Source organism: Pipistrellus hanaki, assembly GCF_964339955.1.
Source record: "Pipistrellus hanaki genome assembly, chromosome: 5".
Lineage (NCBI taxonomy): Eukaryota > Metazoa > Chordata > Mammalia > Chiroptera > Vespertilionidae > Pipistrellus > Pipistrellus hanaki.
In genome coordinates, this window is record NC_140507.1 from 4967279 (window position 1) to 5037404 (window position 70126).

Consider the following 70126-nt stretch of genomic DNA (forward strand, 5'->3'; position numbering starts at 1 on the left):
CAAGGGACCAAAGAGCCGCATGTGGCTCGCGAGCCGCCGTTTGCCGACCGCTGCCATAGATCAATGAATGAAGCAATGGATATAACAAGGGGGGCTATTTTTCTTGCGTTCTTTGATCAACCCCAGTGCCTCGAATAGAGCCTTGGCACACAGGAGATGCTGAGGAAATGGTGTGAGAGTCTATGCGTGCGACCGTACGGCTGAGTCAATCATCGAACCAAGGGCTCCTTAGAAGGTAATCTCCCTGGAGGCCAGGATGACCACCTGCTATGTTTAAGGCTGCATCCTCCGTGCCGGGAACACAGCAGGTATTGGATGAATCAATGAGTGAGAGAGGGAGTGAATGAATTGAATGAATGAATGAATGAGCAAGGCCCCAGCTCTCAGTGCAAAGACCACAGACCAAGAGGAATGAAACACCATAGGGCTGCCCTGACCCTCCCCCCACCCCACCCACCCGGCCACCACTCAATGCCTCGAGGATTTTTTAAATAATTTGTCGATTGTTTTTAATGGTTGAGGCAGTTAATACTTGGTTCATGAAACTGCAATATACAGAGAGGTGAAATAAATAGCTTATATATATATATATAATATATATAATATAGCTGGTTTTAAAATATTCCCTTATCATTGGTGTGCTAGGTCACGTGAGTCACGGAAGGTCGATAGCAGCATCCTGCAGGCTGCGGGCGAGGCAGGGTCACCGTGATTGGACGGGGCCGTCTGTCGTCGGAGGTCGAGGCGCCGAGAATTCCGAGGGGGCACGCCTTCCCTGCGCGGTGTCTCGGGACAGCTTGCAGCGGACAATAAATAAATGACTGCAAACCAGAGAGCGATTTTTGTTGGAGTTTGGGGCGAGGACAGGAGAGTGGAAAAGAAGGGGGTGTTCCTTGGGGGGGGGGGAGAGGAGGTGGGAACGGTTTACTACTTGTGTGTTTTTTTTTTCTTTTTTCTTTTCTTTTTGTTTTTTTTGTTTGTTTGTTTGTTTGTTTGTTTTTGCTTCTTTTTCTTTTGCTTTCAGAACCTTTGGGAAAAAGGACTTTGGTTTCTCCGAGTGTCGTTTTCCTCGTTCAAGTCCTCCTCCTCCGGGGACGCGTTGAGAGTTGTCTGTTCCGAGAGAGAGAGAGAGAGAGAGACAAGCACCTGTGCGTTGACAAAATCAGTCCCTTTTGAGTGACGTGAGTCTCTGTCATCGGGGGTTTCAAGTCAACCGTGAAGTCCGTATCGTCCCCCTTTCCTTCCCCCTCCCCCCGCAACCCCAAGAGTTTGGGTTCAGTTTTTGTCTTCTTGGAAACACAATGTACAAAAATAGAGCTTCTTCCTTCTGTGTCGTGTAAAAATATTCCTCTGACGCAGTCCTCGCGGCCGTGGGCGCGGCCGGGGAGCGGCCGCCTAGCCGGGGTGCGTGGGGCGGATCCGCCGGGACCGCTTGGTCACTGTGGTGTACTTGAAGGGCTTCTGTAGCTCTGCCTGCCCCTTGGGGTAGCGCTTCATGAAGTGCACGTCCTGCTGGTTCTCCCGGGTCTTGGGGCCCTTCCGCGGCCGCCCCTTCTTGGTGAAGCCCACGTACCAGCCCGAGTACTTGGCCGACATCAGGGCCGTGTAGTTGTTCTCCAGGACCTTCTCGATGAACACGCACTCCTTGCTGGTGCCGTCGGGCTGCAGGGGGAGAGAGGAGGGGCAGGTGAGAATGGCAGGGCGGGTGCGTGGGGCAGCGCAGGAGAGGGGGCCTCAGCCACTTCACTCCCCGGGTCTCTGAAGTGCCCGTGTGGCATTGGCCCTTGTTACAATTACACAACAGACTCCCGTGGTCACCCAGAAACCCAGCCATTCCTCCCTCCCCTGCTCTCTGCCCCGCAGCCAGGGGCCCCCGCCCCCACTCTGTGAGAACGAGAAACCCAGACGTAGCCCACCAAACCATGGTTTCCCGGGACGGGGGCAGGGCCGGCCGCGTGGCACAGCCAGCCGTGCAGGCAGTGTTCCTCCAGACCCCTGTGTGAGCAATGGCCAAACACATAGGCTGGCGTCAACTCGGGGGACATAGGAGGCTGAAGCGAAGGCAGCCATTTGGCCGCCACGAGGGGAAATGCCGTCGGACAGCAAAGCCAGCACGGAGGCAGCCACGTCCGGAGGAAGGGAACGAGGAAAGCCACGCCCCGGCTGCCTCCGGGAGCTCCGGAACCAGGCTGCACCCGACACTCGGTGACCCGGCTGCGTGGGCCGGGGGTACCCCTCCGAACCGGCTGAGACCGCATCCTGGCGCCTGCCGGAGGGGGGAGTCCCGGCAGGAAACCTGACATGAAGTCAGTGCCTCGACGGCCCCTCCACGCCACTGTCCCCGTGGAAGATCAGCCACATCTAACGTGGGCTGTGCTGCGGGTCCACCGCGGGTGGAAAGAGCCGCCAGAACCAGAGCTTTGGCGTGGCCAGACTCCGGAGCCCGGGCCCTTGCTTCCGAGACTCGTGGCTCCCGAGCGGGAGGCCGTGCGGGGCGGGCAGCACGAGAGTCGGACTCAGGAGCCGAGGCAGCTCGCAGGCTCCCTGGTGCGGCCTGAGGCCGGTTCACTCCACACTGCCCCTCGGCTTCCTGGCCTCAGCACACAGGGCCCCCGTGTCACAGGCAGGCAGGGCGCGGTGCTCCTGGGGGCCTGGCGCACCGTAGGGCCCTGCTAGCTTATGGCTTGAGGCCGCGACGGTTCGACGGCCTGGCTGCCCTCCTCGGGCCCGGTCTGGACAGAAGGGGTGGGCGGCAGGCTCCGAGGCTCCACCCAAGGCGGCCGAGGCGCTGCCGGGGGAGAGTGGGAAACGCACGGAGCTGGAAGGCCCGAATTAGCAGCCGGAGTTTCCAGCGAACATCTCCAAGCTCAGGCCGGGCCCACTCCTCGTTACGGACGGACGCCGGGCCAAGTTGGAAGCCCAGCGGTCTGGCCGAGCGCGGAGACGGAGGTGCGAGTTCCAGCCTTTTGTTTGAAGTGGAAAACAGGCCGGGCTTCCAGGAACGTTCACCTTTGAGCGGAGGGCACGCCTGGGCGCCACAAAGTGCTGAACTTTGCAGAAAGGGACAGGCAGGGCAAGAAAACATTCTCCGGAGGGCGAGATCTTTCGAGGAGGAGGAGGAGGCGGCGAGCAGGCAGGCAGGCAGGGGCGGGGAGACACACGCAGGACCCCCGAGACCGGAGGGTGGGCTGAGCAGGGCGGGGAGCCCGAGCATGTGTGCGAGGGGGTGGAAGGGGGGGAGATGGGAGTGGTCTCTGGGCTCGGAGTCCCCCGTGAATAATTCTGGAAGCCGCCTATCCGACCTGAGCCCAGGTCCCTTGGCCGGTCTCGATGGAACAGTCGGAGCACATGAACAAAAGCCACACCACGCTGCTTCCCCACCCTAGAAAGCCTGCCTGGAAAAGGGCTTGCGTTCCTCACGGCTCAGTTCAGCGGCCGCCTCCTCCGGGGAGCCTTCCCTGACTGCCACCTTCCTCCCTGGGTGTTTCTGCCTCTTCCTTCGAGATCCCGTTCAAGCACCAGGCTGCATGGGATTCACATGCTCCCATCGTCTAGACCCGCCTTGGCACCCATTTCTCCTCCCACCCCCCACCCACAACAGAGCAATTCCCTGTCTGCCTGCCCATCAGCCCCAGAGCGTCAGGAGGGCGGGGCTGCTGCTCTGCCATCCTCACGGCTCAGCACAGGCCTTAACCCCGGACAGGGCCGCCCAGAGCTCCCGTGGCTGGATGGATGGAGTTCTGCTGGGGTAGAGATGGTGGGAGCGATGCCTCCTGGACCCCTCACTAACGTCCCCCAGATCGCCATGAGCTCGGAGAGGCCCCTCCTGGGCATGTGCCGGGAAGGGGATGGAGCCGGCAGAGGAGCGGGGCGCTGTGCCTGGCCCACCCATCTCCCTCCTCCTCCGCTCAGCCTCAGGCCAGACAGCTCCCCACCCATTATTCCATTGAATCCCCTTAACCCACCGAGTCAGACTGTATGTGGTAGGAGGAAACAGGTCAAAGAGGCAAAGGGGCTTCTCCCAGGTCGTGGCACTTATAAATGGCAGCCTGGGCACTGCCATCAAAACACCTCCCCACACAGTCCCAGCAGCACAAAGCCAGCTCTAGGGTGTGCAGGGCCCGGCCCCGCGCCTGGCACAGGCCCTCACGCACGCCCGGGTTTGCTGAGAGGGTCGGGGAGCTGGGCTTTGGGCTAAAATTCTCAACATCCCCGAATGTGGGGGCCCCTGGGAGCCTGTGGCGGTCACCTGTTCCCCACGGGGAACTCAGACACAGGCGGTAAGACGCCCACGCGGCCGCCCCTGGGCTGGCCTGGCCCCTGCTCCCGGTGACCTCTGTGACCCCGCTGCTGCCTGCCGAGGGTCAGAGACCCCGGTGTGATGACATCATCTGGCCCCCAGATCCGGGCTTCTGTGGAACCAGAACAACCCTCTGGATATTCTCAGTTACACCGGCAGAACTTTCCTCTTTTCGCTGAAGGTGGTGGGAATTGGGTTTCAGTCACAACCAAAGCAATCTTCACGGGGATGTGCTGGTGGGCAGGGACCCTCCTCCCACCCCCTCCTCCCCCAGGCTGGGGCCCTAAGCTACCCCCAAAGAGGGAGCACACGGGAGGGGACAGACGAGGAAAAAACACACCTTTTTCCCCCTCTGTCTCCAGAGACGGGGGAAAGCCTAGCACATAACGCACCACACTCAACAACTATTTGTGGAATGAAAGGAAGCAGACTCCTGGGCCAGATGGATGTGGGGTGCAGAGGAGGGGGGGAGGGGCCGCCTGGGCAGGCAGGGGCCCGGGCAGGGCTCGGGCACATGTCTGGTGCGAGGCAGCAGAGAGAGCAGCTACAGCCAAGGCCTGTGTGAGGGGCTCAGTGATGTGCCGGGCCGCGGCCAGGCCGGCCCCCAGGGTCAAGACCGCCCGTGAACGCTGTCCTACGGAGCCACCGCCAAGGAGCCGAGCCCAGGCCGCGGCCAACGGCGCCCACGGGGGAAGGGGTGACTGGGCGGAAGGGAACTGACGTGTAATAAGTCAGCGCCTCTCCGTGCCGGCATCGTCCTTCCCACTCCCCAGGCGCGGGCACTGAGGCTCAGCGAGGCCGGGCGAGTGGACTCCCTGGCCAGACGTGGGTAAGTCTGGCTTCAGGGCAAGAGTGAATCCTCAGAAAGCAATGATCGAATTTCCATGTCGCTGGTGCCCTTGCAGACTCTGGGGCAGGTGAATGGATCCCAGAGGGGAGGATCCAGAACGGGCCCTCGGCAGAGGGTAGGCCTGAGGTCACTCCCAGGCGGGCAGATAAGCAACAGAGGGCTGTGGGGGGGGGGGGGGGGCAGGGGCCTGTGGGCTCCCATTCGGGTGACTGAGGGGTCAGCGAAGCTAGAGGCTGCTTGGGATGAGCGAGGACCCAGGGCAGAGGGCAGAGAGAAAAGCAGCCCCAGGAGCGGGGACCGCGTGCACCGAGCCCGCAGGGGTGCAGGCTGGCAGAGCCCTGTCCCCAGCGTGTGCCTGAGGCCTGGAGCCTCCCAGGGAGCGTGGCCGCTCTCCAGCCGGCGGTGAGGACAGGGGACAGGATCTGAACTGGGCTGGGCTGGGGGGCAGGGGACATTGAGCCCTGGAGCTTCAGAAAGCTGAGGGGGCCGTGGGGACAGGCCTGGCGCCGCAGTCTGAGCGGGGACCCGGGGAGAGCTGGGCGATGACCCCTGTGAGGACTGAGGCCGGGCCAGGGGCGGGCTAGGAAAGGAGGGGTGCAGGTCTGAGGCCTGGCTGGACGGGGGGCCTGACAGCAGCACAGCCCGGGCCCAGGGCTCCTCTGCGGGAGCCAGAGGGAGTGAGGGGCGCCTGTCTGAGCCGAGGCCATCAGGGGACCTGCCCCTGGCAAGTGGGGACAGGTGGGTTTGGGGGCGCCCTTGGAGCCCCCCAGGCCAGCCCAGAAGACAGAGCCTGGAAGGAGATGATGGGGGGCCCCAGCGAGGGGCAGGCCTCCTGGACCGGCTGGGCTCGCTCGCCTCCAGCTGAGCCGTCCCCGATATTAATGGCGGGGAGAGGGAGAGGGGGCAGGAAACCGGAGCAGCTCCCGTGGAAGCGGTGACTCAGCGGCCAGCGGCCGAGGGCGGCGGGACGGCCCGAGGGGACGGGGCTGCTCTTTTGACCCCACAAGGGCCCTCCTGGGGTCAAGATGCCAGGAACCGCGCAGCCGGGAGGGAGGGAGGGAGGGGGTGCGGGCACTGGGCACAGCAGGCCGCCCGCACCCCTCCTTCCAGGAGGGAAAAAGGAAGGAGAGCCTCCGCCTGCCTGCGAGCAGGTCGGGCCTGGAGGCAGCCGTGGGGCGGGCGGAGGACAAGGCACCTGGCGTGGGCAGCCGCCGCCTCCCCGGCCCCGGACCCCTCGCTCCCCGGCCTCCGGCCCCCGGACACGTGGACAGTGAGTCACTGACTGAAGCCACTGGGGGTCCGGAGCCAATTCCTGCCCCTCTGTCTGCCCTGGAGGAGCGGTCGCTGGTGTGGGCCGCACGGCTGGAACCTTTGCCTCCCGACAGGGCCCGCATCCCGCCCAGCTCTAGCGAGGGGCCCCTGTGGACACTGTGTGAGGGGTGCAGAGAGGAGGGGGCAGGAGGGGTGGCCCTTCGGGGGCATTTGCTTGGTGCCCGGCAGAAAGCAGGTGCTCAGTTAACGGCGCTGGTGGCACCGCCGCTGTTAACAACAAGCACCAGGCCTGGCCCCGGCCGCTTGGGTACGGTGACAGCAAGAGGGAGGAGTTGGGAGACTCGGGAAATGAAGTAAAAACACATGGCTTAGGGCAGGGGTGGGCTAGAAGGAGTCCATGGAGGGGAGGAGAAGAAGACACGTGTGATACTTTCAACAATAAAGGTTTTTAAAATAAGTAAATAAACGCATGGCTTAGACAAGACGTGGGTGACCCCCAGCTGGGTGCAATGAATGTAAGTCATCAGCCGGGGCCCTGCCCACGAGCGGGGAACCCCATCCTCCCTGGCATCTGGGTCCACTCTCCACCGCACCGCGACTCCACCTGCAGGAGACGACCCTTCCCCCCACCCCCTCCCCGTTATCCGAGCTGGGCACCGGGGTAAGGAGGGTCCAGAAAGCAGGGGACGCAGGCGTGACCCCACAGAGGTCTTGCCAGCCCCAGCCCCCGCGGCACCCACAGGCAGCGGGAGCGGGAGTGGCACCGGCCAGCGTGGCCGGAGAGAGGGGGGCGCCGAGACCTGCCTCCTCGGCGGAGGCTCAGCGGCCTGGCACGCGGGCCCGCCCGCCGCACCCCCGCCCCGGCCCTAATTTGTTACATGCAGCTCCCTCGCCCGTTCCAACGTAATAAAATCTGCCTGAAACGCTAGAACCGTGAGCCCGGCGCTGACGCGGCGGCTGGGTTCCGGAGCCTGGCGATTGTTAACCATGGCTCAGCCCCGCCCGCGGCCGCGGCCCTGCCCCAGACGGCAGGTACCGAGGGCAGCCCCAGAGCCCCCTCCAGAGGGAACGCACCCCCTCTGAGCCAGCCAGAGCTCCCCATCCCCCGGAGCCATCAGGGCCCTGGTTCTCTCCGAAGCCACAGCCGTGGACCCTGTGTGCGGGGTGCAGAGAGGAGGGGGCAGGAGGGGTGGCCGTGGAGTCTCCCCCATACTCCCCGGGCCTGCTGCCCTCGGGACACCACCCCCAGGGCTGCCGGGGAGGACCCGCCCCCTGCCCGGAGTTCCCGGCCGGCCGCCACTCACCTTGCCCACCAGCTTGCCCTTCCGGTTCATGCACAGGTAGAACTCCGTCTCCTTGCCCTTGATCCGGACTTGACTGCCGAAGGTGTCTGTCTCCACTAGGAGCTGGGCTTCGGGAGGCAGAAGCAGAAGAGAGACACGCTTTTTTACCCGGGCACAGGCGTGGCCTGAAGACTCGGCGGCAGGACCCCTGACCCGTCCTGGTCCCCCACACACACCCCTGAACCCAGGCCTGGGAGAGGCCTCTGCCAGGACACCCTAGAGCAGTGTTTCTCAGAGTATGGTACGCATACCCTCAGGGGCACGGGAAGAGTTTGGGGGGGTACGCGTTGCACCGGAGTTTGGTGGGGATGTGCACTGCACCGTGCTTCGCTGAGCCTAATTCTACATTCTCATGAGTGCGAGAGGTACTCAGCGTTACGAAAATTATAGAAGGGGTACACATATGGCAAAAGTTTGGGAAACACTGCCCTAGAGCAACGTTTTTCAACCGCTGTTCCGCGGCACACTAGTGTGCCGCGAGATGTTGCCTGGTGTGCCGTAGGTGCAGACAAGACAAGAATTTTATAATTTTTCACTATTTTGTTTACTTAATATTTCATAATAAAGTAATCATAAAATACTGTCTTTGTGTTTATTTGATTCCTATTCAAGAGAATTACTTTATATATAGTCAATATAGGCACAGAGTTAAACTTTTTAACATTTTCGAATGGTGGTGTGCCTCGTGATTTTTTCCATGAAACAAGTGTGCCTTTGCCCAAAAAAGGTTGAAAAACACTGACCTAGGGGATCCTCCAGGCAGAGAGAGGGAGCTGGTCCCCACCTGCTCCCCAACCCCCCACCACTCCCCCACCTCTCTGACTCCACTTGGGGCCCAGATGGCCCCGGCCAGTGGGGCGTTCTGCTCCGGTGGCCGAATACCAGGGTGTCTTCTCCCCTCAGCACCCAGCTCCCCAGCCCCTCAGCCCCATTCCCCAGAGCAGGGCAGAGAGCTGTACAATGACCCCGCACGTCAGAGGTAGCAGGCTCTGGGAAAAGGGCACAGACAAATGCATGTGAGTTCTCACGGCACACACACGCTCCTGCACGCATTGTACACGCATGCACATGCCCTGAACATGCCCTGCACACGCATGCACACATCCTCCCCTGGGGGATGTCAGAGGCTCCTTCCTCCAGGGAAAACACCCGGAAGACATGTCGGGGTCCCCTCCTGCCCCCTGCCTTTGCCACTTGAGGCGGGGGGAGGCCCGGGGAGGGAAGGCCTCTGCAGAACTCCCCTTCCCTCGGTCAAGGCCAGCACCTGACTCCCAGGAGCCCGGACGTCCCAATCAGGACCAATGGCCCCTAAACTACCCATGCTCCTCAGGGTGGGGGTCTCCAGAACTGACCCTCAAAAGCCCTGAAGGCTCCCTGCCCCCATGAGGCCTGCTGTGTCCAGATCCCCCCTGGCCCTCGTTGGGTCTCGTGTGACGTGGGTAGGCCACGCACTCTCTCTGAGCGCTCTCTCCTCTCCAGTCCGAATCCCCGGCCGGCCTCCCCCTCCTCGCCCACCTTCTCTGCCTGTGACCCTCCCGTTCTCACCCTCCCATCTCTGACCCTGTGCTTCCTGGCACCTGCCCCTCCCTCAGCCACAAAATTTTAATTTCGGTGACAGGGGACTTGCTTCTCCATAACAAAAATCATAGCCCTCCATACGGCATCCTTGGAGCCACAAAGAGCGGACCTCGGTGGCCCTAAAATACACGAGGTATGATTTTAATTAAAAAAAATTAAAAATATATACCCTGGTGCCCTGCTGAGAAAATGAAAACCATCTGGAAAGCAGGATTTCCAATAATTAATCTAGCCCTCCTTTGACACCACTACTAATTAAAATATGATACCCCACCTTTCCACGGGAAAAAAAAAAAAGAAAAGAAGAATTTACATAAAATTTAAAGATCTAACAAGAATTTAGTAATCCTAGAAACAAGGGGGGGGGGCCACATTCTTCTCTCCACCCTCCCCCATCCCTAGTAAACACCGAGCCAACAGCACTCACCGACACAGAGATAGGGGTCACCAGCCCTCACTGCCCCCCAATTCCAACGCCCCGTACCTCTCCCGGGGAGCTCGGTCCCTGGGACCCAGCCCCAAACATGCCAGCAGCCCTGGGCGTGCTCTCTGCCTCCCTCCCGGCTCAGCCCCCTGCGGACGGGCTGTGGGGCCAGGAGGGTCTGCGACCCCAGCAGCTTCGGAAGGAGGCAGTGTGTGCGTCAGGGAGGGTGAGCGCTCTGGAGAGCACAGGCCTGAGTCTAAACCCTTGGCCCAGGTGTATGACCTTGGGCCTCAGTTTCCGCATCTGTAAAATGGGAGGAATCACCTCTGATCCTTAATAGCTACTAGGAGGACGACACAGAACGATGCTGCAAAGGGCCTGGCGCCTGTCCTCAGGGGGACACGGGGCCAGGGGCACTCGGCACCTGCTGTCCGAGTGTCCTCATAACCGCAACACAGAAGTGTTTTCCCGAAAGAAGATATACACGCATTGTGAAAAGTCAGGGTGGCTGAAGCCGGTTTGGCTCAGTGGATAGAGCGTCGGCCTGCGGACTGAAAGGTCCTGGGTTCAATTCCGGTCAAGGGCATGTACCTTGATTGCGGGCACATCCCCAGGAGGGAGCGTGCAGGAGGCAGCTGATCCATGTTTCTCTCTCATCGATGTTTCTAAAATCTCTATCCCTCTCCCTTCCTCTCTGTAAAAATCAATAAAATATATATATTTTTTTAAAAAAAGAAAAGAGAAGAAAAGTCAGGTGGACCACAGCCTGCCTCCGACCCGAACTTCCTCTGCAGGTGTGTGACCTGGTGCCCGCTGGCATCCCAGCTCCTGGGGAGGAGGGGGGAGGGGGGGGTCGCCGGCACCCCACACATCAGACAAGGCCTCGGGCTGGGACTTCTGGGGTCCGATTCCCTTTCCTGCTTGCACTCCGGGGCTGCGTGACTGCCACCCCTCCCTGCGGGCCTCCGTTTCCTTCCCTGTGCAAGGTGGGGCTCCGCCCTACCCTGGCTCTCTGAGGTGGGGAGGGGGGGTGGCTCTGGGGCAGAGGCAGAGATTGGGGCCACCGGGCTGGGGCACAGACAACCCTGAGCGACTCCCCCAGGGGGACAGACAGCTCCCGCTGCTGCCCCACCAGCCTGAGGACTCCTGTCCGCATGTGCAGTGGAGGGAGCTGGGCAGAGCAGACGTAACCCAGCAGGGAGGGCTGGCACCAGGGCTGCCTGCCTCCGTCTGCAGGGCCTGAGCTCCAGGGGAGGACCCCGGCTCAGGGAGCCTAGCTCCCAGCACAGCCCTCCCCCCACACAGACACACACCAGCCACAGCCCCCCCAATCCCCAACCCCCAACCCCCAACAGCCCTGGCCTTTGCAGGAGCATCCGAAGGGCCTGGGACTGGGGCTGGACTGCCCTCCACCCCCCACCCCCACCCCGAGAAGCCTGGCCGCCCCCAGCCCGGTGTGGGAAGGGTCTGTGCCGGCCGCCGGGCCAGAGGAGCCAGAAGTCTGTTCTCCCCCAACCGCAGCAAGCCACGGACTGGCCGAGACTCCGCTGGGCGCATGACATAATGAGGAGGGAGCCGGGCCAGAATTATGTAAAGTCTTTGGGGAGTAATAGCAGCAGCAGTTCTCAGAAAGAGAGGGGGCGGGGGAGAGAGAAAGACCCCACCCACCCAGGCAGGTTTTCCCCAGAGCCTGCCGGTCTTCAGCCTCCACGCCCCTCCCTCCAAGCCCCGAGCCCGAGCCCCAAGGCCCGAGATGCAGCTGGACGAGACCCCTCCTCGCGGCCCAGTTGTGTTCCCAGGCCCGCACCGGCCAGGCGGGAGGAGGCGATGACATTATCTCACTCCCCTCCGCACCCCCGGCCGCCCCTCCAGGCTTCACAATTCAACAGCCTCCTCCCTCGGCCACTCCTGCCCTCGCCACCTCCCCCTCCACCCCAGCCAGGGGGGTCCGAGCTGAAAGGCTCCCGGGGACTCTCCCACCCACTGAACACCCAGCCCCTTTACTGAACCCACAGGGGTGCGTGACCTGGTGCCCGCTGACACCCCAGCTCCTGCCCCTGCCCACAGCCTCCAGCCAGCCGGCCCCTCGCTGCCCCTCGCGAACACGTCCAGCACACGAGGGCCCTGGGACCTCGGCCCTCGCTGTGCCCTCTCCCTGGGAATGCTTTGCCCAGAGCTTCCCCTGGGGACTTATCTCCAGGGTCACCTCCTCAGAGAAGCCCCCTGGCCACGCCGTCCGATGTCTCCCTAGCCTCCCATCCTGCACCACCATCCCCGCTCCGCTGTCCTCAGAGCTCCTCCCGTTTCTTATCGGCTGCCTTCCTCTCGTCTGTCTCCCTCTTCACCGCAGGCGCGCGCCACGCGGACAATTCACCGCTGTGATCGCCAGGCCTCCCCGCCCCGGCTGCCGGTAAACGGCCAGCCCGTCAGGCGTACTGAGTGCGCCCATTCCCTCGTGAGGGACGTCTGGGTAACAGGAAGAGCATGAGATTCAGGCCGAAACCGGTTTGGCTCAGTGGATAGAGCGTCAGCCTGAGGACTGAAAGGTCCCAGGTTCGATTCCGGTCAAGAGCATGCACCTTGGTTGCGGGCACATTCCCGGTAGGGGGTGTGCAGGAGGCAGCTGATTCATGTTTCTCTCTCATCGATGTTTCTGACTCTCTGTCCCTCTCCCTTCCTCTCTGTAAAAAATCAATAAAATATATTAAAAAAAAAAAAAAAAAAAAAAAAAAAGAAGATCATGAGCTTCAGGGAGGTGAAGGGATTTGCCCAAAGGCCCAGCGGGTCAGAGCAGGGCAGAGGCTCGACCCCACGCTCCGATTCCACAGCCACTGCCCTTGGCCCCTCCGCTCCCCGCCGGCGGGGTCTCTCTGGCCACTCCCTGGTCTCTGAGCTCCTACCCACCCACCCCCAGCCTCAGGGTGACCAGTGCATATTCTGACTTGCTGTGTGACAACGGGAAACACCCTGCCTCTCTCTGGGCCAGGACGAAGTGGCCTGCCAGGCCCTGGTCCGTCTGCTTCTCCAGGAAGGGCCAGTAACGTACATTCACGTAGCGCTTGGGAAGTGCTGGGCACTGTCCTAACAACCTGACCTGCATGGTCTCCCTGAATCCTCACAGCCATCTCAGGAGGCCAGAACTGTTATCATCATCCCCATTTTACAGGTCCGCAAACTGAGTCCCAAGGTCACACAGGGGCGGAGTTCAAACCCAGGCAGGACCCAAGCCCAGGCTGGCTAACCCAGCCCTCCCTGCTCCCCGACACCAGCCCCCTTCCTGGGGAACGAGTGCGTGGACACAAAGGTGGGCGGCAGAGGTCCTCTCCGTGACCTCACTTCCTCCGGGCAGAGGTCAAGGGGCAGAGAGGCCCACAGAGCCCAAGGCCAGGGCCCCTCCCTCCCAGCTCCCCCTCCAAATGCCCCGGAGGGAGGAGGGGTCCCCCGAGGGTCACCTTCAAGCTGATCCTGGAAGGCGGGGAGCCCTCAGAGCACCCAAGGCTCACACCCAGCGAGAGGGGCAGGAATGGCCAGATCTGGTCAGGGGCGTGAGCACGGGAGAGGGGACCCCGCAACCCAGGCCCCGGGAGGAAACTCAGAGCCAGGCTCCGCACAGAGCGGGAGCCAGCACCTGCCCGTGGCTGGGGGCCAAGAGCTCCCAGGCCTGCCGCACCAGAGAGGAAAGCAGAAAAGGGAAGAGAGTGGGAGCAAAAGGAACTGGCAAGAAAGCCCTTTCTACACACACATGCTGTCTCTCCCGCCCCCGCACCCCCCTCCCCACACCCCCCCATTTCTCCGCAGTGGATGGAGTAACAGCTATTTAATTTGTTAAATAGCAGCGAGTGCTTATGTAAGCACTCACCCTCCACCGGGCACGGGGCCTGCAGTCTGACTGTGGATGGTCTCGCTAGCTCCTCACCGCCCTAAGGGGTGGGCACCGTTATGCCCATTTTACAAACAAAAAAACTGAGGCACTGAGCGGTTCAGCTACTTGCCAGAGCCACACAGCAGGGCCGGGATTTGAACCCCGGCAGAGTACCCCCTCCAGAGCGGGCCTGAGACCGGCAGAGGCCGAGGCGGGAGAGGGGGACAGAGGGGTGGCAGGCCTGTGACGGCCGGAGCAGAGGAGGGCCAGGGACTGGGCGGGTGACTGGAATTCCCAGCGGGAATCTTCGGTGTGAAGACTTTGGTGTGGAGGGGGAAGCAGAAGGACACGTGCAGAGAGAGACACAGAAAACAGGAGCTGGCGTGAGGGAGCTCTTCCCACCCCCACCCGCCAAGCCTCAGCGTGAACCCCAAGACCGGGGAGCCCCCGGGGAGCCAGGAGCCAGGTGAGGCCGGGCCCGGGGCCGGGCGGCCGGCAGGAGCAGCTGGCCGCTCCCTCCCGATGCTGACAGGGCTGCTGGCCGCGCTCCAGGGGCCGTGCCGTCCTGCAGAGGAGCCGTCCTTGCCACAAAGGCACTGTGCCGGCCTGGGAACCGGAGTGCCCTTCTCCGCACCACAGGGGGCCGGCCGAGGGGAAGGGGCGGGGACGGGGCAGGGGAGACGGCCATTCTCAAAGGGCCCACGGCTCTCCTCCACCCGGAGTCTCCGCAGAGGCTGGCGGGCCACGTGGGCTCCCGGGAAGGACGCGGGGACAGATCGATAGGATCGATCGGGGGCTGTGTGTGAGCCTCCCTGCGGCTCTAATTGGCCCTTTCAGCCGTGCAGTCAGCGAGGCGTGGGTGGCCACGCCTCTGGGGACAGTCTCTGTGGGACCCGAGCTCAGAGGGCACGCACGGGGTTAGAGGGAGGAGAAGGGACCCTCCCGGCTGGGAGAGCCCCGAGGGGGAGCCGGGTATGCTGCAGAGGAAGAAGCTGACCGGCTGGGAGGACCTACTGTGTGCCGAGCATTTGCCCTAGGGCCGTGGGCAGCGAACTGCGGCTGGAGAGCCACATGCGGCTCTTTGGCCCCTTGAGTGTGGCTCTCCCACAAAATACCACGGCCTATTTTGAAGAAATGGCGTTAGAAGACGTTTAAGTTTAAGCAATTTGGCCCTCAAAAGAAATTTCAAACGTTGAACGGTGGCTTTTTGGCTCCGCTGACTAATGAGCTTGCCGACCACTGCCCTAGGGGAGCCTGGCCCTCAGCACTCCCGGAAGCACACGGGAGCCGCCCAGGCACTGGTCCGGGCATTCACTGGGCACCTGTGCCCGGGGACACAGCCGCGGACCCAACAGACAAGAACCTGCCCTCAGAGAGCCTGCATCGTCCCGGGAGGGGCAGAGAGCGAGCCCTGAGATGGAGGAGCCGGTTCTTGGACCATCGGGGTCCCCTGGCCGGGGACTGCTGGCTGCCCCTCCCCCACAGGTGGGGCCGGCCACATAAATCACCCTCTCAATGATATTTGTATTGATTATCTAGATTGGAAGCCTCAATTGGCTCCATTGTCTCACTTCCTCTCCTGGGGTTCACAGATGGGGTCCGGTCCCCGCACCTGCGTTTCTAATGCGACGTTTAAACGGAGCCGCCTCAGTGCCCCGCGCTGCCCTGGGTGCTGGGGAGAGGGGGTGGGGGCGGGGAGAAGCACATATTCCTGAAGAGGGAATCATTAAAGCTAGAGGTCCACATGGGCTGGATCCCGAGGCCTCCAAGTGCAGGATCAGAACCGCCTGGGCCTGGGAGGGGAAGGAAGCAAAGCCCGGCCCCCCCCCACCCCACCCCTCCTGATCCACAAAGCCAACGTCACGCGAGCGAGAGCCCTCAGCGATTCCCACGCGGGTCGCTGCTCTGGCCGCCCGGGGAGTCTCCAGAAGGGAAGCTGCGGCCCAGAGAAGGCAGAGGGCTTGCCTGGGGTCACACAGCAGGTGAGATCCCCCGGGGGCAGAGGACACGTGAGGGCCGGTGGCTTCTGGAGGGAAGGGCCCCCGATTGGCCCAGGCGCCGCTCCCTCCCAGGCCCTGCCTCCTGTCTCAGGGCGCGGACAGATGGTTCAGACCCAAGTCTGTCCCCCCTGTGCTCTCCCAGCCTGGAGGGGCCAGCCAGAGCCGGAGCACCCCCAGGAGGGCACCTCCCTCCCGCCCGGGCCAGCCAGCTGCCCCTTCCCTGGCAGCAACTGGACAGCGGCTCCCAGGGAAAAGCGCCACCTGGGTCTGCCCGGCACAGCCGGACGTCCAGGAGGAGGGCACGGAGGGACGGAGGCCCCTCTTCCTCTCCGGGGAGAGGTGGGGACCAGGGGCGAGAGCTGAGGTCCAGGGAAGGAGGCAGAAAGGGCAGAGATGGTGGGGAGGGGGCAGGCAGAGAGGACCAGACACAAAGAGGGGGAAGGAGAAGGGCCAGAAAGAGAGACACCTGGGTGGGAGGAGCAGCCCGGCTGAGACAGGAAGGAGGGAAGCGGGAGGACGGGCAGGGAGGCAGGGAAGAGTGATGGGCAGGGAGAGGGGGGAGGCAGCTGGCCTGGAGAAGCCCCGCCAGGGTGGCCGGCCCTGCCCGCCCGGCCTGCCCAGCCCCCAGTGGCGGTGCAGCTGCCACACTAGGGCCCTACCACGAGGTCAGTCCTGCCCTGGGGCTGCGGGAAAATAAATGGTGTCCGAGATAAAAGGTCCGAGGAATTATTTGTCTTGTTGTCACGTCTTGACTGCAATGGGCAGGGGCCGGCGGGGCATCGTCCCAGAAAAAAGCCGGAGCTGGCAGGCCCCAGCTCACACACACACACACACACACACACACACACACAGGAGACCCAGCCCCGGCCCCGGCCCCAGCCCCAGCCCCAGCCCCAGCCCCAACCCCAGCCCCAGCCCCAGCCCCAACCCCAGTCCCAGCCCAGCCCTAGCCCCAGCCCGTCCCAGCCCCAGCCCCAGCCCCAGCCTCAGCTCCCCCAGCCCCAGCCCCAGCCCCCACTGCCCGGCCTGAGAAGGCAGGAACGGCGGGGCACGGTGGGGTCTTTGCTCAGCATCTATCCCCAAACCCCCTCCAAGCTCTGGGAAGTTGGGTCCTGCCCGTTTCCCGCACTGAGGGTCTGTGGGCTGGGGGATTGGGCAGAGAAGGGAGCCAGAAAAGGGTGTCTCTCCTCCCAACTCCTCCCAACCCCTCTGCAAAGGCAGGTGATGGTTCCCAAACAACGGATTCCAGGGTCAAGGCCAAGTTAAGAGGATGGTGGCCCGAGGCACTGTCCCCGTGTCTCCCAGGTACACACACACACACACACACACACACACACGATCCAGGCCATCCCCAAGCCACTGCTGGGCTTCACCAGCCAAGGCCCTTTGTGTTCGCCTCTCCATTAGCGCTCCCCACCAGGCTCTCGGGGAGGCACCACCGTGTCCCCATTTCACAGATGAGGACTGGGGCCCCACAAGGCTCCGAGCCAGGTGCAAGGTCACGCAGCCCAGACCGGGCCGAGCGGGACCTGAGCCTGAGGTCCCTGAGCCGGGGAAGCGGTGCCCGCGGGCAGGAGGGGGTGGGCACCTACCATACTTGTCGCCGTCCTCGCCGCGGGCGCTGATCCTGCGGCCCAGGACCTGGATGTGCTTCCCGCTGGTCCGGCTGTAGAGCTGGTACAGCCGCAGCTGCTTACGGCTCACATCGTCCCGAGCCCGCGTCTGGTTCTCCACGTGGATCCGGAAGTCCACGTTCTCCTCGGCCGCCAGCACCTGCGCGGGGACAGGGGCGGCGGTGAGACCCTCGGCCGTCCGGGTCCCCTGCATGCCAGGCCCTCACACACGCTCCCAGCCGCCCCCTGCCACCCCCATTTCCCAGGTGGCCATGCCAGGAAGCGGCGGAGATAAGAATCAGGCCTCAGCTGAAACCGGTTTGGCTCAGTGGATAGAGCGTCAGCCTAGGGACTGAAAGGTCCCGAGTTCGATTCCGATCAAGGGCATGTACCTTGGTTGCGGGCATATCCCCAGTGGGGGGTGTGCAGGAGGCAGCTGATCGACGATTCTCTCTCATCGATGTTTCTAACTTTCTATCCTGCTCTCTTCCTCTCTGTAGAAAATCAATAAAATATATATTTTTTTAAATGAGGCCTCACATCCACAGGCAGCAAAATCTCAGACATATGCCAAAAAAAACTTCTTCACTGATACTTCCCCTAGGGCAATGGAAGCTAAAGAGAAAATAAACAAATGGGACTACATCAAAATAAAAAGCTTTTTTTACAGCAAAGGAAACCATCAACAAAACAACAAGAAAGCCCTCTGTATGGGAGAACTTATTTGCAAATGTTATCACTGATAAAGGTTTAACCTCCAACAACATCTACAGACAGCTTATACAACTTAATAAAAAGAAGATAAATGACCCAATTAAAAAATGGGCAATGGATCTAAATAGAATCTTCTCAAAAGAAGACAGAAGGAAGGAGAAAAGGCACATGAAAACATGCTCAAAGTCACTAATTATCCGAGAAATGCAAATCAAAACAATAATGCGGTACTATCTCACACCTGTCAGAATGGCCAACATCAACAAATCAAAAAATGACAAGTGTTGGTGAGGTTGTAGAAAAAAAGGAACCCTCGTGCACTGCTGGTGGGAATGCAGACTGGTGCAGCCACTGTGGAGAACAGTATGGAGCTTCATCAAAAAACTGAAAATGGAACTTCCATTTGACCCAGTGATCCCACTCCTAGGAATATATCCCAAGAAGCTAGAAACATCAATCAGAAAGGATATATGCACCCCTATGTTTATAGCAGCACAATCTACAATAGCTAGGATTTGGAAACAGCCTAGGTGCCCGTCAGCAGATGACTGGATCCAAAAACTATGGTACGTCTATACAATGGAATACTATGCTGCCATAAAAAAGAAAAAATTCCCATCGTTTGCAGCAACCTGGATGGAATTGGAGAACATCATGCTGAGTGAAACAAGCCAGTCAATGAAAGAGAGACACCACATTACCTCACTTATTTATGGATGATAAAGAACATTATAAACTGAAGAACCAAAAGATAGATATAGAGACAGTAAAGCAACAAGCAGACTGTCAAATTACAGCGGGGAGGCTGGGGAGATCTGGGGGAGATAAGAGATCAACCGAAGGACTTGTATACATGCATGTAAGTACAGCCAATGGACACAAAACTCTGGGGAGGGAGGGTATGTACGGGAGGGGGGGCATTGGTATATGTACAAAAATAATAATTTAATTTAAAAAATATATTTAAAAAAAAAAAAATGAGGCCTCAGTCCGTTGGAAGCTAAAGCTCACTGTCTTCCCACCACAGCCTCCCATCCGAGCAAGACGTGTGGAACGGGTTTCCTCTTTGACCTTGGGCACACTATGTGCTTGATCCCGGATTCCAGAGCCCCTGCCGGGCCGCTCCCCGGGGGGCTGTGAGGAGATGGGGGTAGGGGAGGGGTGGGGAGCACAGGGCCGCGCCCCAGGGGGCTGTGAGGAGATGGGGGTGAGGGAGGAGTGGGGAGCACCGGGCCGCTCCCCGGGGGGCTGTGAGGAGATGGGGGTGAGGGAGGGGTGAGGAGCACGGAACTGCGGCTGGGGTCCTTGGCGGGGAAGAGGGAGACCTGTCAAGTCTCTTCCCGGAAAGAACGGGCCAGAGCTCACGTCACTTCTCCCCAGAGCCTGATGCCCTGAGGGTCCTCCCGCCCGCCCAGACCCCCACGCATCTGCCCACATCCCGTCCTCTCCTGGCGAAGCCCTCGCTCTGCACGGCCATCAAAACGCCCCGCAGCCCTGGAACGTCAGCCAGGACTGACCACACCCTCCGCCGAGCTGCCTCTGGCTACGCCGACGCCTCCCCTCGGGCTCCCTCCGCAGGCAGCACGGCCTCTCCCTGCACACCTCGCTCCCACATCCCCCCCGGCTCCTGCTCCCACCCTCGCCCCCGGGCTGTCTACCCTCCAGCAAACCCTCATGTGACCCTCCCTCCTGTGACTGATCCTCCCCGGACCCTCTCCGGGGCTTCCTGTCACATTGAGATGAACTCACCACCCCGACTGCTCTCATCTCCTATCACCCCCTCCCCGCCGGTCCCAGGCGGCCACGCCGCCCCTCGGAGCACGTCCCCCGGAGCGCAGCCTGCCCCAGGGCCTTGGCACTGGCTCCTCCGCCACTGCCACGCCTTCCCCAGCTCTTCACCTCCCGGCCGCCCCGCTTCCTGCGGGCCTCTGCACCAATGTCACGTCCCGGCTGCTTGTCTGAGGCCAGACCCCACTCTGTCACTGTCCGTCTCTCCCCTGCGCCTTGTTTTTCTTCCTGACATTTATCAACCTGCCATAACATCTCTTTGTCTGGCTTTTGTCCGTCCTCCCCGACCAGGCTGGCAGCGCCGGGGAAGCCGAAACGCTCTCTGTGTGGCTCGCCGCCCTCTCCCCGGCACGCAGGGCACGGCAGGCACGCAAGCATTGGCTGAGTGGATGAAGAGAGAAATGAACGAATGAGCACTGAAAAGATGGAGAGTCCTGTCATTCCATGTAACGTTAGATCGGGTTTCTGTATGGCCTGCTGACTGCATGCCTGCCCTGACTCATCCTGAACCGGAAAGCCGGACCATCTTAAAGTTCCAGTTTATTCCGTCAAGGCACACAGGACCTCCGCCCGCTCAGCTCACGGGCTGCAGCTGTCTCAGCCCTCAGCTGTGAGCGGCCAGGGTCAGGGACCGTGTTTCCCTCCTGGCTGCACCCCACGCCCAGCCCGGGGCCTCTGTCCCCCCAGTGACCTGCACATCATCCTCCACCCAAACAGGGACCCCCCAGGCACTTCCGCTGGACCACACCATTGAACCTTCACTTCCATCCTCAGACTGGAAGGGTTAACCCACTTTACAGATGAGGAGACTGAGGCTCTGAAGCTGAACAGACAAGGTCACAGAGCGGGCAATTGGCAGCCCAGACCTCGTGGCTCCAAAGCCCAGCTTCCAGCTTCTTGCTGACCCTAAGACAAGCCCTTCGGAGGCTCAGATACAATTCGCAAACACACTGCTGCCTTGGGTTGTCTAGACACCCCTGTGGCGTGAGAATGCTTAACGTACCCATTTAACAGATGGAGAAACTGAGGCTCGGGAAAGGGAGGTTGACTGCTCTGGCTCACACAGCCCGGCGACGTGGCGCCTGGCCGCTGGCCCACAGCAGCTCCCCAGCCTCCCCTCCTCCCCGCTCCCCGCCCCCACTCCCAGCCAGGACCCCGTCGCGTCCCATCCTGATGCTCAGGGAGGGAGGCCCACCCGGTGGGCATGTGTCCTGAGACCTCCCACCCAGGGCCTCCACCTTCCCCGCCCCCCGGGGCCGGCCCGGGCCTCCCTCCCTGTCCTCCAAGCCTCCTCCTGCTCACAGGAGACCTTATCGACCAGAGGTCAAACCAATCTCCTCCTCCGGCCCCGAGGGGAGCCGCCCTGCCCAGAGCCGGCCTCCCATTACCGATTCTCCCCCCGCGCTGGCCGGCGAGGGCGGTGACCCGGGGTCAGCAGGCGCTATCCGGTGGCCCTTCCCCAGGATGTGGGAGGATCATCCATCTTGCCCAGCTTCACCACTCACGCCCCGCTCTGTGGCCCCATCCATCCATCCCTCAGGAGGCAGCGGGGTGGCCTCTGACCCGGAAACGGTCCTCCTCCAGGAGGCCCCTGGGCTTCTGGGGGAGACCTCGGGGGGCTCCAGGCCTTTGGGGGGGAGGTGCGGCCTCTGCCCAGGGCACCCTGCCCCCTCCGCACACCTGACACCCCCCCCAGGTGCCTCCACCCAAAGCCTCTCGGCCCCGCCCTCCCCGGCCCGCCCCCGCTCACCCCCAGACAAGCAGGGGGCCCACGCAGGGGCCACAGGACTGAGCGCCACCCACAGCCACTTCCCTGTCGCAGGCACTCTGCTCAGGAGCCTTCGGACCTGGGACCTCCTGGTCCCCGCAGCCACCACGGAGGTGGCGCCGGGAGAGCCCCCTGCACAGGCCCGACCTCGGGCAGCTCTGAGCCACAGGCCTGCCCGCGGGGCGCACGCAAAGCAGCGACTCAGGAACACCTCCCTCCGCCTCTGCTCCGGCGGGGGGGGGGGGGGGGGGGGGGCGGGGGGGGGTGTCAGTCCCCTGGCCCCGGGCCTCGGCGCTGTCTCCCCGCCTTCTCGAACCCTCAGGCTGCTCTCTGCCGGGACACCCTCCAGGTGGACAGTCCTCAGGGCGTTTACTAGTGACTGCCCGACCTGCCCCAGGGCAGCCAGGGCAGCTCTCCCCCAGCCCTGCCCCCGGCTCCGCAGGGACCGGTTGCCAGTGGGCCTGGGCCACCAGCCCCACACCGCACAGGCACACAGGCTGCTGCTTCCCTGCTCCGAGCTCCGCCCCCGGCCCGAACACCTGCAGGTGTGTGCCCGGGTGGGCACAATCTGCCATCCAGCCGCTCCCACCTCCCACACTCCTCCTGAGCCTCCTGGCGGGGGGGTTGGGGGGGGGGGTCCTATGGGATAAAAAGAGGCTGGTGAGCCCCCAGCCCAGTGCAGCTCCCAGACATCAACCCAGTCCTTCCCCACCGCCTCCCACCAGGGCAGCAGCCGCCGCCGCTCCCAGAGATCCGGCCTCACCCACACTCCCAGCTCTGAAGGCACAGCTGGGGGCTCCCTGTTTCCTCCCGGCCACAGGCCGACCGCCACGGACGTCAGCCGCATCCCGCACACACAACGCACACACTCGTCATACTGTCCCACACACAGAACACACACACGCCACACCGTCCCGCACACACACCGCACACACACGCCACACCGTCCTGCACACACAACACACACACGCCACACGCTCCAACGACCCCGCAGCCAGCACTGACCTCGAGTGCGTCCTGGCCCCCCGCCGCTCTGAGTGCTGCAGCCTCGGTTCCCTCCCTCGCAGACTAGGAACTGTGCACAGATTTCATCTCAGAAAAAGGCACACTCATAGCAATCGCCACCACCTTCCTCCTCCTTCGGTGTGGTTTCCCGAACAGCCCGCTGACTGACCGCGTCCTCTGTGTGAAGAGCCAAGCTAACGAGCCTCCGTCACCGCCCAGCGCGGCCCTGGGACCTGGTGTGATTATCTCCCCGTTTTACAGACGAGGCAACTGAGGCCTCGTCCAAAGCCAGAACTGGTGAAGAAGCAAATCTAGATCCAAACCCAGCTTCCCCTCTGTCTGTTCTAGAAACCAGCTCTCATCACACACACACACACACACACACACACACACACACACCCGCCAGCTTCCATCCCCTTCTCCCCTCACCCACCCCTTCTCCTGAGCAGGACAGCAGCTGGTTCTGGCCACAAGCCGTCGAGGCCGGGGCAGGGACTGGCTGGAGGCCTCGGGCTCGCTCCCCACCCGGGAGCGCAGGACGGGGTCAGACTGCCCTCCCGCCCAGGTCCCCATCCGAGCCAGCCGTGCCCCTGTCCCCGGGCAGCCTGCCCGGGAAAGGGAGGGTCCCCCGGTCCCAGGAGGGGCAGCCCACAGGCTTCCGGCCACATCCCACCACCGCCGGCCTCCTCCTGTGCCAGCCGCGCCCAAGCCTTGTCCAAAGTCTTAGATTCGAACCTGAGACCTGCACCCCAGACTCCAGGAGTGGCCCCGGACAGAGTCAGCCCCGCCCTCCCCCCCAGCACGCAGCTCCCACACTCTTCCTCGAGAGCAAGCAGCTGGAGCGGGCGCCGGCCGCGCTGCCAGCCCCGGGCCCCGCGGGTCCTGATCGTCGGGGAGAACGGGCGGACGCTGGCTCCGGCTCAGTGGGCGCGTGCCCGGGGCCAGGCCCAAGCTAAGTGTTTTCCAGGCACCGTCTCCTTCCTCCTTGCATGACCTGGGCAGGTCTGATCGCTGCCGATCCCGGGACAAAGGGAGACAGGCAGGCCTAGGGGCTCGCCCGAGCCATGCAGAGCGTGACAGGGCCAAGATCTGAGCCCATCCCTGGCTCTGGAGCTCCCTCATTCCCCCCGGCTGGCACCCCCAGACAGAAGGAAGAGGAGGAAGGCCGGACCCACCCCTGAATCTGCGCCTGGCTCAGCTCGACGCCCCCACCCACTGCTCAGCCCCAGGCTTCTCCCCCCGTCTCCCGTTACACTCCCCGCACCAACCCAGCCCTAGCTCTTCCCCACCCCCAGCCTGGCCATTAAGCTCCCAGGCCTATCAATGTATTGATCGGCAGGGCTGAGCCGTCAGCAGGGGGGTGGGGGGCGCTGCCACCCAAGGCAGCTGGCCGGAGCTCCCGCTCCCCATACATCAGCCTCCTCAGTACAGATCATCAATATGGGTGCTGCTGGCGGCCAGCGCGAGGGCCGGCCTGGGGGAGGGGGCAGGACTCCTAGAGACCCATAGGCCCCTGCTCTCTTTCCCTTTTCTACCCTCAGCCCCTCACCCCTCCCGCCCTGCCTGCCCCGTTTCAACTCCCTCTCCCTTACAGCTCCTGGGCGAGGAGAGCAGTCATGCCTACAGGGTGATAAGCAGGCCCTTATTCCAGCACTCAGTGCCCACCACGGCTTTTACATCACCCCCAACCCTGGGCTCGGTGCTCCAGATACCCCAGCCGGCCGGGAGTCCCTGAGCACACGGGGACCCTCCCCGCTCTGAGTACAGAGGTTCTGCTGCCTGCAAGGCTGGTCCACGCGCGTGCACACACACACACATACACACACGCACGCACGCACGCACGCACGCACGCTCACCTCACCTGGCTCGCTCCTATTTCAAGCTGCAAACAGGGCGCCATCCCCAGCCAGGTCCTCCGGCCCCGGCACTCGGTTTCCGGGCCCTTCACCAGGGACACCGGCACCCTGTCCCCTGCACGGATCCCTCAGGCCACTCTCAGGGCTCCACGGGCAGGGCAGACCCTGAGCACCCTGTGCCACATGCCTGGCACCCTGGGGTACGCAGAGGGGTGCTCAATCCAGGTGCCCCCTCCCCTCCTGACAGCACGGACCGCATTCCTCCTGCAGCCAGGCCTGAGCCAGGCCCCCGCCGACTTCCAGGAATCAGGGGCTGGCGGGCAAGCAGGCCTCAGAAACACCAGTCCCCCCAGTGCCCCCAGCTCACATTTACTGAGAACTTACAGGGAGCTGGGCGCCGGGCCGCGTCACCCCCTGGCGACCACACCCCCGGGGGCTCTCTCCGATGCCCACGAGAAGGAGGAGCCACACCGGCTCCAGCGATCCGCGCAGCCCAGGGCTCCTGAGGGCCGGCAGGTGTGAAGGCAGGCGGGGGCGGGCCTGGGCCCAGAGCCCGGGAGCCCCACCAGAGAGCAGGCTGGTCATAGGAGCCAAGCAAGGGGTCCCGAGGCAGAGGCGGTGGGAGGGCTGGGGTGGGGGCCGGTGCTGGGTGAAGCTGCGGAGTGCTGGCCACCCCTTCCCAGGGAGAATGCTGAGGACAGCGCTGTAGCCTTGGGTGTCTTCGTTCTGCCCCTCCAAAGCCAGTCCGGGCCGGCCGGGCAGCGGGCGTCCCAGGAGCGCTGGCTGAATGCCCATGGGGAGAAGCACCGTCTCCGAGTGCTCACTGCTCAGCTGGCCCGAGACCAGCTTCAGTGACTCCTCCCACCAGGGGCCACAGTGGTAGTGGGCTGCCCATTTCCCAGGATGAGGAGGCGGGAGCTCAGAGAGGTCAAGGACCTTGCCCCAGGCCACACAGCCTGCCAGCGGCGCAGGGAGGGTTCAATGCAGACCGAGGCCCGAAGCCTCAGCCCGGAGGCCGGATGGTGCTCACACAGGAGGCGTGTCCGGCTGGCTCTCTCCGGCACCTGCAGCCTGTTACGAACCTAACTTAGAATCGACTGGGCCAGTGGTCGGCAAACCGCGGCTCGTGAGCCACAGGCGGCTCTTTGGCCCCTTGAGTGTGGCTCTTCCGCAAAATACCACGAGTCTATGTTGAAGAAGTGGCGTTAGAAGAAGTTTTTAAGTTTAAAAAATGTGGCTCTCCGAAGAAATGTCAATCGTTCTCCTGTTGATTATTTGGCTCTGTGGACTAATGAGTTTGCCGACCGCTGGACTGGGCCATCATCGTTACTCCGTTCCTTACTGCGTGCTAGCTACTCCCCTGCATCATCCCACCTAGCCCTCACAATAATCCTTGAGAGGGTTACCCGTTTTACAGATGGGAAAACCAAGGTGCAGAGGGTTGAAGGTTGAGAGATTTGCTGCTTGTCTGCTCAGCAACACAGACACGACTCAAATCCATATGTCTCCTGCCTAAAGCCCATGCGTGCAGGCACATAACTTACCTCCCTAACACCCAGGACGGTAAACTGAGGCACAGGGAGGGAGGTCACCCGGTGAGCCAGAATCCCTGGGACCCTGAGAGTTTTCCTGTTTTATGACCCACAGGAGATCTGTCCTTGGCCCCACCCTGGGCACAGCAGCACTGTGCAGGGGCCTGAGGCCTGATGCCATTTCGACGTCACAGCAAATGGCATCCGAACGCCTCCCGGCCCCTCCCAGCTGGCCCGACGAAAGCCAGAGGGGCCCACGCACTCGCTGAGGGTCCATCACAAATGGCCACTCTCAGGCCCAAAGTGTGGACAGTGGGCCTCAGTTACTCAGTTACTTTCTGAGGCCCAGAAGCTCTCCCCTCGCCGGGCCCACGCTGGCAGGGCCCTGGCACTGCCCGTCCCGGAGTCCTCGGCCATGGACCTTTCGAGTGGGGACACCCACCCAGCAAAAAATTCGGTGTACACGGAGCCAGCAAAAAATACGGAGCCAGCCCCTGCCCTCAGAAAGGCAACAGCCGTGCCTGCCCTCTCCCTGTGGCCAGCTCTGGGCCAGGGGACTGATGGCGAGGGAGGCCTCCCGGGGGCACAGGGCCAGGTCTGCAAATGCAGACGAGAGGTCAGAGGGCAGGGCTCCTCGCTGCCCCTGCTCCACACCCTCAGGAAGGAGGCCCTGTCTTGTTGGTTGTTTTCCTCCCATCTCACTTGTGCAGCGGCTGAGCCCCAGAGAGGTTAAGAAACTTGTCCAAGGTTGCACAGCAAAGACAAAGGCTGAGCAACAATTTGAGCCAGGCTGCCAGACTTGGGCCCTCACACTGTTATTTAAGAAGTCCTGGTTCTGCTTCTAGGAATAGATCCTAAGAAACCCGAAATACCAATCAAAGAATGTACGCACACTTATGTTCACAGCAGCACAATTTACAATAGCTGAGGTGTGGAAAGAGCCCGGTGCCCATCAGCAGAGGAGTGGGTAAAAGGCTGTGGCACATTCACACCAGGGAACACTGTGCAGCTGCGGAAAAGAAGGAGCCCTGACCCTCTGAGACAGCATGGAGGGACCTGGAGGGCATCCCGATCAGTGGAATAAGCCAGTCAGAGAGAGACAAGTAGCACATGATCTCGCTCACATATGGAATCGAAGTAACAAAATAAAGTGAGAAACAGTAGATCCGGAGACTGGAAGCATGGAGCAGAGTGCGGAATCTGGGAGGGGAGGCGGGGAAGGGTGGGTGGGTGGGTGGGATCAGAGACCTTGTATGCATATAGGCATGGCCCATGGACACAGACAATAAGGTGGTGAAGGCCTGGGGGGGGAGCAGGAGTGGGCTGGAGGGGGTCAATGGAGGGAAAAGGGGGACATATGTAATACTTTCAACAATAAAGATATAAAAAAAAAAAGGAGGAGGAGGAAGAAGAAGAGGAGGAGGAGGAGGAGGAAGAAGAAGAGGAGAAGGAGGAGGAGGAGGAGGAGGAAGAAGAAGAGGAAGAGGAAGAGGAAGGAGAAGAAGAAGAAGAAGTCGTCCAGGTCCTAGAGCCGCACAACTCAGAGGAGAAACCACCTGCGCCTCCCCCTGCTATCCAGCGCCTGGCAGCTTATGTGCGGCCCCTGAGCCTCACTGTCTTCACCTGCAGCATGCCCACGGCCGGCGGCTGGAGGCTCCAAGAGGCTGAGAGCCAGCGCCTGCCTGTCAGGGGAGCGCCATGCCTGCTGGCGGCTCCGGTGTCACCGCCAGGCCAAGAGCCTGCATTCTGCTCCCCACTCTCACAGAGTTCCTGCCGGAGGACAAGGTCAGAGCCAGAAGGTCCTGCCGAGGACAGGAAGGCCCCCCTGCCCCCTCGTTCTCCCTCTGGGGGGCCCCGTGCCCAGGGCAGGGGGGAGGCAGTGCCACGGCCCGGACACGGAGCCCCACGCCTGCTGGCACTGGCCGTGCCAGCCACCAGAAATTTTAAAAATCCGCCTCCTTATCTCGGGGCAGGTGACATTCCCGGCCGCAGGAATGCTGGCCGGGTGCCCCCTCCCCCTCCCGGCTGGGAAGGAAGCTGGGAGGGGAGTGCCGACTCCCCCGGCCCCTCCCCCAAAACACCCACCACGGGCTCCGGGACCCTTCAGACCCCAACATTCCAGGAGGTTCAGAGCGCGCAGGCTGAGCCAGGGCCTCCACCGCAGACCCCTGCCCGGCAGGCCCATTCCCCCAGCCCGCAGCCACAGCGAGCTCTCCCCGGGGACCCCCAGCGGGCCTCCGGGAAACCCTCTCCCCACCAGCATTCTTCCTGAATCGTTCCCTCATTCCTCCTGAAGACACCTGCCCGGTGTGGTGGGAAGAAATACAAGCTCCTGGATCCAGGGATCCTGGGCTTGAACGAGTCCCTTGCCTGCCCTGTGCCTCAGTTTCTCCATCTGTGGAGTAGGAGTGTTACCCTCACTTACTTCAGGAGGAAGACTAAAACAAGCTTCTAATGAAAAACCACTTTCAAAGCCCTAAAGCAGGGCTCTGACGGGATACACCTGCCCCACCACACACACACACACACACACACACACACACACACACACACACACACGGCACAGCCCGGGAGGGGGACAAGGCAGAGGGGGGTGGAGGGGGGGGGGTAAAAGGAGCTCCTGTTTACCCAACACTCTGCCCCTCTAGATGGGAACCCTGGAGGCCAGCAACACAGGGCCAGCAGGAAGCAGGCTCCCAGCAAGTGTTTGTTGAATGACTAGCTGACTGAATGGGTGGAAAAGATGATGTCACCGCTGTGAGGGATGGGAAGAGATAAACCCAAGAACATATATACAAATAGGCGTAGCCCTTGGGCACAGACAACGGTGTGGGGAGGGCCCGGGGCAGGGGTGGTGTGGAGGGGGCGGCAAGGGAGGGGGGATGCGGGCATCTGTAATACTGTCAACAATAAATAATAAAGAAATTAAATTAAATTAAAAGCTCTATCAGACAGGGCAGCTTCCCATCCTCTTCATGTCACGAAAGACAGTGTCCAGCCGAAACCGGTTTGGCTCAGTGGATAGAGCATCGGCCTGCGGACTGAAGGGTCCCAGGTTCAATTCCGGTCAAGGGCATGTACCTTGGTTGCAGGCACATCCCTAGTGGGGGGTGTGCAGGAGGCAGCTGGTCGATGATTCTCGCTCATCGATGTTTCTAACTCTCTATCCCTCTCTCTTCCTCTCTGTGAAAAATCAATAAAATATATTTTTTTAAAAAGAAAGAAAGAGAAAGAAAGACAGTGTCCAGCATCCCCCACCTGGCCAGCCTGCAGGGTGTAAGCTCCGGGGAGGCAGGGCCGGAGTGAGGGTCAGGCTTCGGGAGGGCCACGGAAACAAACTTGGGGACGTGAGCGCGGCGGGGGGGGGGGGAGAGAGGAAGCGGCGCTGCGGGGGGGCGGGCAGCGGAGGCCCTCCCCGCCCAGCCGGGCCGTCGAGGGGCGGCGGGACCTAGCCGAGCCTGGCGGCGGAACAATGCCGGGCAGGTGCCGGCCGAGCGGCGTGAAAGGCCGGCCCGGTGTCATTGTCAGCGCTCAGCCAAGTGCAGAAAAGCAATTTACTGGTCACGCCGCTTGCTCCCCTCGGAAATTTTTAAAATTCTTCCGATCGAGCTGGCCGCGGTGTCCCAGGTCGAGCGGAGAAGGGGTTTTATTAAATCTCGGCTTCCCACTTCCTGGGGCGGCCGGCGGGAAGGCGGGGCCCGCCCCGTGGGGGTGGGGAGGACCCCGTCTGGCATTGACTGTGCTCAGGGAATCGTGGCTGGGCGGGCGGGCGGGGGCTGACGGATGGGCAGAGGGGAGAAGCCCCAAAACTTCACTGCTCCGGTCCCCCAACACAGGGCGGAGGGGGGAAGGGCACGGGTGTGCTCCTGGGCGGATGCGGCTTTACAATACTGCTTGCACACCCATCAGGGCCACCCCGTTCACAAATGAGGGAGCCAAGGCTCACGGGGGTCGGCAGATCGGGAAAGACGGGGTTGCACAGCCCTTCCCCTGAGCAGGAGGCCGGGCCCCGCTCACTGGGGGACCCCCGTACCCCCTAAGGCTCACCCTGTGCAGGAAGCAGTGCACTGCAGGCGTCTGCCCCGCATCCCTCCTAGGGGGCAGGCTCAGGCTCCCACACTAACACAGGGCCCCCCCCCCACACCCTGCCTCTCTCTCATGGCCACTCCACCTTTGTCCCCGGAACATGAGTGGGACGTGAGCCTGCCAACCTCCTGTGCCACCCCAGGTGCCTTTGGAAATCCGTGGGGAGCTGGGAACCCGAGCCCAGACACAAACACATGTGGACACGGTTTGGGCGCAGTGTTTGGGGGGGGGGGGGCTGTGTTAGTGTGGGCCCTGTGTTAGTGAGCCCCCCATCCTGAGACGCTCGCAGGGGGAAGGGGTTAACGGCATCAGCCCTGCGGCAGCCTGAACGGGGGGAGGCTGCAGAGGAGCGGGGAGGCGGGAGAGGGGGCTCCCTCACCTGCTGGAAGTCCTAACCCAGATGGACGGAACCCAGACAGACCACCCAGCTCTTCCCCAGGAGGCGCTCTCGCTCTGGCCAAGGAGGTGGAGGTGGGATGCAGGGGCCAGGTCCCTCCCTCACACTCCCCCAGAGAACACAAAGACCACACAGCAACCCCGCCGGGCCCCACGTCCAGGGCGGAGGGAGAGGCAGGAGAGGCGGCGCGCATCGGGAAGCTGGGGCAGCAGAGTCCGCAGCCTCCTCTCTGCACTGCCCGGCTCCGGGGAAAGAGCTCCTGCCCCGGTCAGACAAGCAGATCGGCCAGCGTGACCCGAGGGCCTGCCCTCTGCGGAGGGACTCAGCTGCAAACCAGGCAGGCCATGCCTGGCACTGGTCTCTCTCTCTGACACCAGCCATCCCCCCACCCCCCGCCGCCCCCGCCCCCGCCCCCGCCACCACACAGGGTCACATCTGCTTTGGCAAACAGCCAGTCTTAAGTTACTGACTCCAGTTGTATTGATTCAAGGAGTCACTGGGGACCCCCCAGCCTGGCCAACAGGAGGAAAGAACCCATCAGTCCATCCATCCATCCATCCATCCATCCATCCGTCCATCCTTCCTTCCAGGCCCCAGCCCCAGCAAGCTGCCCCCAGCTCAATGTCCATCCGGGTGGTAACAATCCTCCCCCAGGAGTGGGAGAGAGAGAGGCAGACCCAGCACCAAGCACCGTGCCAGGGGCGGCTGAGTGTCCACGGCACCCGCACACCGCACGCCCGGTGCTGGGACCCTGAGCACCACCCGCTCCCTGGCTCAAGGCCCCCTCAGCACCGCTGGCACCCAGCAGCCTGAAGCCGGAGTATCCTCTCTAACCTTGTGAGGACACCTGCCTTCCACCGGAGGACGGGAAGGCAATCTCTCCTGGCCCGGGGCCAGCGCCTGCGGGGGCCCCTCCCCTGCAGCCTCGGTGGGTGGGGGGGCGAGGGCAGCTGGCACTTCCTATTCCCTTTCCCTTTGCACGCCCCCCCCCCCACACACACACACACCCGTGCTGAGGTAGCCCTGGTCTGGTTCTAATCGGGGCTGAAGTCTGCTCCCTCTTCCCCTCTCCTCTCCACCGCCCCCCCCCCTTCCTTCATTTCCACGGCTTTGGAAGCCGGAGTGTTCCAACTGTCTGCGTGCCAAGACCTTCCCGAGTCTGAAAGCTGCTGAAGTAACAGATCAGATTTTAGCAAGTGCTTTCCAGGCCGCGCGCCAAGCCCTCTTCTGATTCACTGGGAGCGAGCGGGGAGCGAGCGGGGAGCGAGCGGGGAGCGAGCGGGGAGCGAGCGGGGAGCCGGCCGGGGCTGCACCACCGCGGGCGGGCGGGCGAGGGTGTGCGGGGCGCGGGCGGCCTCGCGGAGGCACCCCCCTCGGCCCAGGCGCCCTGCTCTGCTCCCCCTCGGACCCGTCTCCCCGCGACCCCGCATCCCCGCGCCCCTGCGTCCGTCCGTCCGTCCGTCCGTCTGTCCCAGGGCTGCACATGCCTTGGAAACCACAGAGTCATTTACAACTGAAGCTAATTCTCCCCGGACTCGACATCCACTCAGCGGCTGAAAGGAGCCTTTTTGTTTGTTTGTTTGTTTGTTTGTTTGTTTGGAAGAGCGATCGGGGATGTGGAGGGACGGAGGGCAGAGACAAGTCCCAAGTCCTCCCCGCCGAGGCTGCGGGCGGGGGGCTCGGGGCAGCCCATGCCGCGGCTCGCTCGGCCCGCGGGCTCCGGGCTCTCCCCCCGGCACAGGCCGGCGCCCCGGAGCGGAGCCCCCCGCCCCCGCCGGCCCCCCGCCGCCGCCGCCGGCGCAGGGCGCGCCCGGGAACAGGTGCACCGGGCCCGGCGCCCGGGAGGGTGGGGCGCGGGGCGGGGGCGGGGGGAGGTCAGAGCCGGGGCCCCACGTACCTGGACCTGGAAGCACAGCAGCAGGACGTGTAAACACCTGCGGGGGAGACAGGAGAGCGGTCAGCGGGCGGCGGGGAGGGGCGCGCGGACGGGCGGAGACCCGGCCGGAGAGTCAGACGGGAGCGCGGACAGACGGAGCCGGGGCCCCCAGACCCACCCCCCGGGCGGACGGGCAGCCCCCCGGGCGCGGGCGCTTACAGGCAAGTGCAGGCGGAGGGCGCTGGATACATCGCTGGGCGGGGGGCAGGCGGCGGCTCCTAGCCCAGCCTGCACATGTCCGCTCCGCGCGGCCGGGACCGGGCGCCTCCGCCGGCGCCGCCGCCGCCGCCGCTGCCGCTGCTGCTGCTCCCCGCGGGCCGGTGGCTGCTGCTGCGGGCTCTGCTGCTCCGGGGCGCCCCGCGGCGCGCCCTGCGGCATCAGCGCCCCGCGCGGCTCCTCCCGGGCGCGGCGCCCTGCGGGCCGGCGCGGGGGCTGCGGGGCGGCCGCAGCGGGTGGGCGGCGCCCTCCGGGCCGGTGCGGGGAAGCTCGCTCGCTGCCGGCCGGCCGGCCGTCCGGGCGTCCGCGGGGAGCTGCTGGCCGCGCGGGTCACGCCGGGGACAGCATGCGCGGCGGCGGGGCTGGAGGCTGGGCGCGCTGGCTGGCCGGGGCGCGGGGCTGCGCGGGGCCAGGGGTCAGCGCTCCGGGGCTGGAGCGCGCTGCGGCGGCTGCGGCTGCTGCACGCCCGCGTCACGGCCGCTCCGTCTGGGCGCCCGCCGGCTCATGTCTCCTCCTCCTCCTCCGCGTCTCCCCGGCCGTGCGCATCGCCGCCTCCCACCGCTGGCGGCGGCCGAGGCGTTTTCTACGCGCGGGCGGGCGGCGAGGGGGCGGGGGGGCCGGGGGCGGGCCCGGGCCGGCACAATGAGGATGCTCGGGGCCCGGGGCTCCCCCCTCGGGGCGCGGCCGGACGGGCGCTCTCAGCTCGCCTGGGTGCGCCGCGCCCACATCAAAGGCGGCCCTGCCTGCCTGCCTGCGAGCCTGCCTGCCTGCCTGCCCGCCGCGGCCTCTCTCCGCCGCCTCCTCCTCCTCCTCCTGGCGGCCCCGGCGGGAGGGAGGGAGGCGCTCAGGCTCTCGGCGATGGGACCGGCAGCTCCAAAGGGGCCGAGCCCGGGAGCCTGGGGCTGGGGAGCCTTAGGAGCCGTCGGAGCTCCGCGCCAGCGAGCAGTGACCCGCGCCGCGGCGCCAAGGGTGCCCGGATCGGGCAGGCAGCGGTTCCGTTATCTGCGGGGCGTCCTCGCTCGCCCACACTCCCTCCCCATTCTCACCCCCCGCTGGCGCTTGCGGTGGGGAGCGAGGAGGGGGGCGGGCCAGGCCCAGCCCCTGGGGCGGCTCCTTGTCAGAGGGGTCACTTCCACCCGCCCTGTGAGTCCGTCCACGCAGGATGGTGGCGTGTCCCAGCTGCCCTCTCGGTCACCTGGCCACGCTAAATGGCCCCCTTCCGCTCCCTCCTTGCTGCATTCGATACAAACAAGTGCAGAAAACCTTGGGAGGGGGAGGGGGAGGGGTCTCGGGGGTGTCTCTCCCCCTCGGGGCTCGCTCGCGGTCGGGTTCTCGGATCCCAGCAGGGTTCCCCCGTAGGCGAGCCAGCTTTGGAAACGCAGGACTGCCATCTAGAGGCTCAGAGGCTTCACTGCAACCCCAGCCCGGGCTGGCTTGGCAGCGGACCGGGAGGAGCCAGCAGGACTCTGGTCAGCGACCACTCTAGGCCCAACTCTGGTGACCTGGCTGGAGACTGGCTTCCCTTTGCGTGCTCAGCAGTTTGACTCCTTTAACCAGGACCCCCTCTGAGGACATCTCTTCTCGCCGCCTCTGCCCCTTCGGAGGCATCCCTCCTCTCCTCCCACCAACCTCAAACGATGTCACATGCCACTGCTGGACTGGGGAGCCCCCCACAGCAAGTCTCTGCCTTGGACACTAAGGGGAGAAGGTCATAGTGGAAAAGAAACTGAACAAGCCCAAAACACAAAACCCAGGAGTCCAAATCACTGGGTGTCAGGGGCTGGGGTGGATGTTCCCATTTCACTGGAGTGTAAACTGAAGCAGGTGCATGGAACCCTGCTATTCCCTAGCGGTGGAGTATGAAATGGCAACCATTGTCCAAAATACCAGGCCTCTCTGCAAGCTCCCTTTCGGAGCTGAGGCTGTCTTAAACAGATGGTGACCCAAGTGCAGATAACCTTTTCAAAACTAGCTGCCAAGTGGTGGGAAAAGTTCTTGTGTGAAGTGCTGGGCTGAATGCACTTAGACATTCTCATTGCCAGAGCTGGAAGTCCCGAGTCCTAGAGAAAAATGAACCTACCCCAAGATAGGTGCCGTGGCCAGATGCCAGACATGGCCAGAAATGCCGTGCAGGGCCCGAGCTTGCGTTTATACCAAGAACGCTGACACATCTCACAAATAAGGTGTCACTCAAATACGATGGACCAAAAAGTTGTCAAGAGAACAGTTCTGAGTAAGGGTATAAACTCAAGTCAGCGGTCCTGGACATGAGTATTGCTTCTAACATTTACTAATAAACCACAGCAGGTCTGACCGCTTCCTACCAGCAAACCATGGATAACAGTTACAACTCAGTTGTGTTGCTGAATGAAGCCAGACACACATGAAGGCTCCAGGAGGTTTTAACTTTTATTCATTTGCTAATTACGGGTTTCAGGTTATTTTCACATGAAGTTGGGAGGTGTTCAACCTGACTCCAAATCCAGTCATTTCATATAGTTTCCACATTACATACATGAATCTTAAATGTTCTTCCCATCTGAACTTGGCGTGTTCGTGTAGCATTTGGGATGTGCCACTGTTTGTCACTTCTCATCAATTTAATCACCACCTATGGAGGCCCTGTGGAGTGGGTCCTGGGTGAAGGAGGCAAATAAGCAGAGCTGACCGTGCAAAGGAATATTCCAGGCAAAAGATGTCAGGTGCCTGCAAGCAGGAAAAGGCTGGGTGACAGGCAGGGTTGGCCAGGGGGGAAGAAGCGGCAGGTGAGGGTGAGAACAGGCAATGCTTGGTCATCCCTTGTGAAGGCCTCTTTTCCTAAAAGGTACTATTGACATAAAACTTTTAAATGTGTGTTTCAAGTATACTTGGAGCCTAACAAATGCTTAGCTATGCAAACACCTTTCCAGGTATCCTCCCCTCACCCATCACTAGCCCCAAGTTACCACTAATCTATTGGCTCTAGATTCGTTTCACATAAATGGAACCATCTATTTTGTGCTTGTGTCCAGCTCCTTTTGCTCAGCATGTTTTTGAGACTCATCATTCCTTGTCTGTTGTTGCTTTTATCTATAGATGTTCCTTTTTATTGCCAACAGTGTGGATATCCAGTTTGACCATTTATCAAAGGCTTTGAAACTGAAGGTTAAACTCATTTTTAGAAACTGCAGGTGAACTGGCAGTATGCGACAGAGGCAGCAGTCCAGGCCACAGTTCCATTGTTGGGATTGGGTGGCTGTGCTAGTCCCTGCTGGAACCATCAGACCTGCATTCCACCCCCAGCTCTAGGCTAGTGAACTCTCCATTTTCTGAGATTCACATCTCACATCTGCAAAACCCCTGGTTGCCTTAAGGGAAATTGAAAAGGTATGTTAACTGCTAACTCCTAGCCCCAGTAAATGTCAGCACCTCAGGGTGTTTTGCTGATTGACTAATGCGCTAAACACTTGAATAATCAGTATATATCCAAACTAGAGGCCCGGTGCATGACATTCATGCAGTATGTGGAGGGTGTCCCTCAGCCCAGCTTGTGCCCTCTTGGTCTGGGACCTCTACGGGGATGTCCAACTGCCAGTATAGGCCTGCTCCCCCCGAGGGGACTCCCGCCATCACTATGCTCACCAGCTGTGAGCTGGCTTCTGACTGAGCAGCACTCCCCCTGTGGGAAGTGCACTGACTATTAGGGGGCAGCTTCTGCATTGAGCATCTGCCCCCTGGTGGTCAGTGTGAGATACAACTAGTCATTCTGCCATTCAGTCCATTTGCATATTAGGGATTTATTATATAGGATGTTTAGATCCTTCCTATCTGGTTTTCAAGTGAAAGTAAACAGCATCTCAATCTATTTCAGCCTCTCTTCAATGATAAAACTCTTAACTGTCAGATAATCTGCAGAATACAAACTTTTTGAACCAAGATGGGAGAACCTTCAGCCCAAGAACATGAGACAAAACGCAGCCTTCCAGTCTTCAACAGGATCAAGCGGTTTATTAAGAGAAGTACACACTTAGCAGGAGAGGCTCTAAAATGTTCTCAAAACCACCTCTGGAAGGTTCGATAGCACTAAAACAAGACCTCGACCGCCAAGTTTGAGTCAGGGAGCAACTGGCTCTTTGGTGAGAAATGGCTGGAAGACAGCATTTTCAGAAATAAGTTTAATCCTTTTCTCTCAATGGCCCACACCACTATCTTTGATGATTAAGCTCAGTATTTGCAACCCTCAGAACGTTTTTGCCCTTGAATAAAAGCCCCACACCCTTGACAATGTTTATCTCCTTTCATTGAGCTAATAGTTGTCCAAACCACTCCCTTCTGCAAGCTTTGTGACATACCACTATAAACCTCCACCCATCATTTGCTCAATCCAGTTCAGACAGTCCAATCTGCTCTCCCCAAATGGCCTTACTAACCTATTTTGTTCTTTGGAGAGGCTGAAGGTAACAGCTCTGGAGTTCTCACCATGACCTAACCTTACACCAAATGAAGAGAAGCTTCCGGCAGTCAGCCACTAAGTGCATCTCTGCCTCTGCTCAGCTAACCCTCAACAAGCAGTGCTCTCACCACTGTGGTCTCTAAATACCAGTTTTCTTAAGAACCAAAGCTCCTTGAAGAAATGGATCAATTCAGGTCTGAGGAAATTAAGATGCTTGACATCTAAGACACTTTGTGGGGGGGATTCCATTGCACAAGATAAAATACACTGGACTGAAACACAAATACCAAAAGTCTGATTTCAGGACAAACTCACTGGATTCTCTGAGGTTCTAGGACAAGAATCCATCATTCTGAAATTTGGCAAAATAAAACATCAAGAATATTTTTCAAAGTTAGGTACAAATGGAGGCAATAAAATGGGGATTTTAAAGAAAATGCCTGCAGAATAACAAATGGTATTTTGTATTTTGCTAAGGCTAAATCGTTTAAAAAAAAATTCATGTTGACTGACTTATGGGAAGCATAGTCGATTCAAGCAGCAAGTACTTTAAAAAGGCAAACTGCAGACCCACCTAAAGCCAAGTAGTATTCCTAGTGAAGGAACTATAAATCCCCAATTTGATTAACCAGCTTCTCTTAAAGCTTCCTCCACTACTGATCCGCATTTTCTCCAGGAAACACAGGAAATTTTTTTTTTTTCCGTATTGGTCTTAGGAAACTTAAACTTTTTCCATAATAGGTACCTTAATATTTGACCCATAACGAGATAATAAAAACATTAAAAAAAATAGGACCTGCCAAAACCGGTTTGGCTCAGTGGTAGAGCGTCGGTCTGCTAACTGAAAGGTCCTGGGTTCGATTCCGGTCAAGGGCATGTACCTTGGTTGCGGGCACATCCCCAGTTGGGGGGGTACAAGAAGCAGCTGATCGATGATTCTCTCTCATCAATGTTTCTAACTCTATTCCTCTCTCTTCCTCTCTGTAAAAAAATCAATAAAATATATTTTAAAAAATAAAAATAAAAAAATAATAAAACTATATTGACCCAAGTATGGCCAATGCCACATTGCCAGTCTGCACTGTGCAAAGTCAAGTCCATTTTTTAAAAAGGTATTTTCTAAGTTAGAGCCCAGGAGTTCCCTTTTCAGATCACTGTCATTCTTAGTTGGCTAACATCTAATAACTAGCACTCTTAATGACTGCTGGGGCACAGGAATCTCTAATTTCTTTATTCCCAAATAAATAAGCCCTACCTGGAATGTTCTTCAAAAGTGGATCTGATTAGTTCTTTAAAATAAGCATGAACCACCGGTACAGCCCATCGCTTCCCCTCAGAATGGTGAAGTGCCTTTGGATTTCCCATTTAAAAGTGCCTATCAGCCAAACCAAAGGAAAGGTTTAACTTCTACACAAAGCACTACAACTTCCAGACCTACTTTTGGTTAAGACATTATACTACTACTAGTACACTTTCTACTTTCTGAACATGTTAAGTAATTAATACTAGCAATTACCTACCATACTCCAATTAAACACAAAGACAGACACTATTTGGGGGAGGAACAACTCAGCTTTAACACAGTAACCTTTTTAATGAATGTGCAGGTTGCTTTTAGTGTTTTACTTGGGATTGTCGTATCAATTTAAAGTAGATCATCTTTTAAACTTGGAAGTATATAAATGTCTTTTAAAAGACAGGAACTTCCCAGTGATGCAGTTTACCTTCTCCTAATGAGCTCCCGTTAAAATAAAGGTAGAGGGAAGTTGTAAGGACAGACTGTGCTGGAGAGAACGGATCAATGAAGAAAACTACAACCTAAAGTAAATGAACTGACAGCTGGAACTGGGACTCAACAGCAAAGTACTGCACTAATCTTCCCCCCACCCTTATCTAAGCCAAGGCTCCCCTGGAAAATCATCTCGATTAAAAGGCTCATGTCTGCAGACCACATCAAAATGTACCTGGAATTGGATAGGCTGGTGCCACCCTCCTAATCAAAGATAAACAGGCTGAGGGAGGCAAAAGGGAAATGGGTAAATAGTGCATGGAATAGGAGAAGTTTCTTTAGACTTTAGCACACAGCAACACAAATTTGAAGACATTAAATAAAGTCTCTCTCCTGAAGTTTAAACAAGAATCAATCAGAAGGCCTACAAATGAATGAGAGTGAAGTAGGAGGCTGAAATCTCTCAAGAAAATAGTCCAGAATTGGAGCCTCTGGAGAACAGACTCAGTCCAGCCAAGGCCCAGAACAAGATTATAAAACACATAAAATCTCAGAACCTGCAATAAAAACCTTAATTAGCACACATACATCCCACACTCCTGGTCACATGCAAAAAATACATGAAGCCCTAGCTGGTTTGGCTGTGAATAGAGCTTTGGCATGCAGTCTGAAGGGTCGTAAGTTTGATTCAAATCAAGGGTCACATGCCCCAGTTGCAGGCTCAATGCCTGGGGCGGCTGGGATATGTGTGTATGTTGGGGGAGCAGGGGGGAAGTACAGCTGAGAATATAGTTCATTTTGTTCTGCTTGGACCATTTGGAAACACATTAGCATGGTTACAATTAACTATTATCAGGAGACAAGAAGGTATAAGCACTAAATACAACAAAAAGTAGATTGGTTAGCTGTGAGAAGTACTACTTAAAGGTATAGAGCAGAGACTATTTCTCATGAGATTTTAGGATACTGTTTGACACTCAACTGTATACATTTCTGATAAAGCATAAAGAGAATAAATTAAATAGACAGTGCTACTTTATTAAAATACTGAGTTTTATTTCACATGTATATTTTTGTCTCCCCACCATTCCCATTTGTCTGACCACTACTACTACTATGTCCTATCATAACATTCCATACATACTTAAAACCAAGCAAAGGGTGGAGTTCCATCTTTAAAAACTAAACAGGCATTTTGGACAACACATTCTTGGCAATGGAACCTGGACAACATTTATCAGACACGGTAGGGAAAGTTCTCACTCTGCATTATAAAAAGGACAGCCAGATATCAACTGTTACAGAAATGAAATAAGACGGAAAATTTTAACAAACTGTTTAAACTATTTTCTTAAAGAGACTTCCTCCACTGCCAGAGATCTTGAATAGCCTGGAAAAAAAAAAAAAGGAAATGTGCTTAAAGAACCACAGCACTTCACAGACAACCAATAAATTAAACCACGTCTCTTTGTACAGTTCAACATACCTATTTTTCATTCTACCACCAGAAAGGCTCACTCTAGATAATTAAGATTTTTTTTTTTTAATTTATACAAGTAAAGTATCATTGTCAATTTCTTACAGGTGATTTCTATAGGGTGGGGCAAAAATAGGCTTATAGTTGTGAATATGCAAAACACAGGATTCTTATATTTTTACTGTAAATTTACATTTGTCCCACCCCGTACTTGTTCTCATGCTGGTAACTCAGCAACATCCATGTAAAAATAAAATTCTTCAAGTGATAAAAATCCATTTCATATTAGTCATGATAAGTACAGTATAATCTACTTCCAAGATGGCAGTTCTTTTTCTATTCATAAACAATGTTCTCTTTTTAAAGAGCAGTCTTGATGGGGTGTTGTTTTTTTTAGCTCTTAATTCAAGAGTTTCTGCAGAAATTTGCTATTTCTCAAAGTCCATCTGGAAGGGATTTTACTAGCCAAATCCTCACAAGCAACACTTTTTCCTAAGAAAAACTGCACAAGCAATGGGAAAATTTTTACGGTTACTCCTTGCTTCTGTAGCTATGCCATAAAAAACGTGAGACTTTTAGTTTTGATCATCTCTGTAGTAGTAAACTGAGTTATTACACTCTACTATAGTAGGAATTTCATCTTGGTACTTTTCAGAAAATAGTGAAGATACTTGGGAGTCAGAAGATATTGCTGTAAGCAGGGAATTCTGTCATTTCAGCTCAAGACTGATGTTATACTGTGTGGAATCTTCACCTGAATTTTTCTTGATCAAAAATCTCAGTTTGCCACTTTCCTTGGTTCTGGTTACCTGTGAGTACATGCTGGTTTCTGACTTTCCACCATTTTCAACATTAACAACCGCATACAGCAGTTTTCAAAATGTTTAATAAGCGCCAACTATTCAGAAAACTTGCCACTGAAAGGGTTTCAAATGTGAGAAAAACAGTGCCACCATTTTTGTAATTTAAATACCAAATATTATGGCAGAAAAATAGCTCTGACAAATTCTTTATTAAAAAAGCTGAAAAGACTTAGGGAGCCCTGACAAAATCGTACAGGCTATGTCTGGTATATGCACAATGCCCAGCAACCTATGTAACTACTTTTACATTTCCCTTTATAACCTAAGAGTCACTAACTGTGAACAAGACAAAAATTAATACCTAGTTTTCATTGATAAATACCTTTACTTGTAAGGAACAGAAAGTCTACATTGACTCAAGCTACAATATTGAGCATTAGCTACAATTTGGTTTCTTGCTGCCAGGTTTTACACCGTAGGTTCATTTCAGCAAAATGTGCTTCCCATAAGATCTATGGAGAAATGGTTCCCCGCCGCCAACTCAGGAAAGCGAAAGGCCAGACTGCCCAAGCAGCCAAGTGGAGCAGCAAGGAAAACCACAGCTCAGGTCTTAGCCAACTTAGTACCAACAGTAAAAACTGAGCTCAGTAACAAAGAGGTAATTTACCAACTATATAATAAAAGTTGGGGGAAATATACTAAAAGTTATCTTCTCAGTCTCTGCCAACTAAATTCTTAAAGCATTTCCATGTATTCAATCTAAAGTAATGTCTGTGGTTAGAAATCTTTTAAAAGAAGCCAACACTTAAAGAGACTAAAGAATCATGATAAATCACAATAAAAAATTGGATTAGGTCATGTCTTGAGAAAACTCAGTTACCTCCAAGTCAGTCATCCGGAAGCAATTCTTCACGTAATTAATGAACTTGGCTTCCACTTTGGGAAGAGAACCGCCCTATTGAGACAAAAGCAGTACTAAGGGTGAGTATATAAGCACTATTTGTAAGTTAAGAAATTCCTCATATTTGCATGCTATTATTACATGGATCATCAGTTCATGCCTTATCCCTTCAATTCTTTAAAATCATTGAATACATCTGGGTCTTTCAGGCCCAGAAAGACCTACCAATTCTTAGGACCTAGGTCTTTCATACCACTCCCGTACTGACCAGCTTTGTCAGTTTCAAATCCTCCCCCGATCTTTGAAGTAAATACCAAGTACAAGCCATGCTTTAGATTCTTTAGGCACTCAAATGTCAACGTGGCTGCCTGCTCTATAACCTAACAATTGTTTGATCACCACCCTCTTCCACCCAGAACCGAATACAAAACAAAGCAAATACACACCCCTTTTCAGTACCAAATGCACACGTCACCAAAACTGTTAATAGATCACTTTAATACGTACGATCACTTTAATACGTACGAAGAACCTAGGCCCAGCACAGTACTAACCCGAGTCAATTCAGGGAGCATATGAATGGGGGGGGAAATTAACGTGACATTTCATTCATCTCAAACTAAAGTTTAGCATTTTCTTCAATTGTGAGCATAAAAAAAACCGTAATAGTGTTAGCACCAAATTATTTTCTTAAGAATTACAATTATGAAATGTTTATCACTACTTTGGATTTAATGTGCAACTAAGTATATCACTTGTTATTTCCTCTTTTGGTAATTTTTATTTCCCCCAGTAACTTAAATCCTTTTATGCATTTTAAAAAGGTCAAGATGACTTCAGGAATGCCAAAGGAACCATGGCATAAAGTTAGGGATCAGGTATGGTACTATCACCTAGAAAGTAATTTCCGTTTTTAAATTATTGTCACATACATTCTTCATTCATTCATTCAAATATTTATTGAGCAGCTAGGGAAATACAAAGGTGTTTAAAACATGGTCAAAGAGGCAAGATAAATGAACAAGTCAAGAAACGTTCACTGAATCACAGCAAAAGAAAGGTGCATTTGGAGACTAAGTGAGATTGCTTCCAGCCTGGAAGGGGACATGGGTGAGTGATAAACCAGGAAAGGGCATGAGATTAAAATAGAAGACTTCAGTCTGGATTGTTGATGATACTCAGTATGGACTATATTTGTCTCTCCTTTTCCTCTTTCCCCATCTTTGGGCTAATTTACCAGTAGTGCCCAGGATTGTTCAATGTGCCTGCAATTAAACCAAGGAGATAGGACCATATTAAAATGCGGGGGAGGGGTATCTAAAAGGTTATTTTAGCACTGTATGCAAGGGATAAATAAAGCAGGAAGGCAAAAAGGTTTACAGTAGTACAAAAGCAAAATCTAGAGGTACATTCAGGCCCTAAAATTTTATTTTTCCAATCGACTTGACTCATCACTGCACAAGGAAGCCTACTAAAACACGCAGACCTAGGCACACAGAAAAACAGGTGGAAAGAAGTCAGCGACTTTCCCTCACCACCACATTTACTCTCAAAAACTGGGGTCTAAGCAACAATTTATAAATTAACACTTTTCTCCAATGTGTTTCAAGGTATTTGAATCAATTATCCCATACTCTTCAAGTCCAGAGTTCACGGAAATTTAGTTTAGTGCCCTGGGTAAGTAGTAAAATGAGTCAATCCTCTTCTCACATTTCCACTATTTAAGACAAAAAGAAACTAAAAACCTATTATAGTCAATAAAAAACTCACGATATAAATCTATCAACTGGTGACACCTTGGTATAAAAGGAATGACTCAATTTGTTGGAAAATGTTTTTTACTAGTCAATCTTGAGTACCGGTATTTTTTTTTCACTACAACACTAGCAGCCAAAGACTGTCTACTTTTCCAGCCGCTTCATAAAAATTAAGACTCATGCGCCCTCTGCTGGCTCTACAGCATCTTACAACCAGAAGATCAGTTCAAGGGAAGTGTTTTTGTTGATCTTATTTTAACACCTAGGATCGGAATGCATCTTAAACCAACTTACTTATATTTTTTATAATGAAAAAAATAAAGCACATGTAACTTCAAACATGCAAAAAAAATTACCAGAGATAAGTGATTGTAACTAATAATCCATTTCTAAAAAACTTTCATATCACGATCAAGTAACAGATGTATTAAGGACAGTGCTGTCCCAAACCACCAAAAAAGATAATTTGAGTGAATGGTAAATAAACCTATCAGTTTCTTAAATATAATTTTACTCACCTTTTCTATACTTGCTTGCATTTTTGCTTTAATGTCTTCTACAGAACTAGGTCCTTTCGGTGTTTTAGGAGTTTTTTCCTGTTTTTTGAAGGATTCTTGACCCTGGTAAAAGTTTATTTCCAGTTTTAAGAAAACAGCTCTTAAGACCCAGCCTACCTAAATGTTTTGTGAAGTTATTCTTACAATCCTTTCTTATAAACACTAGTAAACAGCTAGACTTGAGTTGCTATTACAAATGAATGTCATTCCTAAAAAAAGGAACAGGGGTCTTCGGACACCAGGTCAGTTCCACACTTACAGTTCCCATCGAAAAGGGAACCAGAAGACCGCTACGCATGAAGCAAGGAGGTCAATGCGGCCTGATGCCTGGGCCCAGCCGAGAGCACTTAAGTAACATCGGCCCAGGTACTGGGGTTCTTTTCATCTCCTATGTGGCTAACATGCAGCCAGGTTTGAGAAGCTCTGCACCATGCAACACATTTACCTTTCAACAAGCAAGATCCCTTACAGGAGGTAACTTTTTATCAAAATAAAAGTATTGCTGCTGGCTTTCTCCCCGACTAAAAAAACAAGTAGCTATACACAGGACAGTGTCATCGACAAGCATATGTGGCTCTTTGAAGACACCATTACAGTTGTTCTCCAAAGGCCTATCAACTTCCGGACAGACAACATTCACCCACAGTAGAACCTCTAACTTTTCTAACTAGTTCAATGAAGCCTGGATTTGTATGTTCCCACTTACTTTTGATCTTGGTGTTGATGGTTTTGAGTCTTTTCCATTTTGATTTGATTTTTGTGCATTTTTGGCTGGAGTATCTCGTATGGACTGTAATTAAGATTAATCATAATCAGCTCACATACCAGAGTACATAAAACCACCCCAAAGCATGTAAGAAAAGCAGCAGTCAGGCTAAGATGAAGCAATCGTTTTGATGTTGCAAAGGTGCTAGCAAAGAGGAAGAAAGCCGCACGAACAAAGAAAACAAGTCCTTTCCCACCATTAGCAAAGTCTTCAGGTCAGCCCTATTCAGGACCAGCTTCAAGTATGAGGTCAGCATTTCCTCCTACAGGCAGCTTTCATTCCTCCAAGTCAACAGCACCGAAAATTTCCCAACATTTTCTAGTAGCTATTTCTGACAATCTTCTAGCATTGTATATCCTACTTACTTTCTTTACTGGAGCTTTTTCTTCTGCTTCATCATCATCAAAATCATCATCATCATCACTGCAAATGAAATAAGTAACTATTATTGGTGCATTCAACAACAACAAAAAAACCTAAAAATTGGCTGAATCTCCATTAAATCACGAATTTTTAAACTATCTACACTAATAAAAGGAAAACGTTACTTGACCGTACCCTCTCTATGCCCACAGCCAATCAGAGAAAGTATGCAAATTAACCCAACAAAGATGGCGGTTAAATTGCATACACTGAGGGAGGAGTGAAGACAGCATAGAAGAGGGAGGGGAAAGGAGAAAGCAAGGGCAGGGTGGTGGGGCGGGCAGGCAGGCACTGCCGCAGCCCATAGTCTATAATAAAGGGGTAATATGCTAATTAGACCAATGTCCTTCAGGACTAAGCTGGGACCGGAGCAAAGCCCAGAGGGAAGCCAGTGCGTGAATTTTCATGCACCAGGCCTCTAGTTATTCATAACTGCCAAGAGGTAGAAGCAACCCAATTGTCCCCCAATGGTTAAATGGATAAAGAAAATGTCACAAGTACACATGACATTATGTCTTAAAGGAAATCCTGTCACCCACTGCACCTAGATGAACCTTGAGGACATTATACTAAGTGAAAGACAGTAACAAAAAAGGCAAATACTACACAATTCAACTTAGGAAACATCTAGAATAATCAATTTATTTATAGAAACTGGGAGTAAATTGGTGGTTGCCAGAAGCTGGGGAGAGGTAGAAATGGACAGTTTTTGTTCAATGGGCACAGTTTCAGTATTTCTAGATGGAAAGAGTGTTGAGACCTGTAAACAATGTGAATATGGTTAACAGTACTGAACTGTTAAAAAATGGTTGGGATGGTAAATGTTTAGTTTTTACAACTAAAAACATAAAAACAAAATTATTTAGGGTTGAGATAGATGAAAAAAATTGTAAACAGAAAATATCCCATGTTTATAGATGTAATATTAAGGTAGCAACTCTCCAAATTAATTTAGATTTAACACAATCCCTAAAAGAATGCCAGCTGGCTTCTCCATAATCATTCCTTAAATTATTGAAATTCAAGGGACCCAAAGTAGACAAATAGAATGTTAAACAGATCCAAGCTGAAGGGTTCACAGTTCAACTACAACACAGAAATCAACAGTGTTTTACTGGTAAAGGATAGACACACATCAATAGAATGGAATCTGAGTCTAGAAATATACCCATACACAGGGTGGGGCAAAAGCAGGATCAGTTGTTTATACGAAAAAATACAATACAAAATTTTGTGTTCTCACAACTGTAAACCTACTTTTGCCGCATTCTATATTTATGGCAATTACTTCTAGAAAGAGTGCCAAGACCATTCAAAGGAGAAAGAAGTCTAAAATTATGTCAGGACAACTTGATATCCACATGCATTAAGAGCGAAGTAGGACCAAAGGTCTAAATGTAAGTTAAACCTATAAAACTTTTAGAAAACTTGGCAATGACTTCTTAGATGTCTTACATGGTGGTTACATAAGAAATTATCCCCATTTTAAAGATAGGAAATCTTCCAAAGCCCAAGCAGAATCAAGATACCAATCAGGTCCTACTCTGAAGTCTCCGGGAAAGGACTGTGGACAAAATCTGACTTTGTGCTATTAGATGTTCACTTATAAACCTACACCAAGGTAACTTGAAATCACCAGACTAACTAAACTCAAGCCTACTTAAGCACCCAGATTTCTCATTTTTGTCCTACATCCAATTCCCATTCCTCTTGGTATATTATTTTAATCCTCACTAATGGCAAATTTTCTAACAGCAAACACCCATTACATTGGGTTTAAAACAAATTTTTCTCAGTATTAAACTCTCAACCTTCCCTTATTTTCTGCCTGTATTCGCATGCTCAACGGGCCAGTTGAGGTTGCTGAAAACCTCTCTTCCAGAGTTGATAGCATGCTTATGTCTTTCTCTGATTCTATTTAAATGTTAATATATGGACCCACCTAGGACTCAGGAATAAAGTTAGCGGGCAATTAAAAGCTAATGTATTAAAAGTTACAGATTCTGTTGCATATAGGAAAACCACAAGTAGCACTTCTTTAAAATCCTCTCTGTGGATTTTTTTAAATTGACTTTAGAGGGGAAGGAGAAAAACATCCTTCAGTTGCCTTCCATATGCATTCTGACTGGGAATGGAACCCTCAAGGTGTATGGGACAACACTCCAACTGAGCCACCCAAGATATAAATGGCATTCCACAGTGTACACCTAATTATTTACCATAGCCTTAGGTTAGTAAATACACCAAATCTTGTTTCCAACCTAATTTTAAATTCCCCATGGAAATCCTATTCTTCTAGAATCTTAATTTCTCAATAAGGACCAGAGAACCTCGAGCCAAAATCTTTGGAGGGTGGGGATCCAGAAGTGACAACTTACAAAATGAATGCAGCTATTCTGAGTCTCTTTCCACCCAACCCATTTATCATAAACTATTCAGTATAAAATACACCTGTTAGCTACAGTCATTTGACCACTACAATATTCCTCAGGAAAAAGGTACCTAGTCAAACACATCAGGGAAATAGTTCTGAAAATTCTCAATGCACTGCAGCACTTTAAGGTTCCTAGTTCCAACAATATCGTTTAACTTGGCTCATTTAACCAAAAATGACAACCACTGACTATTTACCTTTTATTTAAAGCCATTACCCAATTCTACAGGAAGACTTTGGAAAATAATTTCCGTAAAACTCCCCCATACAACCTTGTCAAACTGGTAGGTCCATACTTACTCTTCATCATCGTCCTCCTCATCGTCATCATCCTCATCGTCTTCAAGCTTTACTTTTTTCTTAAAAAAAAAAAAAAAAGACCTCATGAGCAAGTGCCCAAACTGAAGGCCAGAATACGGTACCTATAATGAATTACATCTATACCTGCGGAACCTTGCTACCACCTCCAGGGGCTGACCGCTTTCCAGACATACTTAGGAGTTTCACATCCTCCTCCTCGTCTTCTTCTGACTCTGCATCTTCCTCCACAGCTAAAATAAATTCCTTTATTAGTCACTACTAAAACTCAACCTAAAAGCAGTAACTCAGGGGGAAAAAGGGCATTAATATACAGTAATGAGTATTTAAAAAAATCCTACTACTTAAAAGAGGCAAAAAGCAAACACATTTTTTACAAAGAGGAACTATGAGACCTAAGGTTTCAAATGCAATGTAACAGGTGTTTCCAGATATAAATTAGTAATATAACTACTAGATTCCCATTTGAAGCTCTATAAAGACAGCAGTCCAGCAGGAACAAGGTAACTACATAAAAGATAATAAAAATAACATACCTACTAAGTGCTGTCCGCTAATATGCACAGGCCCTGAACCACACTTCAACCGCAACACCACAGGTGGTGTTATTTCAAAGCCGCCAAGGGAAACCTAAAAGAGATTTGAAATCACTAAGTACTGTAAAGAAAATAAAGTTAAATGTTTTAGAATAAAACCTTCTCATAACTTACAAATGTTTGTGTTACAGGCCCGACAGGCAAATCCATAAACCAAATGAGCAAACCAATGAACCTGTTTTCCCACCTGATACACAAGAGCAACCACCATGTTCCAGTGTTCACCATTCAACCCCGCAGCAACAACCCTCACCCATCTCCCAGTGTAACCCGCCCTAACAGAATTAGACCCTGCCATGAAATCCACATTACAAGTGCCCTTACCGTTGGCTGTACGGACATTTTCAAAGTTGCCAGTGTTACTTTAATGGGGCTGCCTTCGTAATTCATGGCCTCTGCTTCGACAATGTGCAGCTCATCCTTTGCTCCAGCCCCTAGACTGACCTAGGAACAGAAAAAGAGCAGTGCAACTTAGCTTTCTGTATATGTTCAAAGTTACTGATAAACTTTTCGTTATTACCACTAATGGAAAACTAATCTGTGCACAATTAATATTATTTTCAAGTTTTATGGGACTTTGACAATCAATTTCTCATCCTCAGTAAATTTGAACAAATGCATAAAGATGCATTTGATAACATACAGGGTGTCCCCAAAAATACATACACTCTAATAGCTGATTTTGGAAATGAAATGCATTTTAATAAATAACTGCCTTTACAATTATTCAATGCGTGTGTGTATATATTGGGGGGAGGGGACATGGGGACAAAGAACATTTAATACTACCCTAAAAGACTTTCTAAGGCATATTAAGTATATAGAAATATAAAAAGTTAAACAGTAGTGTAACTGGACTTTTACATGATTACCAAAAGAGTGGTAAAAAACACCAAGTTTTGTATCACAGGTATACAGAAAATCAGTACACAATACCCAGTTATAAAAATACTATAATAAAAATTGGAGCCGAAACCGGTTTGGCTCAATGGATAGAGCGTTGGCTCGGGGGCTGAAAGGTCCTGGATTCCATTCCGGTCAAGGGCACGTACCTTGGTTGCGGGCATATCTCCAGTAGGGGGTGTGCAAGAGGCAGCTGATTGATGACTCTCTCATAGATGTTTCTCTCTATCTCTCTCCCTTCCTCTCTGTACAAAATCAATAAAATATATTTTTTAAAAATTGGATATTAAGCCACACAAATAGGAACTAAGGCTGAAATCAAGAAAGGTTTAGTAGTTTATTTTGAAAAGTTTAAGTACCGTTCGTAAAGATAACTGGTGCTCATTTTCATCATTGTCCACCTTAAAGTGATAATCTTTGTCGGCCTTTAGTTCACAACCTGTAAATGAAGAAAAAGAGCAACTAAAGCACGGAGAAAAAATACTGAAACTTGTTTGGGTAACCAAAAAGGAAACGATTAACTTGTGGCTTTTCACCATTCTACCTGAAGGCCTCTCTTCCTAGATTCTGGAAGACAAACGCCTACAATCAAATAACATCCATTCAGGCCTTAACGTATCCCTAGGACATGTCTACTCTTGCCTTGAACACAACTTCTGAACATAACTTAATGTACATCATTCAGCGATGGCATGTCGACATATCCTAGGGAATAGTTCCAATAGAAAGGACCAACAAAGATACCTTGATATAAGCTGATCAAAAACCCAGCTATTCAAAATGGCTAGAAATAGAAGCATTAAAGTATACTTTGTATTACCTACTCCACCAATAAGCAATTAAGTCATCAAAGTAAAAATTTTGTTAATTTAAATGACCCCATTTAATTGCAATCTAATAGTTACTGGTACATAGATGCTTAAATGTTATTGCTCTATTAAACCTCAGCATGTCATAAGCAACAAAATAAACTTGGGGCAGAATCTGCAGTGACTTGAAGACTGGCTGACCCAAAGAAATGGCTTCAACAAGTTTACTGGAAACCAAATTCTGCTCTCTCCTTAGTATGATATGCATTGTGTCCTGGGAAGAGGCGAAATCCCAAAACCTGGGTATAGATAGAGTATAGCAACAGTACCGGGTCTTACTGACCCACACTGAACCTTAGCACATGTCTCATCTTAAAAAAAAAAAAAAAAAAAAAGCTGTTTGCACGATTCCCCACATAAGGCATCCTAACCCTCAAAAAAAAAAAAATTATAATTCTGGAGTCAAGAATCGTGGTTTAGAACGTATCCATTTACCTCCAAGTGCAACCTGCCCGAAGGCACTTGCGTTCTGAGCATCACCATCGCCGCCACCTGCCTAATGGGCGACCCACCTCCCGCGGTGACGTCCGGGAAACGGCTCCATGGAGGGCCGGCTGAACAAAGGCCTCCACCATCCAGGTCCTACCCACCACCTCACCGACCATTCCCCGCCCGACAGCCCCTGGGAAGCCCCGGGATCCCGGGCTCCGGGGTGACAAGACGACAGAGAGCCCCGGATGTGGCGCCCACACCCCTCCTTCCCCCGACCACGTGGCAACCACGTGCTCCCGGCGCCTGCGCCTCCTCAGGCCGGGCCGCGCCTCCCCTCCCCCTGGAGCCCGCCGAGGCCCCGGGGCGTCTGGGCGCCCGAATTCCCGAGGCCTGGAGGCGAGGCCAGGCGCTCCCATCCCCTCCTCCGGGAACCTGGCCCGCGCCTCGCACCACGAGCCCACACGACCTGCTGCACCAGCCTGGGGCCCTGCACCAAGGCTCTGGCCGGCAATCAAAAGCCTAGGAACTCGCACACCCCTTTGGGGGGGGGGGGGGGGAATGACGCCTGGAGCTCCAGTTTACCCCCGTCAACGCTGAGCCCTCAGCCAGCCGGTCCCAAGGAGCCCCACACTCCATGGGTCTCCATCGGACCGCTACCCCCAGGCTCCAGCACGCCCCTCCCTCCCATCCCTCAGTGCTCCCCCTCCTGGCTCTCCATCCCTCAGGCTGCACGGCCCCGGCGGCTCGCCTCCCACCCCCTCAGGCCTCAGGCCTCCCGCCCGCCTCGCTTCTTTCCTCCACAGCCCGGCCTCAGCCGCATTCCCGCCCCCCCACCTCCAAGCCGCTAGGCCCGGCTCGGCCTCGCTCCAGCCCCCCCCCCCCAGTCCTTACCGAAAAGGTAGTTCTGGGGCCGCAGAGGGCTCATGTCCATGTCCATAGAATCTTCCATGGGGTGGGAGCACGCACTTGGGTGGCAGAGAAGGCGGGCGGAGAGAAACGGCGCCGGTGCTGCAGCGGAGCAGACGCGCAGGACGGAATCGCACCAGGGAAAGGACGCGGGCTCTCTGCGTACCTATAAAGCACCAGGAGGTCTCGCGAGAGTTCCCGAAGTCTCGCCGCCGCGCGCGCGCGCGTGCTCGAGAGCCCCCTCTTCCCGCACGGGAGCCCTCCTGCGCAAGCGCTCTCCGACCCGCCTCCTTCCTTCCGCGCCCCCCGCCTCCGCCAGGTGCTGGAGGGGCTGCCGCCGGGCACGCGCACTCCTCCGCGGGCCCCACCCCTCCGCCGCCGCCACGGCCGCTGCGCACGCGCGCTTCCCCCCCCCCACCCCGGCAGCGCGCGCCCCCTCCCCTTCCCAGCTCCACACGTCCTGCTCGTGCGCGCGGGCCTGGCGCCAAAAGCCTGCGCAGCCCACCCTGCAAGATGGCGACGGCAGCCCTCGGCCTGGAAGAGGCGAGTGGAGGCTGTGAGCCGGAGAGCCGCTCCACTCACCTCTCCCCACGCCCCTCATGCCTCGCGGGCCTCCAAACCGGCCGAGCCGGGATTTGTGACTTGCCCGCAGGGCCTGGGCTCACAGTTCCCTGTCCTCCCAGAGTGAGAGCCTCAGGTGCTGCAGACAGAGCGGACTCCCGAGGAGTCTTTGTTGGGAAGAAAGGATGATGTAGCTGCTGGCCGGACTGCCTCGGCTCGGTGCTTGCGGAGGGAGCACCTCCCAAGCTGAAATCCCGCATCTTTACGTCATGGTGGGGCCTGAAAGCCGCGCACTGAGGCAGCCTCCTTTGTATGCACCAGGGCAGGAGCCGGGCCTGGGAGGCTAAAAGGGGTGTAGACCCCCAGTGGGTACCCGCTCGGTCCGGGAGGCAGAGGTGACTGTGCCCACTTTGCAGACAAGGGAAGGAGTGGCGAGGAGGGGGGCAAGTGCCCAAACCGAGGAGACGAGAGAGTTCTCCAGCTCATGTATGCAGACTGCTCGGCATCTTTGTACATCTGTCCTTAGGGATGTCTAGTAGCTCCATCCCCAAGGATATCTGTCTGCATAAGTATATGCTAAGAAATGGGCTTGTGCCCTCGCCGGCTTGGCTCAGTGGATAGAGCGTCAGCCTGCCGACTCAAGGGTCCCAAGTTCGATTGAGGCCAAGGGGGCTCAATCTCCAGTGGGGGTCCTGCAGGAAGCAGCCAATCAATGATTTTCTCTCATCATTGATGTGTCTATCTCTCCTCCCTTCCTCTTTGAGATCATTAAAGAAATACCTATTAAAAAAAAAAAAAAAAGAAATGGACTTGCATAGGAGAAGGACAGGTATTTACTTACAAATGTATATACGTTAATTGCATCTTTGAACTGTTTACATAACATTGTCTTAGTGTCTGTTTGGGCTCCTAGAACAAAATACCACAGGCTGGTATAAACAACTATTAACACCGTTAAGTGACATTCAAACCTTAAAGACTTTTTGTGAGTTTATTTGAGCCAAATGGTTGACAATTGCCAGGCAGGAACCAGCATCTCAATGAACTAAGACAATGTTCGAGAGAATGGTGGTTTTCACCTTGTTTTATACATTACAATCAAAAGGGGTTCTATAAAATCCATTGGTGATAGATTAGGGAGGTGGAAGAAAGCAAAGAAGGGGAGGGACTCTGGGATTGGATAAAAAGTAAAATGATAGATGACATAGGGTGGGGACAGGATAGTTCACGTAATTAACAAGATAACAATAACAATGAGGATTTGTGGTATCCGCCCTGGGGCCCTAGCACCTTGGGTGTGCCTTGGAAGGGTCCAGAAGAAAGGAAACTTACAAGTTCCACTCAGGGGCAAAAAGACAAGAGGCTCAGTGAAGTTTGTCTTTGGGAAGATATGGCCTAGGACTTGACTCCCCACTAGACAGCTTTTTAAGTGGTTTTCATTTCGGACCATCCTTTGGGGTTACTTTAGTCAGGAGTTTGCAAGGCCGCCCGCCATTCAGGTCTCTCCTGAGCTGGTCAGGTTAGCATGTGGCCCCTTTGCTCCCACACAACAGAAGTTTGTCACAGTTTTGGAGGTTGGAGCCCAAGATGAGAGTGCCAGCATGGTCAGGTTGCAGGCTTCTGGTTGTAGCCTCAGATGGCGTCAGGGCCTAGGGCAGTGGTCGGCAAACTGCGGCTCGCGAGCCACAGGCGGCTCCTTGGCCCCTTGAGTTTTTAGCAAAGGCCAGCTTAGGAGTACCCTAATTAAGCCAATAACAATGTACCTACCTATATAGTTTAAGTTTAAAAAATTCGGCTCTCGCCGAGACCAGTTTGGCTCAGTGGATAGAGCGTCGGTCTGTGGACTGAAGGGTCCCGGGTTCGATTCAGGTCAAGGGCATGTACATTGGTTTCGGGCATATCCCCGGTGGGGGATGTGCAGGAGGCGGCTGGTCGATGTTTCTCTCTCATGGACGTTTTTGTCTCTCAATCCCTCTTCCTTCCTCTCTGTGGAAAAAATCAATAAAATATATTTTTTTAAAAAATCGGCTCTTAAAAGAAATGTCAGTCGTTGTACTGTTGATATTTGGCTCTGTTGACTAATGAGTTTGCTGATCACTGGGTTTGAGCATCATCTCTATGCCAGGGTTTCGGGTTCAGTCCCTTGTCAGGGCACATACAAGAATCAACCAAGAAATGCACAGAGGCTGCTGCAGAAGACCAAGAAGACCAAGGACGCTTCTGGGGAAGGAGGAGGGACACTGATGAATACGCCGGCGGACTCAGGGAACAGCCTTCCACACCTGAGAGAAGGATCAGCGTGGGGCCCGCCCTCACACCTCCCTCCCTGTGAACTTTGTCCCACAAGCATGGATTATGTTTCTGGTCCTTTTCTCTCTCGGGCCTTGCAAGAAGGCCCCCAAGTGTTGGGAGTCTCCAGGCGATATCTGATGGTCTGGCCTGGCGTCAGCGTTAATAGCCCTCCCTCCAGGCAGTGCACCGTCCACAGCCCAATGGCCCCTGTAACCGGCTCTGGAAGACCAGTATCTGGGAAGGAGATCGGGACTTAATTATAGGCTATCAGGAATGTACACCGGGCTTGCTGACTTGGATTCAGGTCACTAGCATCCAAATATGAGGGTTACATTGGAATTACCCCTGGAGGCAGAGGGATGAGGGCAAGGGTGAGGTGGGGGAGTATAGGGGAGGTCAGTGGGGGGGTGGGGGGGAGAGACATGTACTACTATTTGTAATACCTTAATAAAATTTTAAAAATAAAAAAATAAGTAAAAACATACTTAAAAAAAGAAATGCACAAATAAGTGGATGTTTCTCTGTCTCCCTCCCTCTCTCAAATCAATCAATAAAATTTTTTTTAAAGATTTCTTTAGTGGATGAATAGCCATTGGAGAAGTGTCATTCAATCAATCTGTCATCAGACAGCAGCAAGGAATAGAGTGAAGATGATGCTCTTTCCACCCCAACGCACACAGGAGACTAACCCGGAGCTCTGGCTTGAGTAAGAGACTGCCAGGACATGTGGGTATTGTTTATCATCTTATGGAGAACCTCCTCTCTGAGGTAAATTATTTCGTTGCAAAGATGCTTTCTTACATGTGATGCTGTTTTATGGCAACCTTGCTGAGATTCCCCATCTAGCTCTCTAACCAAGAGGCAGGGACAGCTCACCAGCTCCATTTCCCTGCGGGAATGTCTGCGCCAATCCCTTACAGGGTGCCTTAAGCAAAAGGGTTGATAGGAAAGGTCGCCGTTTCTTTTTCATTTGGAATGTGTTGGAGAAGGTTTGCAGGGCAGGCACTACAGGAGGTTAACGGGCATGTTAGCCATTTTCTCAGGCTCTGGTGAGTCAGGTGACGAAGTGCGCCATCCACACGTACTCCGGGAGGTAGCTAACCCAGGCCTATGCCCGGCAGCCCATTCCCTGTCTCCAGACTGGAGAACAGCACCCAAGAGAGGCACTGAGGAGAGGAGAGTCCTTTGAAAGGAAGTGAGGGCTTCCCCTCCCCTTCACGTCGAATCGCGAGGCTCCACTAGCCCCGGTCTGCCATGGACTGGAGCAAAGGGTGGTGAGGCAGTTCTGGAAAACGTGACCTGAGTTCCTGGAATTTGGTGGGTCCACAGACTGCTGCCTGATTCTCTTAAAAAAATAATAATAATTGATTGGCTGGCCCCTACTGGCCCCTACTGGGGATGGAGCCCACAACCTGGTGCATGTGCCCTTGGTGGGAATCGAACCTAGGACCCTGTAGTCCGCAGGCCGACTCTCTATCCATGAGCCAAACCAGCCAGGGCCTGCCTGACTCTTGCCTGGGAAAGTCTGTGATGGCAAAGCAAAGAGAGCTGTAGAGGGCTTGGCCTGCGCGTCCAGCATTTGGCACATCCAGCAGCAGCCAGTGCGAAAGTCTTACACCACCTTACCGAGAGGACTGGTCTGCAGGAGGGCGGCGGCCCCACACTTACAAAGGCTGTCTCCCCTGCAACACACACACACACACACACACACACACACACACACACCGCCAATGCATCACAGAAATAGAACAAGGAACTTTTCTGTATCTTTCATCCGAATTCCTCCAACGTTACCATCCTACATAATCACAGTTCGGTGATGAAAGCCAGGAAATTAGCGCTGATACAATAGCATTATCGGATCTATAGACCTTACTCCGGCCTCACCAGTCCGGCTAAATAGCCCTCTTCTGTGCGTTTAGCTGTTACGTCTCCTTCGCCTCCTTTAATCTGGAAGTTTCTCAGTCCTTTGTCTCCCATGACCTTGGCAATGTGTGAAGATACGGGCTGGTTATCGTGAAGAATAGCCTTCATTTGGGGTTCGGCCGAGGTTTCTTTGTGATTAGATTCCGGTTACGCGCTTTTGCGGAGGGAACGGCAGAAGCGATGCCGTGTCCTCGGGGCATCATATCAGGAGGGACACGCAGTTTGTCCTATTCCTGATGAAGTTCACATCCATCACTTGCTTAGGCTGGTGTCTGCCACGTTTCTTCATCTCAGTCTAAGTCAATGCCCCATTTCTCATGGAATTTCCCCAACTCTTTCCAGCCTCCATTCATGAGTTACCTAGAAAGTTTATTTCCATGGTGTTTGCAAATAATGTTCTATTTTCATGTACTAGTTGGAATTCTACTGTAAAGAAGAGCTTGTCCTTCTTGTCTCTGTAACTATGTCAGTATTGATTCATGATTCTTGTTTTATTCTATACTAGAAGCATAGGCGGGGGGGGGGGGGGGGGGGGCAGGGGAAGAAGAGGTGTCCCTCAGCCCAGCCTGCACCCTCTCCAATCCAGGACCCCTCAGGGGATGTCTGACTGCCTCTCACAATCTGGGATTGCTAGCTCCTAACTGCTCATCTGCCTGCCTGCCTGCCTGATTGCCCCTAACCCCTTTGCCTAAGTGCTTGATCGACCCTAACTGCTCACCTACTGGCCTGATCACCCCTAACTGCTCCCTTGCTGGCCTGATTGCCCCTAATTGCTCCCCTGCTGGCCTGATTGCCCCTAACTGCCTCTGCCTCTCCCCACACCCAGGACCCAAGATTCCCTCCTCTGGCCGGTCTCAGGCACCTGGGACCTGGACTGGCTTTGCCCGGGCTGGCCGCAGCTGCAGGGGACCGTGGGCAGGCGGCTTCACCCAGGCCACAGCCACAGGTGCCCAGGACTGCAGGGCCAGTGGCTTGTCCCTCTCTCAGGCTGCAGCCTGGCTGGTCCCCATTCCTCTCTCTCCAGTGTTGACTGTCTGAGCCTTTATGGCATGATGGCGTGAAGGCATGATGACCATTTGCATGTTAGCTCTTTATTACATAGGATGTTGTAATTTAATACTATTAATATCAAAATTCCACTACAAATGTCATGGGAACTCCAGGAGCCTCTATGACTTTGCTTGCTGGCAGAGGGGTTAGGGGCAATCAGGCAGGCATACAGGCAAGTGGTCCTGGATTTTTTTTTTTAATATATTTTATTGATTTTTTTACAGAGAGGAAGAGAGAGGGGTAGAGAGTTAGAAACATCAATGAGAGAGAAACATCTATCAGAGAGAATCATCAATCAGCTGCCTCCTGCACACCCCCTACTGGGTACGTGCCCGAAACCAAGGTACACGCCTTCGACCAGAATCAAACCTGGGACCTTCCAGTCTGCAGGCTGACACTATATCCACTGAGCCAAACCGGTTTCAGCTGAATTGTTTTTTTAAAATATATTTTTATTGATTTCAGAGAGAGGAAGGGAGAGGGAGAAAGAGATAGAAATATCAATGAATGATGAGAGACAATCATTGATTGGCTGTCTCCTGCATGTCCCCCACCGGGGATTGAGCCCACAACCTGGGCATTTTCCCTGACTGGGAATCAAACCCGGGACCCTTCAGTCTGCAGGCCAACACTCTATCCACTGAGCCAAACTGGCGAGGGCTCCATCACTTTTTATGTGTGTGGGTCCTACTTTCTGTCTCATATGCATCTTGTACAGTCCTTGCCCTAACCCCAGGATCAGCCACTTCAATATTTGTGTTCAATATTTTTTCCTTGGCCTCAGAGTATATAATAAAAAAAAAATTTTCCCCAAAGTTGCTTAGGTTAGTTCTTCTCTGCCACACCCAGTATCGTTAAGTTGTTCATCCATAACACGGGGCTGGTCACTCTTTTCACCTCTGTATTCCTTTCCAAAGGCTGCTCTCACAAAGTATCCCTGGGTACGTAGGCTGGGTGAGTTCCACAGCAGAAATCCACTGTCTGCCAGGGCTGGAGGCTGGAAGTCTGAGGTCAAGGTAGAGGCAGCATTGGACCCATGGCTTTTAGAGGTATCACCTTTATATATTTGATTTTTTTAGAGAGGAAGGGAGAGGGACAGAGAGTTAGAAACATCAATGAGAGAGAATCATTGATCAGCTGCCTCTTGCACACCCCCCACTGGGGATGTGCCCTCAACCAAGGTACATGCTCTTGACCGGAATCGAACTTGGGACCCTTCCGTCCACAGGCTGACGCTCTATCCACTGAGCCAAACCAGCTAGGGTTAGAGGCATCACCTTGATCTCTTCCTTCATCTCCACAGGGTATTCATTCTCCCTGTGCACACGTCTGTGTTCAAACTTCCCCCTTTCGTTAAAAACATCTGTTCTATTGGATTAGAGGCCCACCCTGCTCCAATATGACCTCATTTTAAATTAACTCATTATATGTGCAACAATCCTATTCCCAAATAAGGCCACACTCTGAAGTTCTGGGGGCTAAGATGAATTTTTAAAGGAAGAAAAGGCCCCCAATCGGTAGAGGAAACTGGGGAGAAGGGTGTGGGGGGCACACTGGTAACCTGAATTACTCACATGCCATCGCTGTGTCTGCCAAATGGATATTCGAGAGAAAGGATGCAGAATGAGCTATGGCCCCTCCTTCTGTAGTTGGTTCTGAGGTGTTGGCGAAAAATGTCCAGCCTATAGAAAACTTTTATAAGAGTTTGAGCAAAATGTTGAGGATATGCCCCAAAGCAAAATCTCAAGGGATTGAGAAAAATGATGGCAGTGTTACAGCTTATCCGATATAATAAAAGCATAGTATGCAAATTGTCCCCTCAACTGGGAGTTGTCTGGGAGTTCGACCAGGGGGTGTGGCCAAGGAAAAAAATATTGAACACAAATATTGAAGTGGCTGATCCTGGGGTTAGGGCAAGGATTGTACAAGATGCTTGTGAGACAGAAAGTAGGCCCCCCTCGCCCCCACTCCTCCCCTGGCCAGCAGCTGGGGACCCTACCAGTGCACAAATTTTGCAAAATGGGGGAACCTCTAGGACTAGATGTAAAGCAAACTGGAGGGATGCGTGCTTCTTGTACCCGGTGGGTGCAGGATGGTTAGTAACGAACAGTCACCGCCCCTGGCGACGGTGTGCGGGGGACACAGCCACACCCTGTGGTCTCACACCCTGTGCCCCCGAGGGGCCTAGAAAAGAGATGGCTCTGACGTTTCCCCGGATGTCATCCTAGGTACACAGGGATGACGGACAGCCCTAATCGGTTTGGCTCAGTGGTAGAGCATCCGCCGGCCTGCGGACTGAAAGGTCCCAGGTTCAATTCCAGTTAGGGGCTCAGGCCAGGGTTGTGAGCTCAATCCCCAGTAGGGGGCGTGCAGTAGGCAGACGAATAATGATTCTCTTTCATCATTGATGTTTCTCTCTGTCTCTCTGTCTCTGTCTCTGTCTCTCCCTCTCTCTCTCTCTCTTGGCCTTCTGCTCTGAAATCAAAAAGATATTTTAAAAAACCAAATACTAGTAATATCTCTTTAAAAAAAGAACAGACAGAGTGCACTTAAAATGAAGACTGACCTTTGCTAAGGGACGTGACTAAGGCCTGGGACGTGACTGCCGCCATGACCTGCCCTGCTAGGAATTTGTGATCAGACCCTCCTGTGTGGTCACTCCAGCAATGTGCTCATTGGAAACTGACAATAATAATGGATATTATGAGGCACAAGCCATAATTCTGCCAGCAAACAAGGTCATCGAAGCACGGGGTTTCCATGGCACTTGCAGTAGAAAACCCAGGGTCCCATTCCAGCTCCAGGGGCTCAGAGACATCCCTTCAGATGGTGTGAATCACGGCAAAGGCTGTGAGCCTAAGAGCCTGCCGCTGTGACGACAGAGTTCTCCTTCCCAGCTTCCCTCCAGGGGCCGCCAGATCTGTGCTGTGGTTCTGTAACTCCTTCCTGGAGCCCAATCAGCTCTTCCAAACCTCCTAACGATTTCCTAATATCTGGTGAGAAATCCTCTGCTTCCAGCCGGAGCAGATTCCGTTATCTGCGAGGGAGCCTTGACATTGGTGACACCCAGCACCCGCCAGGGTTCGGGAAACAGGCCCGTTCACACCCGCTGACAGGACTGTAAGCGGATGCAACCCTTGTGATGCCGGTTGTGACTTTAGAATTCTTACCTTTGGGTCCTGTTGTTCCCTTCTGAACCCCAAGGAAACGATCAGAGACGCACGCGAAGGTTTGTATCAATAATACACAGAAACCACGAGGACACTTGACAGTTGTTAAAATATAGTCTTTTAAACCACAGCAAACAACGAGCCAAACGATTCATGATGTCATGCTAAATGAAGAAGGCCATCTACACAGGCACATATCTCAGTGCTGTGAGCGAGGCGACGTGATGCTTTGGATTGGTTTCAAGATTCCTCAGAAAGAAAGAAAAAAGAAAAAAAGAAGTAGGAGGAGACAGATGAAACAAACTGGCAAAATGGGGATGATTACTGAAGCCAGGTGTTGGCCACATGGAGATTCACTGTAGTTTTCTCTCCTTTTTTATTTCACTTTATTTTTTTAATCCTCACCCAATGATATTTTTTCTTTTCTTTTCTTTTCTTTTTTTTTTTTTAAATATATTTTATTGATTTTTTACAGAGAGGAAGAGAGGGATAGTTAGAAACATAGATGGGAGAGAATCATTGATCAGCTGCCTCTTGCACACCCCCCACTGGAGATGTGCCCGTAACCAGGGTACATGCCCTTGGCCGGATGGAACCTGGTACCTTTCAGTCGGTAGGCCGACGCTCTATCCATTGAGCCAAACCGGTTTCGGCAAGGATATTTTTTCTTTTGATTTTTAGGGAGAGTGGAAGAGAGAGGGAAAGACAGAGAGAAGCATCGATGTGAGAGAAACACATCGATTGGTTGCCCTCCTGCATGAGCCCTGACCAGGGCCTAGCCAGGAAGGAGCATGCAACCGAGGAACGTGCCCTTGACCAGAATCAAACCTGGGACTCTTCAATCTGCTGAGCCAAACTGGCTAGAGCACCCTTATTTAGATGTGTCTGAGAATTTCCATATTATAAACTCTTAAAAGTTTAAAGGGAAAATGAAACAGGAAATAAAATTGCATGCATAGTATGTGCCCAGTTTTATAATATCAATACACACACACACACACACACACACACACACACACGTAAAAGAGAGACTAAAAACTAAGACCAGATGAAAAGATCAGGGATCGCCAGGGGTTGGGGGGGGCGGGGGGATGACTAGGCAGAGCACAGAGGATTGTCAGGGTGTGAAACTATTCTATATGACATTGTAACGGAGGACACATGGCACTATACCTCGGTCAGACCAAGAGTGAACCCTAATGTCAACAATGGACTCTGAGTGATAATGACCATTATCATGCCAATCTAGGTTCATCGATTTTAAGGAACACCCCACTCCGGAGGGGGATGTTGGTAATGAGGGAAGCTGAGCATGTCTGGGGGAGGGGGTATATGGGAAATATCCATATCTCCCCTTTGAGTTGGCTGCAAATGGGGAAATGCTCTAAAAAATAACATATTTTTAAACAATACATCAAAATGTTAATAGACATTATCTCTGGGCGGTGAGACTAGCCTGATGTTAACTTTCTAAAATGTCTATGTGTTGTTATCAAAATGTGTATTATGAATGAGTATATATTCTATAATAAAAGCATACTATGTTAATTAACTGGACAGCTGAGTGACCTTCCAGACATCCTTCCGGATAACCATCCGAATGAAGCCGGGCTGCGAGGGCTGAGCCCCTTCCCCTTGCACGAATTTAGTGCATTGGGCCATGTGTGTGTGTGTGTGTGTGTGTGTGTGTGTATCAAAGGGTGTCTGTTTAAATCAAGCTAGCACAGATAATTTAGCAAATACTGTATTTTTCGGACCATAAGACGCACCGGACCATAAGACGCACCAGTTTTTAGAGAAGGGAAATGAAGAAAAAAAGATTCTGAAACAAATGGTGTCCTAAAATATTTTATGTGCATTAAAACCCAACATCACAGTCATAAACACATGTAATCAACCCTGTAAAGTAAACAGCAGCATTTAGAACCATTTTAGAGTCGGGCAAGCACACAGAGACCACACAGAGCCGGGCAAGTAAAAAAACTTTTTTTTACAGTATATGTGTAGGCTATATTTGGACCATAAGATGCAGGGACTTTTTCCCCCCACTTCTGGGGGGAAAAAAGTGCGTCTTATGGTCCGAAAAATATGGTACTTTGAATTGCAAGTATATCATATTTTATTTACCAAATTTGACCCATAAAGGCCGGTAGTCAGCCCTAGCCAGCTTGGCTCAGTGGTTAGAGAATTGGCCTGCGGACCGAAGGGTCCTGGGTTCAATTCTGGTCAAGGGCACGTACCTCAGTTGCAGGGCCTTCGCCGGCCTGGGCCCTGGTCAGGATTCATGCAGGAGGCAACCAATGTGTTTCTCTCATATCGGTATTTCCCTCTTCCATCCTCTCTAAAAATCAATGGAAAAATATCCTTGGGTGAGGATTAAAAAAAAAAAAAAAATCTGGTTTGCTTGGTGTATAGGGCATCGGCCTGTGGACTGAAGAGTCCCGGGTTCTATCCGAGTCAAGAACATGTACTTGGTTTCAGGCACATCCCAAGTAGGAGGTGTGCAGGAGACGGCTGATCAATGTTTCTCATTAATGTTTCTAACTCTCTATCCCTCTCCCTTCCTCTCTGTAAAAAATCAACTAAAAAAATCAATAATACATATATATTTTTTAAAAGATCAGTGGTCAAAGGGGCCACGTGAGGGTCTCCCAGAACAAGCAACAAGTTACCCTCAGCGGTGACACTGGTAAGACTCCTCACATCCTGACACGGGTGAGCTCCTTAGAGGCGTGAGAGCCATCACGAGATGGCCCATGCACAGACCGGGGGCTCCGCGGCAATCCGGGGTCATCACAGGAAGGAACTCACCACGTGCAGTTTCAGGGAGCGAGGAGGGAATGGGAATACAGTCAGACGCCCGGCCCTGCGGGAGGGCCGCTGGGGGTCAGAGGGGAGCCTCGCTGCCTCACTATGGGAGGGCCAGCAAGGACGGACTGGCCCTGGCCTCGGTCTCCCCCTTGGGCTGCCTCCTGGGGAAAAACATGCTGATGTTCTTCCCATTGTCATAGATGCTTCCTATTTTTTCATGGTGACTGAACACCCTGATGTTCTGCTTCCCATCTCGGCTCCCTGGTTCATTCCGTGTATCCAGCAGGTATTTATAAAGGGCCTACTGTGTGCCAGGTGAGGGGAAGAAAGACATCACCGCCAACTTCTGGTCCGGGGGCGGAGCAGCAGCGTGAGTGGTGGTCCAGGAGCACAGGCAGCGGATGGAGGAACCCTGGAGCCTGGGGGAGAGGGCGTGATGGAGAGAGCATTCTGGGGAGTGAGTTGGGGACCATGGCTTCCCAGATCCTGCCTAGAGATTGGTTTACCACCGTATTCAAGCTCTGAAGCCTAAGACTGAGGATCTCACCGTGAGCTGGAGGACCCTTCCCTGAGGTCCTCTCCAGGCTGAGTGAGAAGGGTGATAAACTCGCAGAGGACCAGCAGAGGGCGCTGGAAACTAGACGGCTCTTAGGTGGATGTGGTACTGGGTCGATTTCAGCTTTTAGCACATTGAAATAATTGGCAAAGGGTACCCACAGCTTGGCTCGCAGCCTAAAACAAATCGGACGCTGTAATATTTTTACCTTGAAAAAGCCCTGAAATTCAAATAATACCATTAACAAATAGTAAAGAACAAATTGATCATTTATGTGATGTAGTTAATGATCTTATGAAAGTTCTTTAAATTCACAATGGTTAGCCCTGACCGGTTTGGCTCAGTGGATAGAGCATCAGCTTGTAGAGTGAAGGGTCCCGGGTTCAATTCTGGTCAAGGGCATGTACCTTGGTTGTGGGCACATCCCACAGTAAGGGGTGTGCAGGAGGCAGCTGATCATTGTTTCTCTCTCATCAATGTTTTTACCTCTCTATCCCTCTCCCTTCCTCTCTGTAAAAAAATCAATAAAATACATTTTTTAAAAATTCACAATGGTTTGCAAAGAGCTAGTATTTTGGAAGATACATTTTGTGCCCGAGTAAAATCCTGATCAAGACTTGTATACATGCATATACAACCAATGGACACAAAACTCTGGGAAGGGAGGGGATGTAGGGGAGGGGGGGCAATGTTAAAATATGTACACAGATAATAATTTAATAACATAAATAAATAAATAAATAAATAAATAAATAAAAACTGAAACGATGAAAAAAAAAATCCTGATCAAGTATCCTCTGAGCAAGAGTTAAAAGTTGATAAAATGGTGGACACTAATTACAGTCATCTGTTTGTTGACACGTGATAGTAACAACTTTTCCTTCCCAGCCAGGTACAAAGTAGTTCTGATGCTGACAGCTACTCATAGGGCTGACGTGCACAAACCAAAGGAAAGCAAAGGACAAAACAGAAAATGTGTGCAACTCGAGATGTAAAAATCAATTTGTCTCTCCATGTGCTATACCGCATTGTGTAGGACTCGGCGAGGCGGCCCACCCGTGTCTGTGAAACACCCAGAGCCCGGCACACAGCAGGCGCTCAATAAGTGCTCGTTCTTTCCTTCCTTTGCTCCTTGGTTGAATTCTCCTCTCAATTTACTTCTTATGAAAACATCGTGTTTCCCACATAGATTAGTAGCATTCAATATCGTTCCCTGTTATTGATTTGGGATGTCAGGGATGCAAAAGCTACAGGCAGAGGCTCCTGGCAGAGAGAGAGAGAGAGAGAGAGAGAGAGAGAGAGAGAGAGAGAGAGAGAGCGCAGTTTACAATGGAGAAATCGCTCCGTGGGTCGGCGGCGGCGGCTGTTTGTTGTTGATAATACGCAATTACAGAAATTCACAAAGATCCTTTTAAGTGGGCAGTGCCCTGCTTTCAGACTGTTTGCGCAGGCATACATCAACCCAGAGACTAGCTGTCGCCTGACTATCGAATTAGAGCTATGCTTTTGACAAGTACGGCAGCCACATCAGCCCCTTAATCACCCAATCATCCACCGTGTCTCTTTAGGCTAATAAATAATACATCCTTCGTTAAATATTTCCTAGTAAGCACTGGCAGACCTGTAATCCCCACCCCTATGCTACAAAGTAAGATGATGGAACAGCCACCCAATCCAATCCAATCATGTCTGGGACTTCCACAGACAACTAATAGCTGCGATTGCAAAGTGCACATCGGATACCAATTGAAGGGTACTTTTCTCTTTAATATAATGTACTATGCATATTTCACTAACTGTCTCATGATATCAAATGAATTTAACAAGATGATTATGTAGGTCAAATTACTTAGTAAGTTCTTTGAAGAATGGCCTTTAAACCTATTATGACTTTTAATGGCGCAATTTGTTAAATGATTGGAATTTCTAGAATCCTGCCTGGTGAGAGCCTGTCAGAGGCACTGGCTTGGTCCTGGGGAGTCTATTTTTAAAACCTACTTCTTGCTCCTGGCAACTGAGACAGAGATAACCACCAAAGATCGACTTCTTGCAGCTCATTCTTCATTTTCAATTATTTAAACGACTTCCTGATTGCCAAGTCATAATCTGAATATTCCATTTTCAAATAGCCTTCTGACCAAATTTCTTTCAACTCAGTAGAGAATGTCCTGAGAGTTCTTCTTCTTCCCCCCCCAGTATTAAAAGTGGCCCTGCTATGTTATCTTGGGAACCAAAGCTTAAACTTATTAAAATGGCGAGCCAGTTCTTTTGTTGTGAATTTGTGACAGCCATTTTACTGGAATATGATGGAACTGTTCGGTTTCTGCGCCTGGAGTATTGTCTTTGTCTAGATTACCTCTCAGAAATGTAGACATTTACATTTTTCTTGGTTTGAGAAGGCCTGGCCCTAGCCGGTGTGGCTCAATGGATAATGTGTGACCTGCAGACCAAAGGGTACTGGGTTCAATTCTGGTCAAGGGCCGTATTCCACCAGCCTCCTCCCCAACCCTGGTCAGAGCTCATGCAGGAGGCAACTAATCAGTGTTTCTCTCTGTCTTTCCCTCTCTCTTCCACTCTCCCTAAAAGTCAATGGGAAATACCCTCAGGTGAGGATTAAGAAAAAAAAAAAAAAGAGAGAGAAAGAGAAAGAAAGTGTAAGTTTTACCAAATTGCCCACTAAATTCACGTGCTAATCTCTCTTAAAAATATTTGTGTATTGATATTTAGAAAAAGAGGGAGGGAGAGAGAGAGAGAGAGAGGTAGAAACATCAATGATGAGAGAGAATCATGGATCTGCTGCCTCCTGCACACCCCCTGCTGGGGATTGAGCCTACAACCCATGCCCTTGACCGGAATTGAACCTGGGACCCTTCAGTCCACAGGCCAACTCTCTATCCACTGAGCCAAACTGGCTAGGGCTGTATTAATCTCTTCATGTTCTCTCCTTAAAAATTATTTTATAGCCCTAACCTGTTTGGCTCAGTGGATAGAGCGTAGGCCTGCAAACTCAAGGGTTCCAGGTTCCATTCTGATCAAGGGCATGTATATACCTGGGTTGCAGGCACTTCCCCAGTGGGGGCATGCAGGAAGCAGCTGATTGATGTTTCTCTCTTCGATGTTTCTAACTCTCTATCCCTCTTCTTTCCTCTCTGTAAAAAAATAAAAAAATAAAAAGCAATAAAATATATTTTAAAAAATCATTTTATAGAGTAACTTGAAAATGCCTTACAGTAATAACTAGTCTTAGAAGTTAACCTTCTTTAAAAACGAATCTTCGGTCTCTGGTTTCTACACGCCTTACCTTGACATTCTTCTAAAACTCCCAAGAACCTTGCGGTCCTAGTGCCTCCTGGTGCTTCTGGGCAGTTACAGGACCTGCCCAACCCGAAGGCTGACATTCCTGCTGTGGAGCAGAGAGCATTCTGGGGCAGGAGTTCTAGATGGTTCTGCTGCTTCCCCACCCTGGTCGCCCTGGGCGGCCTTGGCTGAGAGTCCCCCGCCCCTCGGAGCCCTGGCCCCGTGGCCCAGCTTAGAAAGGAGGCTCCAGGCTCTTGATTCCGGCTCCCTGGGGTCGTCACAAGCTTCATGAGCTGCTCCTGCTCCTGCCCGTTCTCTCTCACTTCTTCCCTGAGTTCTAGGTGGGGGCGGAGTGAGCACGGGAGATGGAAGCCAGCTTGCGTGTCTGGGTGCGAGTCACTACAGGACAGTGTTATTTAATTTTTCTGCTTCTTCCCGTTCAATGGATGCAGCGTTCACAGCCCTCTCTAAGCCCATCAACCACAAAAACTTAATTAGATATTATATCTCCTTGGTTTAAAATAGTATTTAATTTTACATAATGTGTTCAGCCAAAATATTAGGATTCCCTAAACAGAGATGTTCCCTCTATTTTTTCCCCTCGGGCTTCGATTTCAATTTTTTTCCCCCTGTAGCTTTTTAAAAAAAAAATGATTCTCCTTAAAGTATGATTTCGGCAGCTTCCCTCTGTGAAACATCGCCGGCTCCCCCGCCACCGCTACTTAATTGAAGATGTAATCCCCACTTAGCGGCCGTGCAGCCTCCCGGATAGATAGCGGGAGCGGCAACCAGTAAATATTAACACTCCATTCCTCTGGTTCCTTCCCCCCCACAAATTGTCTTCCCGCTCCTCCGAGTGTCGTCTGAAGTGAGACGATATTAACTGTGCCTTCGCTGGCGCTGGGATTAATGGGTAAACACGCTTTTCACTTACAGAGTAAATGAGCACCCGCCTTCGGGGCGTGCCCAGGTGCGACCGGGAGGCCCAGCCCGAGGGGAGAGACCAAGGCCTTCCACGTGCTGCTGCAGGCCGGATCCAGCCCTTCTCCCTGCTGGGTGGACCGATCTGGAAACGCAGAAGACAGCCCTCAGGAAACGTGGCCTGGGGGCCGTATCGGATCTGGCCCCTCTTCACGATCTCTCTCAAATACTTTTTGGTGCTGTTTCTGCCTCATCTCAGGGAATCCTGGGACCTTGGTCAATTTGCTTTCCTCTTCCATTCCATTTGGGGGGTGAGCCCCGCGGCTGATGTAACAGGGCACCCAGGCTCTGCTGGGCACACCTGTCTTCCAACCCTAATTCTGGCTGAAAACAGAGCCACGTTCAGGTGACACCTGTGAGCAGTGGGGCAGGATGGGCCCTCCAGGAGCCTGTCTCCCCCACACACACCCCCCGGACTGGACGGCAGAGGGCACTGGAGTCTCTCTGGGCCGGGGGGGGGGGGGGGTCTGCCTCTCCACCCTCAGCACAAATGTGGGGCCTTCAGAGGAGCATCTCTGTTGTTTGAAGAGATTCCCCCCCAGTCTTGGCGTCTGTGGAATCCGACGCCGGGGGGGGGGGGGGCGGGCGGGGACCCTGGCTGCAGGGATCCCCTCGGTGTGCTGGCCCGCGTGGAGGTGTCTCCAGTGTGCGTGTCCCCATTAGCTTCGGCACGTGTGTACAGAGAGGCACATGCATCATTTTTTAATCAAAACCAGAAGGAAAGATGATTGCATAACAACCACCTCGATCCCACCGAGGGCCCTGTCCCGGGGACCCTGAGGGACTTGGCGAACATCTGCTCGGCATCAGCCCCCTCCAAGAACTCAGTCTTGTGCTCATTGGAAAGGCTGGCGGACTCGGGCTGCGGAGACCTGCTTGGATGACAAACCAGCCTCCATCAGCGGAACGGCAGGCTGGGAGCGAGTCAGCAAAGGCACCGTCTGTTATTCCGAAGAGCATTTAAGGCTGGCACCCGCTCTGAGGGCCGGAAGTCATGTGAAAAGGCATCTCCTCTCCTGGAGCACCTGGGAGGCTTCAGGCCGTTAGCAGGGCCGGGGGCAGCGCCAGGTCACTGGGAGGGCATCCATCACGGAGGAAGACGGAGGAAGTGAGTCCGGTGGATTCCTGGCCCATGGAAACCTGGAAGACAGATCCCATGGGGTCCCACGCTTGGAAAGTCTATCCTTGCCCAGGAGGCGTGGCTCCGTGGCTGAGCATCAGCCTATGAACCAGAAGGTCACGGTTCCATTCCTGATCAGGGCACATGCCCGGGTTTCTGGCTCCATCCCTAGTGGATTTCCCTTTTCTGTAGTCCTGCTCACTCCAGATGGAAAGCCTGGCGTCAAAGCAGTGCCCTAGCCCCGTGGTCAGCAAACTGTGGATCTTCCACAAAACAGCAGTCTATTTTGAAGAAGTGGCGTTAGAAGAAGTTTAAAAAATTTGGCTCTCAAAGTAAATTCCAATCGTTGTACTGTTGCTATTTGGCTCTTTTTTTGGGGGGGAGGGGAGGGGAGGAGGCTGCCGATCAATGATTCTCTCTCATCATTAATGTTTCTATCTCTCTCACCCTTCCGCTCTGAAATCAATAAAAATACATTAAAAGGAAAAGAAAAGAAATTCTATCCTTATCGGAGGGTCC

The 70126-nt window shown here is 53.9% G+C and overlaps 2 protein-coding genes across 3 annotated transcripts; both read right to left on the bottom strand.

The window, feature by feature from the left end:
• Nucleotides 1-529: 529 nt before the first annotated feature.
• Nucleotides 530-33096, bottom strand: FGF18 (fibroblast growth factor 18). The gene is made up of 5 exons (XM_084886227.1): nucleotides 32484-33096; nucleotides 32286-32322; nucleotides 17222-17402; nucleotides 7727-7833; nucleotides 530-1662 (listed from the first exon to the last, which is right to left on the bottom strand). Exons 1-5 carry the CDS (start codon nucleotides 32513-32515, stop codon nucleotides 1396-1398), a joined length of 624 nt encoding a protein of 207 aa, XP_084742353.1. The 5' UTR covers nucleotides 32516-33096; the 3' UTR covers nucleotides 530-1395.
• A 6637-nt stretch (nucleotides 33097-39733) lies between these two features.
• NPM1 (nucleophosmin 1) lies at nucleotides 39734-52235 on the bottom strand. Of its 2 annotated transcripts, none has more exons than XR_014795206.1 (11): nucleotides 51829-52235; nucleotides 49996-50075; nucleotides 49058-49177; nucleotides 48674-48767; nucleotides 48264-48370; nucleotides 48120-48178; nucleotides 45328-45385; nucleotides 44903-44986; nucleotides 44158-44259; nucleotides 41862-43147; nucleotides 39734-40091 (listed from the first exon to the last, which is right to left on the bottom strand). XR_014795206.1 is itself a non-coding variant. In XM_084886209.1 (11 exons), exons 1-11 carry the CDS (start codon nucleotides 51884-51886, stop codon nucleotides 40053-40055), a joined length of 876 nt encoding a protein of 291 aa, XP_084742335.1. In that variant the 5' UTR covers nucleotides 51887-52209; the 3' UTR covers nucleotides 39734-40052. The 2 variants fall into 2 exon arrangements, 1 of the variants encoding a protein (XP_084742335.1); XM_084886209.1 differs by having other exon boundaries at nucleotides 41862-41936; nucleotides 51829-52209.
• Nucleotides 52236-70126: the final 17891 nt, after the last annotated feature.

Excerpts from the sequence above, each read along its gene's own strand:
- FGF18 (XM_084886227.1), bottom strand. The coding sequence starts at position 32,515 with ATGTATCCAGCGCCCTCCGCCTGCACTTGCCT. Across the intron at positions 17,403-32,285 it reads TGCTGTGCTTCCAGGTCCAG|GTGCTGGCGGCCGAGGAGAA; the intron begins GTACGTGGGGCC and ends GTCCCCGCGCAG. Across the intron at positions 7,834-17,221 it reads CGAGGACGGCGACAAGTATG|CCCAGCTCCTAGTGGAGACA; the intron begins GTAGGTGCCCAC and ends TGCCTCCCGAAG.
- NPM1 (XM_084886209.1), bottom strand. The coding sequence starts at position 51,886 with ATGGAAGATTCTATGGACATGGACATGAGCCCTCTGCGGCCCCAGAAC. Across the intron at positions 50,076-51,828 it reads GCCCCAGAACTACCTTTTCG|GTTGTGAACTAAAGGCCGAC; the intron begins GTAAGGACTGGG and ends CTTCATTTACAG. Across the intron at positions 44,987-45,327 it reads AAAAAGCTCCAGTAAAGAAA|TCCATACGAGATACTCCAGC; the intron begins GTAAGTAGGATA and ends TCTTAATTACAG.